The sequence below is a fragment of the Centruroides sculpturatus genome, unplaced genomic scaffold (genome assembly GCF_000671375.1).
Source record: "Centruroides sculpturatus isolate CEXI.00-Female unplaced genomic scaffold, Cexi_2.0 scaffold491, whole genome shotgun sequence".
In the NCBI taxonomy this organism is placed as follows: Eukaryota; Metazoa; Arthropoda; class Arachnida; order Scorpiones; family Buthidae; genus Centruroides; species Centruroides sculpturatus.
The window spans coordinates 68,147-128,907 of record NW_019384702.1 but is presented as its reverse complement, the minus strand read 5'-3'; the positions used below and the strand labels follow the sequence as shown (position 1 = coordinate 128,907).

Genomic DNA, 60,761 nt, shown 5'->3' with positions numbered 1-60,761 from the left:
ATATATATACATATTATTAAAAATTTACAATAGAAATTAAATTAAAAAACAAATAAAAAAATACTACAAAAATATTTTAATAATAATAATAATAGAAATAAATATAAATAAAATTCATCAAATATGTATCAAGTAATGGCAAAATTTTTTATTTTTATTATAAAATACGATATTAATAACATTAAATTACAGTAAAACCTGTATAAGCCGGAATCGCACGGTACACGTCTGGCAGGTTTCCGTTTTGGACAGGTTTTACTGTATTTATTTTCGTTATATAAATTGTCTTTATCAAGTATTTTCTGTTAAATATAAGATAATAAGATAGTTTTTCTTTTTAAAATTCAGAGTATACAGTAGAACCTGTGTAAACCGGAATCGCACCGAATATTTTTTAATTAGTTTAGCGGGTTTCCGTTTTAAACGGGTTTTTTCAAACGGTAGAAATTCTTCGAAACGGAGCGAATTTTTTGTATAAAAAGAAAACCGTAAACCTGCCAAACCGATTAAAAAAAAGTTCGGTACCTTGAAATTCCGGTTTACACAGGTTTTACTTTAATTATTTAATATTTTTTCAGATAGACAAAGGTGTAATTTGTGGAATTTTTTACACGATTTAAGGTGGTAAATGTCCCATTTCCCTCCCCTCTCATGTCTTTAAATATCTTTTATTACAATATAATACTGTATATATACAGTAAAACCTGTGTAAACCGGACTCGCGTAGTTTTTTCCTGTTTGGCGGATTATTTTTAACGCCGAAAATCGTTGCATTCCGAAGAATTTTTCCCATTTATGCAGGTTTCCGTTTTGGACAGGTTTCAATTTTATTGAATAAAGTTATAGAATTAATATTCTTTAAATAATAATTCTCTTTTGTACTTTTTAAAAAGGGGGGAAAAAATAAGAAATAAAAATGTGTGTTATAAGCAGTNATAAATATATATATATATATATATATTATTAATTAAATTTTTATTTATTTTTTAAATTCATAAATGTTTTTGTATGATTGATTTATATATTTATGTATACGTAAGTGTACAGTAAAACCTGTTTAAGACGGAATCTTAATAAAACGGAAACATACTTCTAAAAGTGAAAAACTCTTCGGAATGCAGCGATTTTTGCTGTTTAAAAACCTGTTTAAAACGGAAATCTTTAACCGTACCGAAAAATATATATATATATATATTCGATATCGTGAGAGTCCGGTTTACACAGGTTTTACTGTAGTTATATACTCGATAAAGTATCGCAGAAAGCAAATTTACTTAGAAGTTTTAAAGTGTGGGGAAAGGCCTCAACCTGAGGCCCTAAAACTGAGTTCTGCCTTGTTTTACTAATTATTCAATATTAAATCCTAGATTATTGATACAGAATACAGGAAAATTAAAATTTAAAAAATGTGTAGGAAAAAAAAAAACAAATAAATAAATTAAACCGTTGTGATGAAATATATATCCTGTATTACTGGAAAACCATTGTGGGAAAGGATGTATAGGGTTTACCACAGATTTTACATCATACTGTAAACATGTATATTTATAGAGATGACCAAAAATCGGTTAACTGCTTAAATACAGTTAACATAACACAAACGTTGAAAACAATGGCGATAAAACAAAAGAAAAGATAAACACTTTATTCAGAAAAAAGATAGTTAACTAACTTTTGGACCACCCTATACTTGTATACATACAGTAAAACCTGCGTAAACCGGACGCTACCTTATAAATTTTATAAAATAATTTAAAACGCTGTATAGAATGGAAAGAAAAGAAAGAAAAAAAAACAAAATGGCGAAGTTGTAAATTTCACTGTTGTCTGTATTGAATTATTATTTATAATTCAAAAACAGCGTGTTTGAAAGGAGAAAAAATTGGCACGGTAATTTTTCATAGTTAAAAAAACAAGGAAATAAAATAAAAATTAGAATATAAAAAACCGAATAAACTAGCAAAATGTTCACATTAAATTACTTTCCCCTCCATTTTTTTTCTTCTTCTTACCTTGGATTAAATGATAAAAATATTTACAATGAAACTTTAAATTATTTATTTTAGAAATTATTTATAAGTTTTGGTTTTAAAAACTAAAACTTATACGAATTTTCCTATAAAAACTAACCTATAAAAATAAAAAGATATGTCTTGTTTTTTCTGTTTACAAGTTGAATGAAGATGTTATGTATACTTCATCCAATTAATCTTCGAGTGAAAGACCTTTATTGACGATTAATTGGATGTTTTGTACAGTACATTACGTAGTACAAAAACATAATGAAAATAACTCTGTACAATGACAAAATACTCATTTAAATTCAAGGGATTTTATAGAAGAAAATCGAGACCAGATATGGATTATTTGTTCTCCATTTTCTTCTATATAATCCCTTGAAATTGATAAAGGATTTGAAAAATTGCAGGCCAATAAGTAAATAAATAATTTCTAATTAAATGTGAATTTTGTATATGAAGTACAGTATTAAAAAAAAAAAAAAACAAATTTTACGATATGTAACAATGTGGGAAGAAATTTTTCTTACCGGTTCTTGGTAAATTATGTTGATATGAGGAGGCGTTCATATCTAGATTACAAATAGATATCCTTGAGATCGCCTACGTTTAATTACTGCATGCCATTTGCAATTATTTTCTAAAAAATAAGGAATACAAGTATATATATAATGCATTTGCATTACAATACAATAAAACACAGCTGTATTGTATTGTATTGTAATGTGTCGTTTAATAATCCAACATTGTTAAAGAAGATATTTTAATCTTATATGCCAGCATTGCACGCGATTTTGAAGGGGTGGGCATATTAGCCTAATGGGGTTGAGAGAGGATGGTTAAAAACAATTGGCCTTACTCGTTAGTAACTAAAATTTATAGTTACTTACGATAATGAAACTGCAAAATACAAGAAATTGCTCGTGGTTAAGTTAAGAAGGATGTGATTAGGGGATTTACACAGTATTTTTCTAGGGTGTCGAAGAATATTCGTGCCCAATTCGGTGCTAGAATTCTTTAACAAACGTGGGCATTAGGGATGGGTGGGGGTAGGAATCACCACTTCAACACTAGAAAGATACTGTGATGGTTCCTGTACCCATCCACAGTGTCTTTCTATGGTTTTGAAGAATTTTCATGCCAAATTGAGTGTCGTTTCGATACTATAGAACCATTTGCATAAGAAGCATACATACACATTTTGGCTTTTATATATTATAGATATTAAGTCTTTGTTGTATCTACCTGTAGCACATACACAATAATAAATATATAATCATTTTTAATATATTCTAATACTGAAACATTCTTTAATGTTTTAAATATTTGATACTTTTATGCCTGATTTAATAAATTTTTTAAAAAAATTTACGTAAATTTAAAATGGTAATTTATTATTTATTAAACCAGTATACTACAACATTGCCATCTGGTGGGAAGAATTGTAAGATTATTAAACACATACATAATTGTAAATCCCCCCTTTTAACGTGCTAAATGTAAATAATTTAATACTAAAATATTAAATTATTTTTAGTATATTTTTATAGGATAAAAGTTAAATTGAATTATAATTTATAAATAAATATGAATGAAATTTAATTTCTTCAGAGTTAATTCTTTTTGGAATACTTCAGATCAATCCGTCTGTCTGTTCGTCCGTCCTTCCTTAATCTCGAGAATGGTATTATAGATACGAAAATCGAGACCAGATATGGGGAGGGAATTAAAGGCACCGATTAAACGTATACGTAACTTCCGGTCTGGACCAGGTTTTCTATGTATATATTTGTTTCCTTATTAAATATCTTCTTTATATAGGCCTATTAAGGCTATGTTTGAGCTCGTTCACTCTATTGTTTTATGAATAAGATTTGATTTTGTATACGAATTAAGTAATTGGAAATGTTAATAAACGTGTTATCAAAATCATAAATCACACGTATGTTTGAAGAAATAAATCAAAATTTAAGCTTAAGTAAGAAAAAAATAATGTGTTACTGAAGAACTTGGGTTCAGATCTTTTAATTTGATTAAGTTCGTGAAATTATACGGTGTTTTTCTATTTATTTTCATTTGTTTCTATACGGAAACGTCATGCGAGGGTTATCTGTCGAGGGAGATGCTTCCAGGGAAGACTTTCTATAGAAAAATTGCCCCTATTTAGGTGTTACTAACGTAAAGGGGTTACTCCCGTGAGGATTTTCTATGGAAAACACCCCTAGTTAAGTGGAAAAAACCCCGAAAAACTCCACGTAGCCATTGCAGAATAATTGCTACAGAATGATTTATCGCTTGCACTTTTTCGTTACGTTTTTTTAAAAGTAAAAATGCTGAAAATAAATAATTTATTAATTTTATTATTATTTTCAAACTTATTACGCGTACAAATTTAGTTGTAATAACATTAAATCTACGATACTAAGCTCTTTGCTTTAAAAATATCAGAGGAATACGAAAATAGTATCCTTTCTAACCTTCCTTACACATGAAAATATTTCGTTTACGAAAGATTTTTTTTTTCTTTCAGAAACAGAGCGTGACGGACAGACACTTCATAGAATATGCATTACAGATAGACTAGAGTATCAATATCCAATGGAAAGAAAAGAAAAAGATAAATTTGGGAACAAATTTATTTTCAAATTAAATATAGAATAATGTTTAAAAAACGTAAGGAATTTTAAAATATTTCTTTGATTTTTATTTCGAAAACAATTTAAAATATTTATATTAATCACTAAAAATTATTCAGTGTTTTCTNAAAAAACAAAATTTTACGATATGTAACAATGTGGGAAGAAATTTTTCTTACCGGTTCTTGGTAAATTATGTTGATATGAGGAGGCGTTCATATCTAGATTACAAATAGATATCCTTGAGATCGCCTACGTTTAATTACTGCATGCCATTTGCAATTATTTTCTAAAAAATAAGGAATACAAGTATATATATAATGCATTTGCATTACAATACAATAAAACACAGCTGTATTGTATTGTATTGTAATGTGTCGTTTAATAATCCAACATTGTTAAAGAAGATATTTTAATCTTATATGCCAGCATTGCACGGGATTTTGAAGGGGTGGGCATATTAGCCTAATGGGGTTGAGAGAGGATGGTTAAAAACAATTGGCCTTACTCGTTAGTAACTAAAATTTATAGTTACTTACGATAATGAAACTGCAAAATACAAGAAATTGCTCGTGGTTAAGTTAAGAAGGATGTGATTAGGGGATTTACACAGTATTTTTCTAGGGTGTCGAAGAATATTCGTGCCCAATTCGGTGCTAGAATTCTTTAACAAACGTGGGCATTAGGGGTGGGTGGGGGTAGGAATCACCACTTCAACACTAGAAAGATACTGTGATGGTTCCTGTACCCATCCACAGTGTCTTTCTATGGTTTTGAAGAATTTTCATGCCAAATTGAGTGTCGTTTCGATACTATAGAACCATTTGCATAAGAAGCATACATACACATTTTGGCTTTTATATATTATAGATATTAAGTCTTTGTTGTATCTTCCTGTAACACATACACAATAATAAATATATAATCATTTTTAATATATTCTAATACTGAAACATTCTTTAATGTTTTAAATATTTGATACTTTTATGCCTGATTTAATAAATTTTTTAAAAAAATTTACGTAAATTTAAAATGGTAATTTATTATTTATTAAACCAGTATACTACAACATTGCCATCTGGTGGGAAGAATTGTAAGATTATTAAACACATACATAATTGTAAATCCCCCCTTTTAACGTGCTAAATGTAAATAATTTAATACTAAAATATTAAATTATTTTTAGTATATTTTTATAGGATAAAAGTTAAATTGAATTATAATTTATAAATAAATATGAATGAAATTTAATTTCTTCAGAGTTAATTCTTTTTGGAATACTTCAGATCAATCCGTCTGTCTGTTCGTCCGTCCTTCCTTAATCTCGAGAATGGTATTATAGATACGAAAATCGAGACCAGATATGGGGAGGGAATTAAAGGCACCGATTAAACGTATACGTAACTTCCGGTCTGGACCAGGTTTTCTATGTATATATTTGTTTCCTTATTAAATATCTTCTTTATATAGGCCTATTAAGGCTATGTTTGAGCTCGTTCACTCTATTGTTTTATGAATAAGATTTGATTTTGTATACGAATTAAGTAATTGGAAATGTTAATAAACGTGTTATCAAAATCATAAATCACACGTATGTTTGAAGAAATAAATCAAAATTTAAGCTTAAGTAAGAAAAAAATAATGTGTTACTGAAGAACTTGGGTTCAGATCTTTTAATTTGATTAAGTTCGTGAAATTATACGGTGTTTTTCTATTTATTTTCATTTGTTTCTATACGGAAACGTCATGCGAGGGTTATCTGTCGAGGGAGATGCTTCCAGGGAAGACTTTCTATAGAAAAATTGCCCCTATTTAGGTGTTACTAACGTAAAGGGGTTACTCCCGTGAGGATTTTCTATGGAAAACACCCCTAGTTAAGTGGAAAAAACCCCGAAAAACTCCACGTAGCCATTGCAGAATAATTGCTACAGAATGATTTATCGCTTGCACTTTTTCGTTACGTTTTTTTAAAAGTAAAAATGCTGAAAATAAATAATTTATTAATTTTATTATTATTTTCAAACTTATTACGCGTACAAATTTAGTTGTAATAACATTAAATCTACGATACTAAGCTCTTTGCTTTAAAAATATCAGAGGAATACGAAAATAGTATCCTTTCTAACCTTCCTTACACATGAAAATATTTCGTTTACGAAAGATTTTTTTTTTCTTTCAGAAACAGAGCGTGACGGACAGACACTTCATAGAATATGCATTACAGATAGACTAGAGTATCAATATCCAATGGAAAGAAAAGAAAAAGATAAATTTGGGAACAAATTTATTTTCAAATTAAATATAGAATAATGTTTAAAAAACGTAAGGAATTTTAAAATATTTCTTTGATTTTTATTTCGAAAACAATTTAAAATATTTATATTAATCACTAAAAATTATTCAGTGTTTTCTTAATTTTTTTTTTTTTTTTACTTTCTTGGCTGTTATACAGTATAGCAGAGGAAAAGTATGGAGATTAATCAAAAATGACCCCAAAAATAATTTTTTTTAACATATTTTGGACTCGGAGAGCCTTGAAACGTCAAAAAACGCATTAAAAAACTCGGGGTTTTTCTTCTATACGTATGTATGTGTATAGAGGAACAATTTCGTTAACCTAATTTTAAGCTTAATAACTCCCGTCCCTTTCGTCGAGAATTTCTGAAATTTTGCATGGAGATTTGTGCATTAGGGAAAATTTTTTCTATAAATTTTCAAGAAAATCGGATCATTGGTTCGAGAGATATGGTAGACTACCCCCCTTAATATCTCTCGAACAAATTTGATGACTTATAAGAGTAATGGTAATAATTATTAGGGATAAAAACAAATAAGTAATGGCAGGAATATCCAGAAACAATGTTTCCAGTTTTTATTTGGTAGTATTTATCATTGACAACATTATTATACAGTATAGGGCCTGAGACAGATGAAATAAAACTCAGGTCAGTCACAAATATGAGATTTACCCCTCTAGTAAGCCATAAAAATACTTTATATGAATAAAACAAGTAAAAACTGATTTATTTTTGCCATTTATAAAAGAAAAAATTAATTTATATTCATGTTTTACAATAAAGATTTTTATTTTGGTACGAGTCAAATCATTCTGTTGACTATTCTGTTGACTCTGTCGTCATAATACGCTAATTAACATAATTAAAATGATTTATATTTCAATAATTTGAAATACAAAATAATAAATACAACATTAATTAATCCCATGCATAGATTGAAGATATCAAGATCAACGTGGCTGAAATTAAATTTATTATATATACTAGATCAAGGGGGCACCCACACCATTTTATCTCAGGGACAAATATATACAGTTTAGATCAATTAACCAACTAATTTGATTCACTAAAATCATATTCCATGGGATTTTTTAACATATATTATCACTGGCGCGTTATAGCTTCGTAGGACCCCCTTGTATATACGAAATATTGGTTTGGGGCCCCTTATTGATGGGGGCCTTTTTTGCCTATAGTATAACGCGCCATTGTATATTATCTTCGTCTATTCTCATGAGAGTGGATAGTAAACATGTGTAAGAAACAAGCAAAGGGCTATATATGTTTTTAGGTTCCAACCTTATAAAAGTACAGTGTTCTTTTCTAATATTGTATCAATATTTATCGAATATTTATAATCAGTCACAGCCAACATCGTAGCACAGAAAAGAATATAATCTTCAGAAATTAGAAAACAAAATCATCTTCCTTTAACACATAGATACAACTATTGTATTTGCTCTTAACATAGACTAACATGCTTCTTTCTTGGCATTTATCTCGGAAAATCTATCTATTATTACATTAAAATCTAATTTATCTACTAATTCTGTTTTAATTTTCGGGATTGGCAAAGATGACAATTTATTCTGACCTTAAATATTTTTCCCCCCTCTCTCTTCTTTTTAAATCTATTTTAAGATGGAGAAAGATCTTCACCACTAGCATTACTGACAGGTGATGTTACGTATTTAAACTCAGTTATTCGTATATATTGTATATTTATTTATGATTCTTAGTTAATTTTGATTAGATAATTCCAAAAATTAAGCAATAACAAATTTTGAGAAATTAAAGAAAAGAAAAAGAATATATAAACGTTAACATTAATGCACCGGTATCAGCCGCCATATTGATAATCTAAGCGCATCGATAATTTTTAACGTTTAAATGGCTAAAATTTGAAACTTTTTTGTTTTAAATTAGTAAATTAACTTATTTTATAATTAAATAAATATATGTTAGATGAATAAATTGTTTCTTCTGATATTTTCTATACATTTATTAATTATCGTAAGATTTCGCCCTTCATAGCGTGGAGTTTTCTGGGCTTTCTTTACGTTATTAATTAACACCTAAATATGAACCAGTTTCCTTTATTTACAGGCGGAATTTCACGGTTGTAACTCTACAATCAGACTTATACGAACAGCCAAATTGTATTTTAAACCCACGTATGATACGTTATAAGGATGTGTATAGTGTGATATCTCACATTTAATTTATAATAATAATAACACTAGGAAAATTTGCCATACTTAATACAGTTGTTATTCCATTGACTGTAATTTAACAATTTATAAAGTTACACGAACGTATTAAGTAGGTTTTAAATTGTACTTAATGCATTAACCAATTAAATAGTCTATCCTAGTCCATTAAGTAGTCTTTAAATTGTACAGAATACTTTCTACAATAACAAAGCACAATATCGTAGCAGCAATTAAACATTTATAATATATTTCAGTATATTAACTGAACTACTACATTGAGAATTTCTATCGTAAATAATAAACTATATGTCGAAATTATTTATTTTCTAACGAGTTCGAGATGTGACGCACGACCTCATGTATATCCTCACCCCCTCGACCTTTAACCACCAAAATTTAATAGCATCAATGTCCCTAATACACGAACTTCACTGCCAAATTTCAGAAATTTTCGACAAATGGCACAGGAGTTATAGAGAAAATGCCCGGAAAATACGTTAAAGATTCTGTAATTGGATAAAATTTATTTATGGATTGATAATGTCAAGATTTCCTGTGTTATAACTTGATATGTCTGCATTCACTGTAATGTACAGTGAATGCAGGCATATCAAGTTATAACACAGGAAATCTTGTTGGATGTTTACAACACTACATGTCATTGGTCTTCCGTAGAAGTTTCAAGGCTGTACTTGTGCCAATCAAAACCAAATTGTTGGCCAAACTAATGGATTATTTTTCAGGATATTATCTGGCTTATTGACCCAACACTCGAATTTCCTCTTGGGTCAATAATCTAGATAATATCCCGAATTCTAGAAGTGGTTTTTGGTTTAAAAAAATTCCTAACGATGCCTCACCTCGGAGTATCTCAGCATTGTTGTGAAGTTAACTGCTATGAAAGCCTGTAAGATCAATGTAATTTATTGATACGAGAATCAGTTATGTTGTTCGATGAGCAAATTTTATCATAACCCCTTAAGTATTTACATTTTTGGACTCAGAGGATCTTAAAACGTCGAGAAAAGCAAGCAATTCGGAGGGAGTTCTTCCTATATGTATGAATATTTGTGTGTGGGGGCACGATTTTGTTCACCAAATTTAAACTTTAATAAATTCTCTGCCTTTTGTCGAAATTTTCTGAAATTTTGCAAGGAGGTTTGTTGTATATACTAGGTGGCTTGATGCTCTTAAATTTGAGTTTCGTTTTTGTAATTCCTAAAATTGTCTGTTTGCATTACAATACAGTAGTCTTCAGTAACTGTTTAGAAGAATTTACTAAGTAAATATAGTCTATTTAGGATCGTTACATTGTTAGCATCAAAATAATCTTCTCCTCACTGCCTCCTGCTAAAACATGGGCGCAGACATCGTGTTACATACGGATATAAAATATAGTGATTCTGATTGGTCAATTTTGAATTGCCTGCGATTTTCATTGGAGCAATTGAAAATACGGTACAATTATTTTTAGAAAATCGATTATCGACTATGCATGTTAGGTAAAGGTTCAATGTATCCGCATCAAATATGGCATGAATATTCTTCGACACCATAAAAATAAAATGCGATGGGATCTTCATCCTACAAGCATACTCTCCTAACCTAATTTCACCGATCTCACACCCCTAAAGAGCCCGAATAATGCCGGGCACAAGCAGCTATCTAAGAGATTTATAGAGAAATTTATACTCAAAAGCCGAGTTCTCTCGTCTTTTTTGAGGCCATCAGTAAATTAAGAAAAGAAAAACGGCGTTAAATAACGGTGTTCTATTTTCTAAATAATAAAATTTAACAAGAAATAATGTTTTCCCCCTCTTTTCATATAGAAGAAGTGCAGTGGAATGAATAATCTGTAATAAATGTTTTTGAGGCCTTCGTAAATGTGAAGCTTAGCCAAATGTTCTGTTGGATCCTTTGTGAGAAGGACCTCCATATTGTTTGAAGATCTATTGAGATCTATTGAAAAATTTATTGAGAAACAAGAAAGGTTTCTCTTTAAACAGTAATATACAGTACAGTATTATTTTTTACTGATATATTAACGCATTATTAATAATAGAAACCTTTAAATCTATCTCTTTTCTAGTTTTTAACAACGAGGAATGATTCTAGCGATCTGTGATGCTTTAGAGACTAATGGCGCATTCAGGATTTAATCTTGGAGAGAGCAGAAATAAACGAATAAAAAATTTTTAATGCCAATTCAATAAAATTTCACCTTATGTTAGCGGCTACATAAGTAATATAGAAATAGAAGACACGACACAATATAAATAAAAATAATAATAATAAATTTTAATTAGAAAAAGATTATTGAAAAATTTTCCGGTGTTTCCTTTTGGAGGGGCCAGGACCCCTTGGCATTTCTCTATTAGAGACACTGGATGAACATAATACATGGAGATAGCGTTGTATTCTTCAGTTAATATTGCTTGATCTCTGTTGATCTGGCAAAAGAGAAAAGTCAATAAGGTTGATTCAACAACTCTGAAACCAAGGGTACCTGAAAGCCGATGATTTATCTAGGGATTGTTTGTTTATTTGTTTGTATGGCACCGCGACACGTGGCCCTGGGGAAATGCCTGTCGGGAGGAAACTGTTCCTGTTTAGATGTTAGAAAAGTAAAAAGAAATCCGGAAAACTCCACTTGACTAGAACGTCGGAGAGGCGCGAACTCACCATCAAATACCAGTTTTATTTTGGTAACTCTTTCCATCCTGTGGAACTTACATAAAAATCAAATGTCACCAGTTATAGATCCTTCAACCGAGCGGTCAAGATGGCAGCATACCGCTCTGGGGGATCCGGGATCGAATGTAGACGGGTTCTCAGGAATTTTTCGGGGATAGTCCGACCAAATATGTCGACCCCCATCTCTCAACACCCTGGCGCCCCATTGTGGGCCTGGCCAAACCCATAATGTGCTTGCTAAAAGAGGACCTCTTAGTGCCCACAGGGCGGAAAAACTTTTAAAAAATCACCTTTAAAAATCTGGCGTCTAATTACAGAACGATTCCGTAGCCGTAGTTCTAGTTTTTACCACTAGATGTCGCTAGTGTCGTGACGTTCAGATAGCGTATACCTCGTACTGTACGGTGTGCTTGGAATTTTTTGTCGATATTTCAGCTTTAAAACCATACTTTATCATCGATAATTGGTTTTGAAATATTCCCGCTACGTTGCTAAAAAATCGTTATGGAAAATATTGCGTTGGATATATTAGAAAATACTTGTTGTTATTGCGATAAGCACTTCTCCTCAAAAGGAAATCTTACTAACAAGCGTGTATGTTTAGAACATAAATAAATCCTGGTGGAGGAAAAATCTATATTCTGTCGGAAGACTTTATGTTCTGAAGGATTTTCTACTTTCCTTCGATTATGTGAGCATTTGGAGAAAGTACTGTACCTGTACAGTACATGGGTTTGCCTGTGAAATTGAGAAGCTGGAATTCAAAACTATTAAGGGTAAGTAAATTCTCTTCTGAAATTTAAAAAATGCTGTATTTAATTAATATATCTTAAAACAATTGTTTTCATGAATATTAACAGCTCATTCAGTAGTAATTAAAGATATTATGTACTGTATTTGACAGATTTCTACGAATGGAAAGCCACAGATAAGTTGAGAACCAAGTAAAGTTAACTGTGTCGTACTGTCTAAAAATTCATAGAATTTATAAATTCTACTCGCGCGGCTCTGGCACATGGGATCGTGACTAGGCTCAGTTCAAAAATGTACAAGTCGACCTCCCTATAACACTGTTGATTATTCCGTTTTATGTTGTACGAGTCAATTAGATTTTACAAATACGTGTGCCGAGCTGTGAACGGCCCACGTATTTGTAAAATCTAAGTGACTCGTACAACATGGAATTCATATAAAACGGAATAATCAACAGTGTTATAGGGGGGTCGACTTTTTAGTGTATTTACACTACAGCCAGAATTATGCTTGTCAAGCTTCTTGACGTCACGAAGTAGCGGCATCTCGTGGTAAAAAAGAGAACTACGACTACGGAATCGTTCTGTGATTAGACGCCAGTTTAAAAAATGGCGACCCGCCATATCTATTTTTTTTTTATTTTAACTCCTAACGTTTAATATTGCTTAAATTATATATTGTACAGTATATAAAATGTTTATTTTTTTAAATTTTTTCATACAATAACAATAAAACTTAAAAACTGATTTATATTTTATCTATAAATTTCTTTCAATCCTTGCAGCGCCCCTAAACGACGAGTTACGTAACTAATAAGTAAGATGGCGGTCTTTTCAACAGTTGATTTGAAACAGATTAAATTAGATTTGTGTAAATTATTGAAAGAATGTTCCGAAAGGAAATTGATACATTCGACGAAATGGTAAGTTATTACAAATATATAACTTGTTTATTATAACTGAAATTGTTTAATTGTTATGAAATTAACAAATGTTTATTATTTTTGTACATTTATGAGAATTATTTTGATTTGTTTGACTTAATTAGGGCTGCAGAATTATCTTTGGCACTTAGTAACATCAGATTAAGTCCTGAACAATTACAGCCTTCGTTACAGGATGCAGATGTGAGTATAATAATACATTTGACTTATAATTGTTGTTATTCAGAATATTTAACATACAACAAATACAAATTGGTAAGATGTCAACCCTTTTTAAGAATTTCCCACTCACAGAATTATAGACCCTCCTATATGAGCAAAAAGTCAAAGGAACAATACTTGTATGTGTGACTCGTGGCAATATATTTGCCTCCAAAGGTCAGTTTTTACTACATACTGGTACTACTGCCTATTCTCCATTCTCTGCATCGGTCGTGGCTGGCTACTGCTTGCCTTTTACTGATGCACCGCATTCGGTACGAGCAGCAGAGAGCACTGAAGTGGGCACTTGTTCAGTTTATGGGGTACGACTGTTTGAAAGGTTTTCTTCCATAAAATTAATCGATTCTAGACTAATTTGACTCGAATATTTCCAAAACATGTATAATTTTTTGGGAGTAATCCATATAAAATATGCTATAAACAAAAAATTGTAGGAATACTTACCGAGTGTGCACCGTTCGAAGCTCATTTTTGTCGTGGAGTGACAGCAGATGCATACGAAGTATATCGTGTGACATTTGTCGGTGCTATTTGGTCATGTGACTACTCATCTCTGATATGTTTCCTGATAACTTATTCTTCTTGTGAAGAATTCATTGAACTTTGTAGACATCATTAATGGAAATATTAAGACATCATTTCATTTTAAATATGGATTAAAATCAACATATAATAACATATGATAATGCGATAAATAACTAATAATTCTGCTCTGCTTTTAAATAGCCTAATCTCTTTCATGTCTTAAACCAAATTGAATTACAGTATATTTATTTAGATCAAAATATTAGACATCTTATGTTGCATCTGATTAATATTTATCATCATAATATATATCATGATAGAATTATTGTTGTTAGCAAGCGGTTTTACCTTTGTTGTTTCATATAGTCAATAATAATAATAATAATAATAATAAGTTGTTTCTAATTACAATAAAAATACTATAGTATATTATGATCTATCACATGATGTCTCCAAAGTTCAGTGAATTCTTTGCAAAAAGAATAAGTTATCAGGAAACTTGTTAGAGATGAGTAGTCACGTGACCGAATAGCACTGACAAATGTCACATGACACGCTTCATAAGCGTCTGCCATCTGATGTGCTGCTCTGAGATGAAAACAAGCTTAAGCAATGGCATGTTCAAACAGTGCACACTCGGTAAGTATTCCTACAATTTTTTGTTTATAGCATATTTTATATGGATTATTCCCAAAAATTATACATGTTTTGGAAATGTTTGAGTCAAATTAGTCTAGAATCGATTAATTTTATGGAAGAAAACCTTTCAAATAGTCATACTTCATAAACTGCACGTGTCCATAAGTGCAGTTTATGGAGTATGACTCCATAAGTGCTCTGAAGTGTTTATGTGAGGTGAGCACCCACATTCCCATAACTATATAATGTCAACATTCTTTGAATTAAAAAGCTGTTAAAAAGAACCACAATCTTACAATGAAATGTATAGTGAAATACTATCATATCTATGCAGTATAAGTTACTTTGAGGGGAAAATTGTATAATACTTGTTAATGTCAACACTTACTGATATCCCACAGAGTTATATGTTAACAAGAATCCACTGTAAATGTTTATTTTTCATACATAAAAGATGCATTTGTATTTTGGATAATTGTAATAATGTATTATGTACGATTATCTATTAAAATGTATGTACATTGCTATTGAAGCACACAGTTTTATTAGATTTTCTTGATGATCAGTTGATATTGTGTAAGCATGTAAAATATGAAGAGAAATATTTATAAAGGTTATAATTATAATAGTAAAACAACTCAAATAAATTTAAATATGTAAGAGTTAAATTGCTTTTTAATATATGTTTTCATAACTCATATGGAGCTTTATTATCAGATAATTTATGCCTTAGCATTTAAAAATCAATGCGTAAAATGCTAAAGAAAAATTCTTCTATTGTTTAGGCTACCTTGATGTTTCTTATTTCAATTTTTGATATGACAAGATATGAATACACCTGATGAAGTTCATACGTGCTTTGGAAACATTTATGTAATACAAAATTAATTTTATGAGAAAGTTTGATTCAACAAGGATGATATTCATTATTAAACACCTAAAATGTTTCAAATAAAAACATATTGAATATTTTTAAAATGAAATTGTTCACATATATGATTTATAGTTTTTACATTTAATAATTAAAATTTTATTTTTAGGATCAAACCTGGCAAGAATGGGATAAATATATATTAGCAAAGAGCTATTTTGATTCTCAAGAATATGACAGAGCTGCCTATTTTACTGAAAACTGTACTTCTCCAAAAGCACATTTCTTACATTTATATGCAAGATATCAAGTTAGTTTTTTTATTAAAAATTAAACTTTAATGATTGAATTTATTAAATACAATATTGTATAAAGCATGTAACAATAAATTTCACGATGATGAGGTATTTTTAAAAATGTTAAGTATTTTTTGCCTTTTTCTGTATTATGCACTCCTATAAGCAATCATAAACATAAAATTGAAATATTAGACACAGAATGAAATATACTAATTCAAATATTTTGAAAGCTATCAAAAATATTGAAACTTAAAGATTTTCAATTTTTAATATGTGGGGCTGTCCATAAATGATGTCTACACTGGAAGGGAGGAGGGAGAGGTTATTACAAGTCAGACAAGGGAGAGGGGAGGGGTTGATCTTCAGTGGATGTTTGTTTGTTTCATTAAAATTTCTACAGTTTATGCATTTTATTAAATTTATTTCAAAATTTCTTGTATGTTTCGTTTTTATTTATGGTATATATTATTCATAAAGTGATATTTAGATTGTCATTTATTTCGTAATTCTCACTTAAGTATTTGTTTAATTGTAGTCTGGAGAAAAAAAGAAATTAGATGATATGGTTGATACAGTTGGTAAGTATAATAAATTTTTTAATGGTGTTTGACTATATGAAATATAGTATTTCTTTTATGAACTTCACACTTAGCATTTGCAGATAATATTTTAATATTTTGAATAAAAATATGAAGCTTGTTTTCTCACTGCAACTTCAACAATGTGATAATTACATCAAAATCAAACAAACAGCTGGATTCCTTTACCCACTGTTAAGGTTAAGTAATTACTAAGTACTTGGGTTGGATGTAGGCAGTTACAATGCCATCTCTTAAATTTAATAATTATAAATAAACAAATAAACTTTAATTTAATTTAAGAATATTTTGAAAGAAAAGATTGGCCTGGAATGGGACCCATAACTCCTACTTCCCATGAAGACATTTTGCCAGTTACACATCCAGAACTCTGTCTGATCTTCACTTTCAGACTAATTACTTAATTAACTAATTCAGATATAACTATATTGATCACTCACTGATTTAACAAGAGATGGCAGTGTAACTGTCCACTGCCAAATTACTAATTATTTAGCCTTAATAGCCTGATAAAGGAATCCAGCTGTTTGTTTTATATTTGATATACTATATACATGTTAATAAACAGCACAGCTAGTTTCCTCTAATAACAAGCATGCTGTTTATTGGAGGAAGATAGGGTCTTATTAACTGAAAAATTGCACATTCTATTCAGCGTTGTCACTCTTACTGGATTTTAAAATAAAGTGTATTAAGTGCTCTGTTGTTGTTTAAATAATAATAAAGTGAAAAAATTTGTTAAATTTATTCCATTAGCAGTCTCTTCAGAATAATAGTTGCACTCAAAGAACAGAAATAATAGTTCTCTAACAATAAGTGCACTGTAATAAACAGTGCAGCTTCAAGCTGAGAAAGTTATAAACAGCATGCCGTTTATTAGAGTATGTTAATTTATAAATCGAATTTTGAAATAAATTTATGCCAATAGTCTTCTCCATATTAAAATATCTAAATAGTGAAATGTTTTAATATCAAATACAAGTAAAATGGCAAAACCATATTTGGGACAAGACTATGTCTCGGAGACAGAATCACTTTGATGCTCAAGGCAGGTCTCGTTCTCATTCTCCTATCTTCTTTGATATTGCTGCTTTTGGGCGCGATCATTCAAACTTTGCCGGCCACGACCATGAGATTGTCCACAATGCATCTTTGATGAAATTAACCTATCTAATTTCAAAATTTCTCTCCATTATGTGTCAGCCCGGGAATTTTTGTCAACGCGTAACGAAAAGTTCCCGTTTTTGAAAAAAATAATTGTGGCTATTGCATTGCCCGAAATTATTTTTTTTTATTTTGCACAAACAATATACAATTTAACTCGATTATAATGTCATCGAATGTAATGACAACCCTAATATAACGTCAAATTTTTATCAGTCCTACGATTTTACTATACTAGATAATGTTAAAAAACCCACTTGTAACGACATAAAACCGTTTTAAACGTCATATTTGAAGCACTCCCAAATTTACAAAATTAGATTACAAATTTTATTTAACATAGAAGAAACTACATGTTCAGTCCTAAGGTCAGAGTTCACTTCTTAGAATGACTGCAGGTTGTACTCACCCCTACCTGACTTCGGTGGGGTGAGGTGGCTGTTTTGCCTGTTTGTAGAAGAGGGTTGCCATTTTGGATTTTATTTTGACTCGACTCTTGGTCCCCTGACTACCTACGAGTCTGGATTTTTTTATGCGCAAATGATTTGGGCACTTAATACTCTGTGCCATTTATCTACTCTCGACATGTACTTCTTCATACTTCTATGCTGGTAAGAAAATCGGGCAGTACGATTTTATAAACAAGACATAGTCTTGTCAATAACAAACTTATTTTCATTCTTGAAAGAGTTAAAAACCACTTAGTAGACTGGAATGTTATAATAAACACTTCAGTCAAAAGCCTTAAATTGTATTCCAGTAAGGTTTACTGTTACTTTTATTTTTATTTCTATTTTATATATTTTGAGAATTTATTTTACTTAATTTTTCAAAAAAAAAAAAAAAAAACCATTGTTTGATTCAATCATGCCATCAGATATACAGACCTGAAGAAGATCTCCAATTGCAGATCAAAAACGTTAGTCGAAAACCTTTTTTTGAGTTAAAACCATACTGCAGTACATTTTAAGGATTTTGATTGAAGTTTATATTATTTTCAATCTCTTTCAGTTTAAAAGTGTCTTAATATAAAAATATTTCAGTTTAACAAAATAAAAATTTAAATTTTTATGAAAGAAAGCAATCGTTATGACAAAATCTGCAAATTTGTAAACATTAATTTTCTTTAGTTCTTAATGGACACTGTCTCTATGTTTATCTAACAATACAAATTATAGTTGTAATTGTTGATTTAGTTTGTGGGTGACATCGTTGATGTACAATTATCTAAAATGGTAATCTTACCTTCATCTAATATTGTGGAAAATGAAGTCAAGATTATTTTTTCAATGCAGTTAACATGATGTTAACATCCTGCACATAACAACATGAGAAAGTATGTCAGATAGCATATTGGAATGTTGTAAAACAGTTTAGTAATTTATGGAGATTTTTGAATATACACACAATGCAATAAAAAATGTCAGACTTTTTTCAACAATAACCAATGGTTATTCTGGAGAGAATAATATGGTTGATTATCAGAGTTGTTGCTATTTTGTACATCAGTTGTTTGTTTAAGACAAAGCTGATAATAAATAGTTACATAGATGACTAGATCATTGAGACAGTAAAGGCATTAATCTGCCCTACTTGGAGGAATCAGTAGGATAGGCTAGTGCAGCATGCAGTAGAGTAAGATGAATTGACACTGCGCTTTAATAGTCATTCACCCATTGTAAGTTATGCTAAACTCATGATTGAAAGATCTTCTTTGTTCAGAGGGCTGTTAAATTGTAGCGTTCTTTTTTATGTTAATATTGCAGGTTTTAGTTAATAACCAGTTTAATATTGCATTTGAAAGATCTTTTTATTGAATTTTTTTCTTTTAATATATGAATCACACTATTTAATGTGATGATTTGCATTTGTGTCGTATATAAAAATAATGAACATAAGAAGCTGGATGCATAAAATTTAAATTACTTTAATTTAAAAATATATATACAGTAAAATCCCGTAACACAAAGTCAAGAGGACTTAAAATTGGCACATTATTAAGTTTTTAATATGTTGATTTTCATTGAAATTGAAACAGTTATTTAAAACATTTTCTTGCTTCAGAAGATATTTTCTCATAGGTTTACAGGATTTGCCATTTATTTATGTGTTCCAATTGTTAAATCAAATTTTATTTGCTTAAGAGTTATTCTTATATTGTTATGTCATTTCATAATTCAACAAGGAAAGAAAGAATTACAGTAGCATTGGGCATTGGTTAATATTATTTAAAAACATTTAGTTTCTTTTTTACAATCTCAATTAATATCCCTTTAAGTATCTAGTTTATAATCAACTATTGAAAACTGGATATACTTAATAAACAAAGTGAATGAAACCAATTTCCAACACAAAATTACAAGAAAGCAAATGTTTTCAACCATGTTAAATGTGCATCTTCAGGCTAACTGACTTTTGCAGCTGTTAGAACAAGGGAATTGCTGTCCACATGTTAAGAAGGGTGATGTAATAATGAGAGAGGAGGGAGAGGGTTGTAAGATTAAACATTGTAGATCAATTTTTATCCAGTTTATTTTGTTTAAATAATCTAAATATGTAAATTAGGATATTTATTTGCTATGTACTCCTAGGCCATTCGACCAATTGCTACGAAACTCTCGGCAGTTATGTTCAAATACTCCTAATGCAGATTATGTTGTACATCTCATCCCAAATTATTGACTGGATTTCTCTATATTGATTAATTTCTGTCTACAGTTGATTGCTGCCCCTGTACATGTGCCATCTATTGGAAAAAATTTAACAAAATAATTAACTAAATATAATTTCTTACAAAAAAGGATATATATATATATATATATATAATATAATTTACTGAATTACTGCGACAATGATATAGTGTGAAATAGATGTGCCATTATGCTATTACTGAGACAGGTAGCACATAGCCCTTGCCTGCTTGGAATGTAGTAGTGTTTTTCACTGTACATCATACGTTTTGTGTTATCAATAGAGTCATGACGGTTATGTATCTAACTCCATTCAGGGGAAAATTTTTGAATTGAAATAATGTGACTTGCATTACAAATCAAAAGTTCATATACAATTAATCTGGTCCTTTTTCTCTTAAGATTTCTATGTCTTGTCTCAACTTTCATCTTTCTAACTGTTTTTGAGATTAAGGAAGGACAGAGATGCACAGTGGGAATTTATAGGTCTACAATTTTTTCAAATTGCAGCCCAATAATTTTTCTATAAATGCAATATTTATAAGAACATACTTTTCATGTAGTTGATACAATCTGTTACCAAAATATAAACACTCATTATCACATAAAAGCAATTATCTAGCATTTTTACAAGATTTTTTTTTATTATTTAAACAAGTTTCATATGAAATCTTTTGAACGTTAAGGTTAGCAACTTCAATCACATGCTAGGCCATCACAACCTATCCAACACAGATCTCTTTTCAAATATTAATAGTATACCAGTATTAATTAGTAGTCATTGAGCATCCTCTCTTCAGGGAGGAGGTATAATTAACTTCAACCCCCTTCCACAACAGTCCCTTCTTCCTATCGGACCAACAGTATGGTGGCATTCGAATATGAAAATTACATAATACTAGGTTAATAAAGTATGTTTTAAGTGATTTTTGAGAGTGCTGAGTTTAAATATTTGGTCTGTTTTTTCCAAAATTTGAATTGTTGGAAGATTACCATTTTATATTTGGCTGTGAATGGTACAGTTTCTTAGAGTTAACATTAGAAAACATTATATCTGAAAAATATAAGATAAATTTTTAATTCCTGTCTACCTGACTATTGAATTCATACCATCTGACCATTGAATTTGTGCCATTTTGTACCATCTGAGTATTATGATAAACATGACGATGGTAGGTTGAAATAACCAAACTCTTTATATGGTTTTCATTTTAATATTCGTTATATTATAGTACAGTAGAACCTCCATTATCCGGACCTCTATTATCCGGATTTTCGATTATCCGGATTGTTCAAAATAAACAAAAATTTTACGAATTTGCTGATTTGCACTTGGCGAATTACGACACTGTTTATGTACGTGATGGAATGCATAACTTTTTTTGTTTCAACAACGTCTCACCCAGCACAGTGGTCGTAAACTCTTAAATATATTTTACGTAGTAATAAAAATATAACTTGACATACGTATTTATAAATAATTTATATTCAAATTACATCATTTCTATGACCAAGGGCGGCGTAAGGCATGGACGACGTGGGCCACCGCCTATGCCTCGCGGTCCGAAGGGCCTCGCGCCTCGAAGGTTTATGCATTACTTAAAAGCCGCGAACGCGACGAAAAAATTTTACTCGTCATAAAACGATAAATAGTTTGTCAAATTTTTATTCATAAAAATGCAGTTTCAACTGCTTTTTATTTTATAAAATCCGTCTTCTTGCGCCACCAGAGGGCCTTTTAAACAATAGGTAGTCTGTTAGCGTTGGTCAGTAGTAGTCCAAATTCAATACGAACGTTTGTTTCTTGAAAATTTGACCACGATTTAAATACAGTATTTACTTTTAATATCACCGATATGTCATCGAAAAGAAAACGTGTTGTATTATCATTAAAAGACAAATTGAAGTATTTGTTTCGATTATCCGGATTTTTCCTTATCCGGACTACCTTCATCCCCAATTAGTCCGGATAATCGAGGTTCTACTGTATTTGATTTACATAACTACAATGGTTATCTTATGTAAGGGTTTATCACACCAAGTAACCAGTCTAACATATTTTTAAAATTGTTTATTTCTCTACAGTACACAATTTAAAGAATTTTTTAAATGTATTAGATTGGACACTTGGTGTGATAAACTATTATGTAAAATAACCTTTGTAAATATAAATCAAATACTATACTATATAATACAAAAGATAGAGGTATGAAATAATCTTAATTTTTATCTTTGCTGTTGTTATTTTTTGCCCGAGCAACACTGGGCTCATCTGCCAGTATATAATAAATTTATTATCAAAAGCATTTTCCTTTAGATGTTTAATATTCTTTCCATTAGCATAGTATGTGGTTTAATGTTTTTATATTCTATTAATTTGCATTTTATAATTGTCTGTCAGCTTCTAGAAATTATATATAATTGCATTTATTTATAACAATATATTAAATTGTGATTTGATATTTTAAAAGTAATTTATTTTCATTTCTAGTTCCTGGTGAAAAGGTAAAGAATGGAGCTTTAAAAGTCTTAAGAGCAGAAATGCAAAAAGAATATCTGAATAAGAAATTAGATGGTTACTGTTTATATTTGTAAGTATTATTTTAATAAGTAACTTGTTAATTCTCAATTAAATTGTTTTGTTGTTATAAGAATATAGTTATTTATTTTATTATAATAATTTGAATCAATAAGTCATTATATACAAGGTCAATGTAATTTCCAGATTAATAAATAATAATTTTATTTAAGCTTTATGTTGTTTCTTTTATTAAACATCTTCAATCATGTACTTGAGCTTTGTACTTTCTTAGTGTTGTAATTGGGCTACTTTGCCACTACTATTAATAATTAAATTAATATTTATTAAATAATTTAGAATATTTGTTCAGTTTAATTAATTTATGTCTATCTCAAATATTTTCTTTATTCTTCAGTTTGTCTTATTTGTCTAATGTTACACCCTTCAATTTCAGCAAATGTTTAAAACTTATATATTCATAATTTTCAAATCTATAAATTTATTTTTAAGTTTGTATTCATTCCTGAAGTTTTGACTAATAATAGTTTATCATTTTACTGAAACACAGTAATTATATTTTTGAAAAAATACAGACAAATATGTCATTTAAAAGTTTGAAATGATCGTATTTAAATGAAACTTAAATGTATTCTTCATGGAATTGAGGATAAATTACAAAGGATCAAAAGCACTTATCAAAGAAATAAGTAAACAATCTTAAATGTGTGTTTATAAACAAGAATATTATTATTTATGCTTCTAAACGTTTTTAAGATTATTTCTCTTTAGAATTCATTTATGGATAATTTTATTAAAATTTAATATTGTTTTTATCTTTAGGCTCATTTTAGAATTAAATCTATGTAGTTCAAAATGTTAAAATACATTACCGTAAATAAATGATTTATGAATGTACTATTATGAATGTAAAATTACTATTATAAAATTAACTCTAAATTATATTAAAATTTCAGATATGGGATTGTTCTGAAGAGATTGCAATTACACAAACAAGCTGTTGATATTCTTACAGAAGCAATTCACAAAGAACCACTCCATTGGGGAGCTTGGTTAGAACTGGCTGCTCTAATAACAGATAAAGACATGGTATGTATCTTGTTAAGTAAAGAAATAAACACATACAACATACCAGCATACTTGAAATTAACATATTTTTATTAACTTTTTCATCTGTTTATAACACATCTTCAGGTATATATTGCAAAACAAAATGGACATATTAAAATTGAATAAGCTTTTACGAACAACTTAAATTGAACTTGTTAAGTTGTTCATAAAAGTTTAAGTATGCTGGTATAGGTATGTTGTGTGTGTTTATTATATTCCAGTATTGAAAAGTTATTGAGTAAAGAAATTATCATTACATAGAAAATAAAATAAATATTGATCTTAAATGATCCTAAATAATTTAAATTTATTAATTTCTTTCAATTAGTTTTCCTCTAAACTTTGTGTAATTTTCTTTGATGTTGTTAAAAGTCTTGTCTGCACTCTTGACATTTCTACTAGTTTTAAAATAAAATTTAAACTAGTTTTTACTATGAAGCTGTTTGAAAATTATGCATTAATAATTTGTGTATGTTTTTCTTCAGCTCTCAGTTCTCACACTACCAGACCACTGGATTAAAGAATTTTTTCTGGCTCATGCTTATTTAGAATTACAGTTAAATGAAGAAGCATTATCAATTTATACACATCTCCAGGAAATAGGTTTTGCTGCCAGTACTTATATAATGGCACAGATTGCAATTGCATATCATAATATGAGAGGTAATACTAACACAAGAATAAAATTTGATTTTTAAAATAAATTCAGACTAAATGTATACATTTATATATTTCAGACGTTGATCAAGCGATTGAATGTTTTCAGTCGCTACAAAAAATAGATCCGTTCAGACTGGATAACATGGATATTTATTCTAATCTTCTTTATGTCAAGGTGATTATGACTTAAGTTTTTCATTTTTATTATTTCTATATATGTTTAGGAAGAAGGGCAAAGTGAAACAGAGGTGCAAAAACATTACGCTTTTGTAGGAAATAGAAATAAAGATTACAATTGACTGAGGAGCTCATGAATTATATGAATAATGTAAAAGAAGCAAATCAAATGTATAGTATCATGCCATTATCTTATGCCAGGCTGCAATTTTTAATCACCTTTTAATTTGAAAAAAAACACTTGACTTCCAGTCCACTGAAAGTTTGTATATAGTTAATTTGGATCTCTAATCTCTAAGCTTTCCATATATTGTCTTGATTTTTATCTATCTAACTCCATTCTCGAGATTAACAAAGGATAGACGAACAACAATAGGAATGTATAAGTGCAATCTGAAAATTGCAGCTTGACAACTAATAATAGCTTTTCAAAATTCATCTAACATACAAACCATTATCAAACTTGGAATTTTGATACAGAAATGATATATTTTCATTCATTTTAGCATAAATTATATATTTATAGAATTTTTTATAAGAAGAAACTGGCTGTGAGAAAGTGATATTATATTTTATTTTATACAGATGCCAATTTTAATTTTTATATCCTCTATAATGAATATTTAATCCAACTGCTGAAGAATGATGAGTCAAAATGCATTTGTAAAGGAATAAAAATTCCAAGCTTGATGATGGTTTTGATGTTGATCAGTTTTGGAAAAGTTATCATCACAGTTGCTCTCATCATGCTATAAAAATAAAAATATTTTAAAAATTACCAAAGTAGGGAGATGGTTTTCTTTTCATTCAAGTAATAAAAGTACTTTTTTCTATATATTTTCGTTTCAAATTTAATAAGACTTTTGAAAAGATATATTTGTTGCTTTTTGACTATTTATCATCATCACCAATACAGTTAAGAATAAATTTTAAATATTTGTTTAATAATTTTCAGGAAATGAGAATGGAATTATCTTATCTTGCACACCATACTTCAGAAATTGAAAAGTATAGAGTTGAAACTTGTTGTGTGATTGGTACATTTCTTAAAAATTTATATAAAATATGAAATTTTATATTTTTTAATGTTTATGTAGTTAATTTCTCATTCCAGGAAACTTTTACAGTTTAAGATCTCAACACGAGAAAGCAGTTTTATATTTTCAGAGAGCATTGAGGTTAAATCCCAATTATCTTTCTGCATGGACATTAATGGGGCATGAATATATGGAAATGAAAAATACATCCGCAGCCATTCAGTCATATAGACAAGCAATTGGTTAGTTACTTTTAATAATAAGTTAATTTTAGTAAAAACGATTAATTAACATTGATTATTTTTGCAGAAGTTAACAGAAGAGATTACAGAGCATGGTATGGTCTTGGACAAACCTATGAAATTCTAAAAATGTCTTTTTATTGCTTGTACTATTATAGACAAGCACAACAACTTAGGTAAAAGATAAAAAATAAAATAAACTTTTTGGAATGAATATAATTTATAAAATCCTTTTTTATTAACATTACTAGACCTAACGATTCTCGAATGATGGTTGCTCTTGGTGAGGCATACGAAAAATTAGAGAAGCTCCAAGAAGCCAAAAAATGTTTCTGGAAAGCTCATGCTGTCGGAGATGTTGAAGGAATTGCATTAATTAAACTAGCAAAGTGAGTTTTTAATAAGTTTTAATACTTTTATAACTTATATCGTATCAAACGAAAATGAAAAATCTGTGGCTTGAAATAACCATATTCCAAAAAATTAGATTATTTTTATGATTGGTTTACATTGATACGTATTTGATTTTCTCATGTAGTTTTCAGCTTTGCTGAATATGACTTTTATGTTTTAATGAAGAAAACTTATATTAGAATTATCCAGTATATCATAGTTCATATTGCCAACAAAATAGAATTTTATATAATTATCTCTGGATTATTACTTTGGTTTTTCCTACAACTGTTTAGTATCATCAGAACTTTATTGAGTAGACATATGTTTATTTTGTAATACCAGTAGAGCATTGTTTATCCGAATCAATTGGGGACTGAGGTTGTTCAGATAACTTATTTTTCGGATAACCAATTATGTACGAAAAAATATATTAACCTATCCCGTGTTGAAATTTTTCTCCATTGCATGTCGTTTCGCATTGAATTTTCGTTTATGTTAAGCTACCATATACTTTTTAAAATAATAATCATGGCTATTGTATCATTAAAAATTATTTCTTTATTTCTTACAAACAAAATAAATATATTGAAAAATATAAAAATCAAAAAATATATATTTTAGAAGATGATCTAGTATCAAAAACATTCGATTCAGCACGACACAGTCCTCAGAAAAACACCATACAAAAATGCCAATGCTACCAGCTAAAACACACACACCAACAAAAAAATATTGGAGTAGCCCAAGATATAGCCAAAGATTGCAGCGCTACAGAACTAGCGAGAATTTAAATTTGCAAACTGGAATGCTTTCGGATAAACAACACTCTACTGTATAAGATATAATTCACAATGATTAGAAATTTAACCAAAGATTTTCTTGTATTTGGCAAGAACTATGCTTGCTTTCTGATAATTGTGACTGGTTTCAGTAACTTTGTAAATATTTGTGCAAACTGAAATTTTCCTCCTCAGCCTATGAGTTATAGTAAATTTCCTCAAGTAACATCTACTATCTTTAGTTTTTGAAGAGAAAATTCTCTCATAAGATGCATAATGGATCTCTTTCTCTCTCTTGTACAGTCACCAAGGCTATTTGAAAATTTATATCTAAACAGTAGTAGGAAATAATTGTACATTTTCAAATCAGATAAAAACAGTTCAGAAGTTTTTAATTTTAAAAAATTAAATTTTACTTTCAGACTATATGAGAAACTTGGAGAAGAAAATGAAGCGGCAGCAGCTTATACAGATTACATTAGAGATGCCGAAGAGAGAGGCGTCAGTATTAAAAATTTCTGGAATGTTAGTTTGTATTGGATTTGAATTTTAAACATTGAAAAGGTTTCTATTCTGTTCTTTCAGATAATGGATAGAGACGAACAATGTCACGCTTACAGGTATCTTGCTAATTATTACTTAACACATCATCGCCTAGAAGAAGCTTACGAGAATGCTCAGAAATGTTCAGAATATAATGAGGTTATTATATTAACTATTTTTATAATAATTAACATGACAATGTTAAACTTATTATTATTTTGTTTAGACACGAGAGGAAGCAAAGATGCTCTTACATCAGATTGCACAGTTGAGGACAATACATGATAATGAAATCATGCAAGTGAGTATATTTTTGAATTATTTTTGCCTTCTGTTTTAATAGTTTTAAATTTCTTCCTATTGATAGTTGATAATTGATAATTAGTAAAAAACTAACAGGAGTGAAATATCGTATTCTATTGAATCTTTCAGGAAAGATGAGGCATAGTATAGCTTCCTTAATATTATGTTGATTCAGTACACTGTTACATTTTAAAAAGAAATCAAGTGTTCAAGTCAATATTAGAAAACAGATTATTGAAAAACAATTTTTCTTATTCAGAAATGTGTACTAGAAAGAGGTTAATCCCAATAAATAATGGATATTTATGACAATTCATCTCCCATTACATACTGAGATGCCATAAAAATAAACGCAAGATGTTCATGTTGCTGTAACTGCACAGCAATATGAACAGTTACAAACCATAGTAGCACAAGATTAGCAGGAGAACAAAAGATATTTAATGGAATTCAGTATAATTATATGAATACCTATAACATGTATTTTTGCAGATTGTCTGGCATGCTGGTTTATCCAGGGGAATGCCAGCATGCCAGTTTATGAGGTTATACACAGTAGTCCACAACATAGATGTCAATATTCTCTATTATTGTTTCTTACCATATATCCTTTATATACCCATTGAAAACAAGTCGTTGATGCTAAGAGAAAGCTCATTTTAAAATTCTGTCCTTTGAAATACACACTCAAAAATATTATGTTTGCTAACAATTTTCACCTGATGAATGCACGTGATATGTTGTGACCTTGAACATTCCAGGATGATGAACATACTGTACACATTCTTGTTTTCCAAGTTTTTTCTACTGTATTTCTTATGGCATATTCTTTTGGTTAAGTACAGTCGACCCCCCTATAATTACGATTCCTAAAACTACGAAAAAATTGTGACCGGTATCCGTAAAAAACAGTAAAAATTCCCTATAATTACCTCAAACGTCATCGGGCAGCTGAACTACTTTCCCGCCGTCCGTAGCGCCAACTACGGAGAGATTTCTATCGTCTGGACAGTATTATATAAATTAGGTACTGTACATATAATTATATATTAATTTATTGTAACTTTGTTATAATTAAATATATAATTTCCGCCGTCTAGCGTGGCGTCACGCTACGGAGATTTTTACGCTAACTATCGTCTGTAGAGTATGTAAATTAGGTACCGTAAGTCTAATACAGTACTGTAATTTTATACATTTCTTGTGAAAGAAACATTTCTTATTCAACGGCGATTAAAATTATTTATATTAATGATGTCTCCGAAGTTCAAGGAACTATTCGCAGAAAAATAAGTTATTAGAAATCGGCGGCGGTTTGCTGAGCTGTTCCGCGACAAAAACAATGTTGAGCAATGGCGATGTCGAATGGTGACACTCGGTAAGTAATCCTACAATTTTTTGTTTATAGCGTAGTTTATACGGATTATTCCCAAAAAAAAATATACGTATTTTGGAAATGTTGAGTCGGATTAGTCTAGAATCGATTAATTTTATGGAGGAAAACCTTTCAATCAGCTGTAGTCTGTAAACTTGACACGTGTCGGGTTGTGATTGGAAGGATTCGTAAGAAATCGGATTCCTAAAAAATGGAACGTATCTCTATCTTATAGGGGGGTCGACTGTAATATAATTCCCGACTCTGGATGAAAAAAATTCAATTTTAAATTTTTTCGGCATATAGAGTTATTAATGTTGTTGTTAAATAATTTAAAGTTTAGTTCTTTTAATTTATTGTGGTACCGTTTATGGTGCTAAATATAATGAAAGATGGTGCACAGAATTTTAAAATGAGTTTTAAATGCAACATTTTGAGTACATTATCCAATGAAAATTTTGTATCTATCTCTAGTTAGCAGTATCCTTCAGCTTTCAAATAAAGCTGAAGACAATGGTATACTGTAGCTTTTCATAACTTGTAAAATTACAGGTTATGAAAAGTTAATCCATATTTGTGACATTTTTGGGTAGCTAAAATAAGACTTAGCTTAGTCTTTTGCATTTTGTGGAGCGTTTTGACTGACAATTGTAACTACGCTGTTAACCAAATTATTTCTTTTGATGAATCAGTCAATCTAATCATTTGATATGTTGAAATCTCCTTGTAAACCCCATATCCTTGAAAATATTTAATGCCTGAAGTTTAATCCATGCATGAGATATGAGAACTCTGTTATCCTTGATAAATTTTAAAAGTTGTTCCTCCTGTTCCAGAAATCAAGCCTTTCTGTTTTTGATTCCTCATTGTTGGAAGTGTTGTTCTCATTTTTTCTATTCCAATCTTGCACACATTGGTGAGGAATTTTAAATTCTTTTGCAGTCACAGAAATGTTACCTTGAAAATACCTGTTTTAAATGCAATAGTATAGCTTCTCTTTACAAGGTTTCCATATTCTTACTGTAGTCTCAAACTGTTAAAGAATCTGCAATCTGATCTCATTGATAAACATCAGTTTTTACTAAAAACCAAAACTGACGTTTCCAAGACGAAAAAGTGTTTTCTACATAGGTATGGTAAGAGACATCTTTGTAGGTCAAAAAAAGAAAGTGTAAATTACTGTACTGTCACATTCTGGCAAGTCATAAACAATATCCATTCTGTTCAAAATGTAAATGTGACTGTATTTACATTTTTAAGAAATTTAACAAATGCATGTCACTTTCTCCCTCTGAAATTTAGCCTACTATACATTTTATTTTTTGGTTGCAGTTTAATCAACATGCTGGTAAAAAAACCTGCCAAAATATGGTAGTTAATATAAAATTTTTATTTTACAGGTCGAAGATATAAACAAACTTCCTATTGCCCCATCTCAGTTTTGCTCTCAGGCAACAAACACTCCAGTAACTCGCCTCTCCTTCACTCCTGATAACGAAACCCTGAGATGATTATTGGACACATTCACAGACAACAAAAATTAAAATACAAAATCTTTATGTTCAATACTGTACAGAATCATGTATCCATTACATCTTTTCCAATGGTAAGATATTAAATAATTTGAAAGTATTATAAATAATCCGTTGCACTCCTTTCAGTAACCAGAGACGGGCAAACATGATCTGCATTAGATGAGGTCTCGGTTCCTGTAAAAAAAGAATTAATTATGTTCCACCATCGAAGTATATGCATTAATCATCACATACAAAAAATAGCTAGTGATCAATTGGCTGTAAATATTCTGGGTTAATGCTTCCTGATGTAGCCCAAGTTTGGTTGATTGCACAGACTTTGTAAACTTATGAAACAGAATCAGAAATTAGGTTTAAAAATATATGCTTTATTAGTATTGGTAATGCAATACTTTGGGCTACATTACACTGAATGCAACAAATTATTGCCGCAGCCATTTAGTAATTTTAATTTTTTTTCTAAGATTCTCATTTAATTCCTCATCATACATGCACAAAACAAATTAAAATTTATACTTACTGTTAATATATGAATTCTACTATAATACATACTTAAATCTCTAACGAGATTTATTAAAAAATGGCAAACCTAAAAATTCATTTGTAAAATTAAACTTTGACAAGCAAATGTTAATTTATATTGAAAAATAATCCATACTTTATGTACAGGTATTTCCAATTTCAATGTGCTACTTTCCAATTCTTCAAAAATCACAGATGTAACTTGTGGAAAAACAAATATGTAATTGAAGAGAAGATTCCATTCTTCCTAAAAAAAATTTGAAATATTAAAATATTTTAATATTTCAAGAGAAGTGAAAATCTGTATTATACTTACTTCCAATGTTAGCAATGAAAAATTAACATTTTCAATTGGAGGAAGAGCTGGATATTGACCTAAAAATACAGTTTTAAAACTTAATATCATATTTACATGAACAGAAAATTCCAAGGATTAATTCACTTATTAAAATAGTTTTGATCATACAAATCAGTTCAAATCCTTTTTAATATTCCAGCAAGAGACAGATGGTTAACAACTTTAAAAATCAATGATATATTAAAAAACACATATGCAATGTACACTTGATGTCAGGTCAACACCAAATGTACTTATATACAAAGTACAAAGTTGCACCCCACAGAAAACCCATTGCGACCCATAGGTTGGGAACCCATGGTATACTGAATAAAATCTCTAACACTGGAAAAATTCAAGGCATGGACATTTAGGATATTATCACCAGCATCCCTCCCACACAGCTTCCTTCAGAAAGCATTAGAAATTATAGCAATTTCTAAATTCCTAGTTACAGTACTTTCCACCCACCATGATGTATATAGAACTTTGCCCACGGAGGTTTTGCAAGCAAACCCATTTATGTTTAATATTTCAACAACCATAGTAATTGTTATATAACACCTACCGCTGAGAATCAAATGAACTATTTTCAATTTGATCAATTTTCTGGAACGTTTACAATTGTTCTATAATCGAACCAATATGCAATAACAAATTCAAATTTAAAACCGTTCGAAGATTTGGTTAAAAACTCGAAATATATAAAAATATTTATAACAATGTCATACACCTAAGTACTCAATGAAGATTAAACATTGTTGAAAACAAAAAGTCACATCTAAAATAGTACAGTAAAAGCTGTTCTTCTGGTTAAGACTTAATGCTCTCCCCGTGGGGAATTTCGAAAAATCCCTTCTTAGTGTGCGTTTCCATGACGTACCCTAACTGTGTACCAAATTTCATCTCTAGGTTCAGCGGTTTGCTCTGGGCGATGATGAATCAGTGACTCAGTCAGTCAGGACAAGTAATTTTATATATTTAGATTAATTGATTTCTCCAATATATGCACAAGACTTTATAACAGATGTTATATTCTGTTATTCTATTAACTTTTTAGTCAATCCAAACTGTTTTAAACAAGGGGCTACAGGGATTTATTTTTAAAGTTCCATACACAAACAAATTGTCATTTTTCAAAATACTTATAATGACAAATATATCTTATCATACCATCCACATGTTAATAAAATATTTTTGAGTTCTTCTGGATCCATTGCTAGTTTTAAGTAAAGAAAAAGATCCAGGTCAAAGTACAATAGTCTTTGTTAACTGAATATTACTTTCCAATATTCTCTTTTATCAAGAGCAACAGATATAATGTTTACAAAATATTAGTGGATACATTATGACAAGGAAGCGAGAGAACAATACAAGTAAATGCTAGTTAATCTACTTCTTAGCTAATTAATCTTATAGTATAATCAAGAACGGTTGATAAGATGATAATAAGCACAGAGCCCAAACGGTTAGGAGTTGAAAGTTGAAATTTGGTACACAGTTAGGGTAAGTCACGCGAATGTACACTAAGAAGGGATTAAGGCTTACCGTGAAGAACTCGGCTTCTATTATACTATTTTAGATGAGGTTTTTTGCATTTTTCATTGCGTTTTAATAGGGTATGCCATGAGAATGCACATTAAGAAGGGATTTTTCGAAATTCCCACCACGAGGAAGAGGGTTAAAAATTACCCCGAAGAACTCGGCTTCTACTTGTACTATTTTAGATGCCCTTCTTGCATTTATGCGGGAAATTGAACATATTTTTAGACCCTTCTAAAAATTCTCAATAATACTTAGTGTTCCATTGTATATAAAGTTGCATGCGCATAAGTTCACTTTATTCATCTTAATGTTCAATTTTATGTTCAAATTTATATTTATGAATGATTCTGGAAGATCCAGCCTATTTTTCAAATTTATTAAACCTGAAGAAGAACCCAGAAAGAGTTATGCAAACGTTTATTACTTATCACTTATTTATCACCGCACTGGTTAAGGGTTGCAGTGAGTCTTATTTATCGTTATACCATTTGTGGTAAGCAGATATCTAAAATTTTCTAATTAGTCTTGGAAGAGGGGGGACCTAATTCTTGCGCTCGGATCAACTATAATCTAATAATCTTAATCTTTGCTATTGTTTCTTTTTGCCTGAGCAACACCAGGCTCATCTGCTAGTTTACAGATAAGTTGATGGCATAACTGCTTAACTTTAGTCTATCTTGTATTGAAATTAATTAATTTGACTTACACAATTTTCTAAAATAATAATTAGTTGATATATTGCATAACATCTTAGAGATCGTGATATTGTTTACTTGTAAATGTGTACATATTCCAAACTTAATCTGATATTTGCTGTAAACAAAAGCAAATATAACAGTTTGTACTACATTTTCCTGATATTGCTGAACTAAAGTAATATTTTAATCTACAACTTTCATTCAGCTTACAAAATATAAACCCTACTCATGCATTTTTCTAAATCCTTCTAAGATTAATTAATTAAATTATGGATGCAAACAGAATTAATGAAACTCTAATGAAGCATAATATCATTTTGTTTAACAAACCGTAAATAGAATTTAATTTTTCAAAGTTACTCGACGAAAACACACATTTTATTTGATGTCCTATCAGCTTTTAGCCGATCTTTATGTTGCTGTACAGAATCGATCAAAGTGGTCTTTAATTCACAAAATTAATCTTGTGTTTAAGTGAATTAAAGCTACCTTATGATCAGTTCTGTCAGAAGTAAAGACAAAAAGCATACACTTACCGGCATTCACTTTGTTTTCAAACTGCCAAAATAACATAGAGAGACGAGCGTAATTATATTGGAGGAACGTGCCCGTTTTCTCTACTACAGATATTCCTTTGTCTTCAGAGAACCTTATTTTCACCTAAATTGTATAAAATGAAAAAAATTTAAATCTTTGGACGAACTTCTTCAAATTTTTAATTCTCTAACTTACAGGGATCGAAGGATTTAACGCGAGCATCTCAAATTTCAAAACCGTATCCGATAAAGTATTTAAATATTCTTTTTTCCACTGTTGACCTGAAAATATTTTTGTAGAGAGAGATTAATGTCATAAGAGTTTACAGCAATTTTACATCAACAATAAAAAAACATCAGATAGTATCGTGTGTAAAATACTACGTCATTAAATTTTAGTTTCATCCTGAGAAATTTAGAATTAATACAACTGTAACATTGTTTCTGAACAATATTCATATAACATTCTAAAAGAAAATTTAATTGCCTTAATTATACATTTTGACTTTTTTTACACTCTGAGGTTTTGAATAAGTAATCATATTATCATTACAGTCAAACCTTGGAGTTTACAGTACTTAGAATGCTAATTTACATGTATATTTGGAAATACAGATGGGATCTGGCCCCAATTAATCCAAAGTTCTGACACTTCACTGTATATATGAAAAACAAATTAAATTTTTTATAAATTCTACATTTATATTGTCATTAAGGGATAACCAAAAGGTCGCACATGATGGTGGTTTAACCCACATGATGTCGAAATTGAGATAACACTGCTGCAATTTCACGTATTAAATATACTGTCTCTGAATAGAATGAAAGATTCTCAGGGTTCTGGTTAAGTATTGACAGAAATAAAACATGTATAACAATATGAAAACTAGCACGTAGAGCCAAACCAACTCCCGTATAACATCAGTAGTTGGTTTGGCTCTATAGTAACAAATCGAGTTTCTGAAGATGTTCATATTCATAAACTAGCACATAATTGCAATTAAAAAATAGGATTAGAACAGTGTTCTAATCCTGCTCCACATTTCAAATGTTCCATCTGATGCACAAGAATTCTATTATCTCAAAGGGCCACACAAAAAATAAAGGTGGCTCAGAGGTACGTTCAGTATTCATCAAATGTCGAGCAGTGTGAACAATTCAGTATTTGGTAAGCTAATTAACCATTTCCAATTCCTTGTCGGTATATTCTGCCAAAACAAAGGGGACGAATCTCGGACAAACAATTGTAATTACCACAACAAGCAAACGCTCGGCAAATAATTGTGTGCATACATACATACATGCTTGCCCCATGATAAACACATTGGAATTGGTGAATATGGATTGTATGGAGCCACCTTAACAAAAGTATTTGTGAGTAAAAATTGTTAAGTTCTGTTGAATTTTGACATTAAAAGATAGATTTTATGAATATCATTTTGTGTTAAGAAGCACTAATTGATTTAAATGAAACATAATTATTCTCAATTTTTTGTAAATGGTGCCATACATTGTTACATTTACATTATTAATTATGCATTAGTTAATCCAAAAACATCTGATTTAGACTCACTGACTATTTCTTCTCCATATTTATGAACCAGTGACTTTTCAAATTCGTCCTTCAGGCGACTGAAAGATTTTGTATGCAATCACATTCAGTTAATGTTTCTTTGCTATAAATATTGTTTTAAAATACTCACTTTGTATAATTTTCCATTTGTATTGGCGCGTGTGGAAAAAGTATAGGTCCATGGGTAACGATCGTCTAGAATACGTTCGGTTATGGAATATTTCATTTAAATTTTCTTTACTTTCAACATAATGTTTATATCTTACTTGACGTTTGGGCCCTTTGCTGCATAACATATCCACCATAATGGATAATTGCTGTTGAAAATAGGATCTGTTACTCGGTACGACGTGAATCAAAATGTCCGGCTCCTACAAACAAAAAATAAAAAAAATTAGCTTTTGTGCAGAAAATAATAAATTTATGGCTTAATTTATACATAAAAAACTTACATTGACGTGTTTGTCAAATATGTGTTGTAATTTTATGCACCACTTAAACATTTGCTTCCAAGATTCGGAATGACCTGAAATTTGTATTAATGAATATTTACATTTGCAAAAAGCAAAGAAAATGAGTTAATCGTCAATTAATTTAATGCAATATCCTGTTTTTTGAATGCAACGATTTGCTTTCACAGTCTTACATTCCTAAATTTTTGTGATTCATTTTATGTTTAAGCATTTCTTTTATATCAATAACACAAAACCAAATATTAATTTATTAATTAGTTTTCTTATATGTTACCATTTGAATGCCATAGCTTGCTGCCAAATCAGAACCGATACCTCTTATCGGTGCTTTTTTTTTCTAAAAATTTGCTGCCAGCACACGTAAAGTGTTGTTTTTAATGTAAACTGTCGGTACATATCAGCTACTGATACTTTCTGACCAAATAATGGCTCCATTTCTGGTGATAAATTCTGTTACCATTCTTTTTATGGTACTTAGAGATTTAAGTACCATATTTTTTACATTATAAGATGAACCCATTGTATCAGACGCACCACATTTTTTGAGGGAAAAAATGTTATTTGCAGTATAAGATGAATATTAAGTTCCAGATAAATTAACACAAAAATAGTTGTTTGTAATAAATATCAAATACTGTATCTCTCTTAATAAGTTATTGCTTATTCAAATTATTATAATTTTGTTTACAAAATGACTGTACTTACTGGAAATAAAACGGATGTTTTTGTCGTATCCTTTAGATCCAATAGGAATCTTACGATCTTCTAGAAATTTTGAGGCATTCAGAATGAAGTCTATTTCGGCTCCGTCTTTCGACGGCTCCAAATAATGCGACGCACGTAAACGCTTCGTGATCACATCTTCGGCTTCGTTTGTTTTACATATCTCCGTACATTTTATGTAATTTACTTTGTTATCCATCTGAATATCTTCGGCACCAACAATTGCAAAATACACTTTACATCTGAAATTCAAATTAATCATCGTCTATATGTAAATTGTACTATTTCTGCGCAATTTTATAAACGATGCATAAAATTCCAAAATAAGTAAGTCTCGTAAACATAAACAATTAACTAATTATGACATAGAAGAAATACATTACAGCCGAAATAAAGAGGAAAATCAAGAAAATTTTAAAAATGTAAATGTAATTTGATTTAGAATTATTAGTTTCATTTAAAAAATATCTAGAAAAATACATAATTTAATTTACCTGTTGTTGTTAATTACAGTAGATATATACTGTCCTATCAGATTAGTTCTCAGATGCCTCCATTCTCGAAGTCCCAACTCGTCGTCTTCGAGCACGACGTTAACCAAAACTGTTTTGAATTTAGTTTTGCAATATCTTCCGTAATCTTTTGTTTTTGTCACGTGGCTGAGAATGTTTCTGAAAGCGGCACCGCGATCGAGAAACAACTGAAGTCGACAGGACGGCAAGAGTTTACAGTTGTTAATTGGAATTTGCCAATTCCCACTCTTGCGTGGCAACGCTTCGCCAATCTGCAAAAGTTTTTTCAAACTGTGTGAAAATATAAATTATAATTATGTGTCTAAACAAAAATTTCAGTTGTAATGATTTTTTTTTTCCATGTTTATTCATCTAAATTCTATTTTCAAAAGATTTTTTAACAGAGATGAAATTTAAAATTTATAAAATGATAAATTTAATCCCTTATAATTTGAGACAGGTTGTTTGTTTCAAATTATCAAGACTATACTGCATTACTAAATCTTTTACCAAGCTCCTATATATGTACTGTACAGTACATATATAAGAGCTTGGTATATGTCACAGTTCAAGATGAAAGACACAAATAAATAAAACTGTAACCAAAATAACATAAAGAATAATTTTTAACTATAACAAATTAATGAAAAAAATCAAACGTTTTGTATTGGTACAATCAAAAAGCAGTCTTCTCTAGTCCCAATGTAAATCTTGAATGTCCGAATGCTCCGAATGTTCTATGAATTCAAATGTTAACTCTGTTGGAGCCCAGAATTTTAAAAATTGTTCATTCGAAAGGAAATTTCCATTATGCTTCCTCTTTAAGATGTCAACGTTAGAACAATATACATTTTCATCCAATAATGTGGATGATTTCGTTAGAAGTACAGAGTCCTGTGTTAAAATGATTTTGACCTCAAAGGTAACTGGTAAAACACTTGCATATTATTTGGTAGGATACAAAGTAACAGCATAAATTTTTGGAATGTCCTGGTTACTAGATTGGAATATAAACCGATACAAGATTTTCAGGTTGATATTGTGTGTGCTGGTGAGCATTGTAACACCATATGTTGTGATCCTGGCCACCAGTGTTTGAATCTGGGCCAAAAGTGTAGATAGATATGGTGTAGTCACCAAATGTCCCTGGGGTTAGTGGCAGGAGGAATTCCATGGAGGCTGCAGCATATCAGCTAGGGAGAAAGAATGAATGGTGAATATCCAGTCATCTCTAGACAAAGGGCAATACCTGGTCTCATCAACAATAGATAATGTCATAGGTACAATACATGGTCATCATGTCAGCCAATGTCTGATTGAATCTTTCCAAGAGGTCTGGGGGTAATAGGCAGTCATCTTTTGATGTGTACCAAAAATAAAGAGCACTTTCTGGACTATCTGAGAAAAAAACAGTTACCCTCAATCACACTAATCAGTTTCTTTGAAACAGGATAACCCCAATGTCAACAGATGTACAATTGGCTGTAGCTTGGGTAATGTCATAGCAACAGCACTTATTACCTTATGACAACATAGGAAAATGTCCCAAGAAATCAATGCCAATATCAAAAGGTTCTCAGTAGAGGAATTAGTGATTGCCCAGCCAATACTTGTGGGAGAAGTTTTTGACATTGACATTCTCAGCACACTTTGATATATTGTATGGTAGCAACTCATTCCTCTTAGGTAGTGGTTGAGTGCAATAAATTCTGGCTTAACTGAGGTGTCCAGCTGTCAAGTCATTGTGATAGAATTCAAAATGGAATGGCAGAAATATTGTGGAAAAACAAGAGGCCAAAGAGATCATTTAGATCAGTGTTTCTGAACAGGGGCAATATCACCCCATGTGGGCGTTTTTCCATGTTGAGGGGGGCGATTAGTAACAATTTATATTTTGTGGGCGAAAAACAATTTTCTGGGCAATATAGTAAAACAATATATTAAGAATAATTAGATATTTTATTCGTTATATCATACAATAATTAAACAAATAACATTATACTAGTCACTAGTCTATTCAATGCAGAACGAATTTGGGGTTAGTCTTGGCCTTCGGCATTGGAATTTTGTAATGAAGGGGCTATACTACATAACGGTTTTAACGAAGGGGGCGATACTATAACAGTTTTACTGAAGGGGCAACGATTTGTTAGAGTTTGAGAAACACTGATTTAGATCATGGTTTATTGATAAAGAATTCTACCAAACACTTGATAATATTAAAGTAGATAGTATCTTTGGTTAATTTATGGATAGCTTTATCAACCTGTTGCTGCTCCCTGCAGTTAACTGAACTTGTGATGGTATTCATGTCCTTGGTTGAGGGGGTTATGAGAAAGAACATTGTATCTAAATGTTTTTTTCATATAATATACAGTACTTATGTCATACTTCTGGAGATTGAATCAATTTGTCTACTGTGCTCTAAGTCGAAGAGACTTGGCTAATGAATGTAGCAAGTAGCAATAGGTTACCACTCAGAAAGGAATGATCCAGATGATAGAGAAATATTCTTATCTGTCATTGAATAGTTCAATTCTGCTAGCATAAGAGATAACAGGACGGTTTGGCTTGGGTTTGGACAAGGACAACACCAAGTCTGTAGCCACTGGCATTTGTGTTGTAGCTTAGTCAATGCATTGTGATGGAAGTGGTTTAAGTCAGGTTCAGAAGTGCAGTCTCTTATTGCTCGTGATTCCACCAAAAGCTGCTGGTCTTCTTCAGGATTGATGTGAGTGGTTTGGTAATTCTGGCAAATTGCTTAATACAGAAATTTAGGAAGCTACAAACTTGTTCATGTAGGATAAGACTTCCCATAGCTTATCAGGATAAATTTCCTTTCCATCAATGACAATCTTGATATTTTAGTTCAAAATCAACACTTCTTTGGGTTCCAAATGTAGATTTGCCTGCAAGAAACATTTTACGACCATTGAAATTAAGAGGCAAATACAACCACATCATCAAGGTAATAAAGATATGTTCCACTCAAACCTGGTAGTAATTCATTCACCAAAGATTGCAACCCCATTTCATTTACTCTTCTCTGATAATATAATTCAGCCAGTCAGACCTAGTAAGGCTTCTGTTTGATTGCATAGCAATCTCCAACATGGATTCAGTGTATCATGCTAACTAGATAGTTATAGTTTATAAAGAAAAGGCCTTAACTCGATGGTATAGCCAGAAGGAAAGGGAGAGGGAGGGATGGAGATAGGGTGGGGTGAAGGGTGGGGAGTGGGTGGGAATGGGAAGGAAAAGAGCGAAGGGGATAAGAAGAGAATAAGGGCACTTGCCGCGAACCGTCCGTACAGAGGGGACAAATTACGAATAGTGTGTAGGGTTAAAAGACCGCATGAAGGATACAGAGAGTAAAGATGGTGCCTTTGATAAGCATGACCAATAGCTAGAGAATAACACAAGGTGCCAGATGGAGTATGAACAGGGAGGCACCTTAATAGTTGGGTGCAATGGAGTAGGTGGACGGATACAGTCAGGTAAGAGTCAGCGAGTCATAGGAGCTCGAGGGTGAGGGAGCTGGACGCTAACTAGATAATGCTGACATTGGCTTATCTAGTTAGGACAACCACTGCAAACAAATTTTTGTATTTAGAGAGTAATGTCAACATTTTGATGGCTGTCTGACCAATCATCAACTGGAGTGATAACGTATATACCTGGGCCTTTATAGCTTTCTTATTGCTGAATGCAATTGCACTCAGAAATTTCTGACATTAAGTAGGTTACACCTACTCATGTTTTTGAGTGTTTTTATGGATGGCAATAATGCAGTCTCAGATACTCTATAGTATTTATTCTAGAATAAATTCGATAACCTATAAATCCCAGAGACATTTCTGGATTGAGTGCACCATAAAAAAAATCCATAATGAATTGCTTAACTTTCCTAGTGACATTTTTATGGCACCGTCATATTTTATTACTAAACATCTAATATTAAAAAGAAAAAAGCTTTAATTATTCAATAATGTAAATTCTGATTTATAAGATACAAACAAACATATTAATTTAATTTAACTGTAACTACCTCTCGAAGATACGATTTTAGACAATGAGTACTCGGATTTCCACAGAACAGCGAGAAATCTCCTCTCTCGCAATTTCCCGCTTCCTTTCTCAGTAACCAAGAAATTTTGACTAAGGACAATTTATGATCTTTGCAAAAATCGTCTATAAAATCTTGCAAATTTGACTGTAGCCCGCCGACTGAGCCATCATTTGTAGAATCTGCTCAATTAAACAAATCTCGCATAAAATTTTGCATTTCTCACAAAAACCAGCCAATTTATGATGTAATAAAAAGTTGGAATTTATTCATATTTTATACATTTTATAGTTTTAATACAAAATAATTTTTTTAAAAAAAACCTGACATTAAGATTTACTTTCTTTCTGTTTCTTTACTGGTTGATAATTTTTTCTGATCGAATTGTTGAATCCTTCCCTGTTTCTGGCCACTTCAATTGCATAAAACTGAATTCTGGGCACTGAAAAACAAAGAAAAATATTTTCAAAATTAAGTAGGGCTATTTTCAATGTTTAAGAATTAAATATAGAAAATATAATGAAATAACGATTGTTTTAATGTACTGTACAGTCACACCTCTAAACAACATCCACTGGCAGGAACATAAAAACTGGCTGTTGTTGGGAGATGAGCTGAAAATTACATGGGATGTAAAAAGTAATAAATAAAGTTTTCCTTCAATTTAATTTATATCTGTTTTTAGGTGTTCTCTGTACATTTGAAAATGTCTTTTCTACACAAATTTTTTCAGATTGTCTAAAATGTTAAATTTCTCTTAAAAGACATCACGGAATTATGTTTATTTTTTACATTTACAGCCATGTGAAAAACCAATAGCTAAACTATCCATCTTATCAATAATGAATATTTTTCTACAGTGCATTATTATTTTCTGTACATCATTTTGAGGGTGGTGGCCACTGTTGCGATATTAAAAACAAGTAAAACAGCAAAACTGTATTAGGGTCAAGACTATGTCTCGGAGACGGAATCACTTTGATGCTCAAGGCAGGTCTCATTCTCATATCTTCTTTGATATCGCTGCTTTTGGGCGTGATAGTTCAAACTTCGCCAGCCACGACCATGAGATTGTCCACAATGCATCTTTGATGAAATTAACCTATCTAATTTCAAAATTTCTCTTCGTTGCATGTCGGCCCAAGTTGAATTTTTGTTGATGCGTAACGAAAAGTTCCCATTTTTGAAAAAAATAATCGTGGCTATTGTATTGCCTGAAATTATTTTTTTATTTTGTACCAACAATATATAGTTTAACTCGATTATAACGTCATTGAATGTAACGACAACCCTAATATAATGTCAAATTTTTATCGGTCCTACGATTTTACTATACTAGATAATGTTAAAAAAAACCCACTTGTAACGACATAAAACCGTTTTAACGTCATATTTGAAGCACTCCCAAATTTACAAAATTAGATTACAAATTTTACTTAACATAGAAGAAACTATGTGTTCAGTCCTAAGGTCAGAGTTCACTTCTTAGAATGACTGTGGGTTGTACTCTTCCCTACCCGACTTCGGTGGGGTGAGGTGGCTGTTTTGCCTGTTTGTAGAAGACAGTTGCCATTTTGGATTTTATTTTGACTCGATTCTCGGTCCCCTGACTACCTACGAGTCTGGATTTTTTAATGCGCAAATGATTTGGGCACTTAATACTCTGTGCCAAATATCAACTCTCAACATGTACTCCTTCATATCTCTATGCTGGTAAGAAAATTGGGCAGTACGATTTTATAAACAAGATATAGTCTTGTCAATAAGGTTTCTAGAGGCCAGGTCCATTGTCCAGATGCTATTTCATTTGCATTTTTGGTCTAAAGAAAGTTTGGAGTGTTATGCAAAATTCTCTAAAGTAACGTGTAATGTTGTTTGTTAAATGTTATTCTCATTCAAATTTTAAGTATTTTATAATATATTGAAAGTTAAATTAATAGAAATAATTACCTAAGACAGTATTTTCTTTTGAATAATCTTTGGAAGAATCTATCCTAACTAAAGTTCCAAAATTAAAATCTTCTACAACATTTTCAAACGAATTACAGTACGGTCTCCATTTCTATATAAAAATATCAAATTAATTAATGATATAAAACATAATTCATGTTATTTTAAAAATCGCCAAGTTATTTTGACATTAAACTTATTACACTTACTGCTTTTGCTTCTTCGCTTTTCAGTTCTTTCTCATCTAGTACATCCACAGACATATCTGGAAATTCCTTGCGGAAGGATTCGTATATTCTGTCATCGTGGGGAGTCAGTTTCAGAAGCTGTGGATCGATCGAACACAACAGCTAACGTAAAACATAGAAGTTAAATTTTAGTAAAGCTCTACATTACCACAAATATAAAATACAAATTTAATTTTTCGATAAGCAAACTTTCTGCAACATACTTAAAAAATTTAATCCAGGAAACAATTTTAAATTAAAAATAAGCATTTAAATATATTGAGTAAACAATATTTTACTGTAAAAAAAATTATGGAGATTATACTGTGTATATACATATACACACAGTATAATCTCCAAATAGCTGACACCTGTTGGGATGGAGAAGTTCGTCTGCTATTTAGAGGCGTCCGCTTTTCACGGGTACATGCCAGCAGCTACATTGTATTTTAACGTGGTTATTACAAAATGAAGAATATGATGGATTATGAAAATATCAAATTTGCAATGCTTATATACCAAAAAGTATAAGTAGCATATACAATATATTATTTATTTTTTCAGCTGTAAAAATCTTGTTTGAACGTTGAGTTACAAAGGCAACTTGCCACCTACTTCAAGGGGTGGGAAATATATTCAGAATTTTTACATTTATAATGTCATTTACGATCTAAGCGACCAATAAAAATCGATAAGGGGATTGTCTGCTTTGTAGTTATTATGTGGATGTAACTTTTCAAACAATTTTGTTTTTTCAGTAACTGATTTATTAAAAATTACACTTTAGCCACCACAAAGCTGTTAAAATGCTAAACAACAACAACATTTGTTTGATGAATGTTCAAAGGTCATGTTACAAAGGTATTTTGCCAGCCATTTTAGTGTGAGAAGATATTCGGTTTTCTCGCATTTATGACATCATTTATGATCTTAAGTTTTTTCATTACTACTATACTATAGTTCTTGTCAAACAAATAACTTAAAAAAAGTTCTTAGTGTTTTGGTATCATAAGTTTAATTCCAACAATAAGATAGAAGTTTAATAATAATAATATGTATAATGATAAATGGTGATTGAGAACTGAACCAGGTTAAACTTCTCTAACAGATAAAGAATATTGTTGGACTTCTTATAATCTGCTCTCCTTCCCTATTCCTATTTTAAGCCATTCTTTATTTGATGCCTATGATCAAAGAGCCTAAATGATCATGTCATCCTAACAATGGAACCACATGTATTTATCTACATAAAAAAAGTCAATTTTATATCTATCAAGTTATATTTAATGATCCTGGATGTGTTACAAATTTTTAATTAATTAATAAACCAATTAGATTCTTCATGATTGAATTGATGAAGAAGTTCAACAAAAATTTGTAAGTGATTATTACTCACATTGAAATAAATTTCCATATGTTCAGTCGCTTTAATAACCCACATCAATTCCACATCGGGCTAGAAAATAAATAAATAAAACACATTAGTTCTCTACATCACATTTACTTGAGCTTTCAAATAGTTTTCAAAGAAATGCAAGAAATTCCAATAATTTTATGTAAATTGAAATTAAACAAAAATTATATGTTGGCTTGTAATGAACATAACAGCTCTTTCTGAAGATACCGAGAGGTCTGAAAAGAGCTGCCATTAAATGTTGCTACATTCGACAACATCTTGCATTTAGGAGAAAGAAATAATCTTCCTTCGTAGATCTGTTCCCTGTACTTCCAGGAACGAGCAAGATGTTTTCAAATAAGTCAAAACAACTCTAAAGGCAACTAACAATGCTACAATTAGCATTTGTCATTCGACTACTACCAACAGCTTGCCTTGAGTCTCACTACTGTCACATGTCTTTTCTTCATACCATGGTCTAAACAGTTTGCTATCTCAAATTTCAATCATCATCCTTAATATGAAATGAAGCAACTACATAAAAATAAGATGCTTCTAATGCTGAACCAATATGAAAAAAAAAAAAAAAACTATTTTAAGCAAGCTTTGATTTGAAGATTTAAACACACAAGGACCATCACCTTAATTTGTCTATCATTTCATTTATTTAAACAGAAACAATTTTCACATTTGCTGCTTAACTTTAGAGCCTTAAAATATATAGTCTGAATACATAAATAATTTCCAACACTTCAGGAAAGCATAAACATCATTTATTTCCTTTAAAATATTCAAAAATGTTAAATGTATAGCAGAGTAAACAACTAAAAGTGTTGTATGTAAGTAGAACAATATTAAAAAATAATAATTCATATATTTTCTAAAAAATAATAACAATAACTTTATTAAAACTAACTTGATTTGATCACTCTTTCCTATAATCTTCCTTTAATAGACAGGAATTATCAATTTCTCTAATTAAGGGAATTTTTGAAGAGATTAGAATTTTAAATAGATTTAGTCCAAAATGACAAATTAGAAAAATGCACGGAATTAAAATTCCGTGCATTTTTCTAATTTACTCTACTAATTTACTCTTTGTAATTTACTTTACTAAATTACAAAGAGAACAACTTGCAACAACTTCATTAGACCGGTAATACTAAGAATTGAACACCACTTATTTTATAACTTTTCAAAATGCCATTTTGGGTATAACTGTGAGCTTCACTTGTTTATACTATGGCGCACGTGCAGACTTCATTTATTCGAAAATTCAATTTCAGCATCATTCTTCAGTTCAAAATATTTTTCTGTTCTGTTTATGTAACCCAATGATGTCAGTTCAAAATGAATGAAGATGTTTGTTAAAGGTTTTGGTGATTTTTTATAAGAACAATTTGCAATTTATTTGTTAGCATTTTATTCTGTCTTTGCTCAGATTTGATTTAGTCCTTGTAATTTTAGGTATTACTGTAAGGTTTCTGATGGAGATGCGGATGGATAAGAGGGTCGAGGAGTTGTGAAAAATTGTATGTGGGTGCGATGGTCACTGAAACAGACTCTACAGTTACAAGAAAGTACCTGACACAAAAGAAGCTTATAAGATTTCCACAATCTCGGAAGTTCTAAATCGGTGGAGGCCTCTGGATCTTCCTCTACTTTCCAAGATAGTCCGAAAAGGAGGAGTGTTCCTGGTTTGCATGTGAGAGTTCCCTCAATGTCTCAACAGCTCCGGGACAATGTAATTGACTTCTGGTGATGGGAAGATGTTGATCCGAGGAAGGGAGACAGAGACAAAGATAGGGACGACACACACACACACACCAATTGGTCTGACACTTTGAACTTTCGGGAGAAGACAACATCATGTCCTTGAATTTCCAGGTTTTTATTCATTTCTATCCTCAATCGCCCATTCTGATTAGGTGCTTTTCCTTGTTCTTGCTTTCCAAGTGGTTGACCACTCATTACTAAGTGCAACAAAATCTCAGCTTAGATCATGAGAGAAATCAAAATCGACATTTAATTCAATCTCCCAACCAGAGATGGTCAATCTTAGGACTTACATTCTTCTATTGTTTAAACATTCGCATTTAATTTTCATACAAAAAAATTATTTCTAGCTTTTTTTAAAAAAAAAAAAATTATTTTAACGCATATTTTAGCAAGGGTTCAAACCTGTCCAGAGCCTCACATTACCTTGTGTGATGATTCATGCTAAAAGCCAACAAATGCAAATATTTAAATTTACAACTCCACAATACCCGGATTAAGATTATCCATCAAACTCCGAAGATACAGAAAAATTGATCAAACAATAAATTTCTACTGGAGAGTTTATAAAATTCTAATTGAATCAAAATAATTCTGCTTTATTTTAAAATATTTTCATTTTTAAAAACTGAATTTTTTTCAATTAATCTTGCATTAGACAACGGAATCAAAATAAATCTAAAAAAATTTCATGTCGAAACTTACATTGTTTTCGTATTCTTCTGCCGAACAAGAAAGAGCCTTATTAATCTCGCGAGGTTCATCCTGAAAACAAAAACAAAATAGTGATAATTAAAAGTTATTTAATTAAAATTTAACATAATTATAAGTTGTCTACAGAAACTACTGAAATGAGTAACAAATAAAAGATCTGTTCACTATGATAAATATCCTATACAACTTTAATACTAGATTAAATATGACAAATGTCAAAATCTCTTATTCTCAGTTTCACTCCTTGTCATGTCGTGTCTTACCACGACATGTTAAGGGCGCGTCGAGCGAGACACCCGATATATAAACTATGTAACGGAGGGCAGTGCAGCTTTTCTTGGGTCGTTGCTAAGCCCTGTTCCGTAGATACATGATATATGTAAAATAAATGTGTAATGTTCTAAGTGTCGTGTTCATTCACTTCTCAGGCACTCCTAATGTAAGATTCACGGGGATTTTATACTCCTGCAACTGTGTATAGAACTACAACATTCTCTAGTCTTATGATCTGTTGCAATGCATTCCTCTTTGTTCCAATCAATACTGAAAAATCTCAATCTTTTATAAATGTATTGTACAGAGTTCTCCTCGGTCTATCTATCTTTTGTCATCCATTAACTACCAGTAAGGTTTTGTACCATAACTGACCAGTAGTATCCAATAGTCACACCAAGATTTTACTGTTATTATAGTTTACACGTCATAATTATTATTAATTAGAAGGATAAACTTTCACCAATCTTCCTTTTACTGATATCAAATGTCATAAAACGCTTTAAATCAACGATAATTGTTTACGAAAGACTTAATACGATTACTTACGTTACCGCGTGCTTCCACCTCCATGTTGTTGTCAATATCTTATTTCGAATAAGTGTTGCCAGAACACCGTCCACATAAATAAATAAATTTAAAATAAAACGTTTGTTATATTTAAATTTATTATTATTATTTCGTACGTAATTATAAAATTATTTTTTTATTTTTATATTAATGAAACCGTGGTTTATATTTCTTTTCTTACACAGACACAATGCAGCGACAATTTTCAAACACTAAGCAAATTTTCCATCTTTTTATTCGGTTGGGACTCTTTCTACGGCACTCGTTTCGGGCTCCTGCCCCTCCTCAGCCAACTTAAAATTTTTCCATATGCAACAAATACATATATACAGACGGCACAGCATTTTTAAGTTAACACATTCGGATTGTTTTCTTTTGATAACAGTAACCAGTATATTATTACGCAATGGACTCCACTTCGTTCCATAGGTTGTACAAAGGACGAACAGACTAACAGGACAAATTTCTGTGATTCGTATCTTAACACATCACTTGAATTTACATAGTGACTATTGCTGCTGCTGCCGCTACGAATAGATCTCACACGTAACCACTTCAACTACATAATCTAGTTTATTGATTTGCATATATATCAATGGGGCAAAAAAAATGTTTTTAGTGTTCAATAAAAATTTTAATACAAACCATAACAACTGCACATAAAACTTATTAGCATACAATAATATTAGTTAATGGTTTTTAAATTCTAATAGCTATTATGCAAATATACTCAATATTTTGAACCCGAAAGATTAATATTATAACATTATTTAATATTCTCTAGCACTTTTATAGCATTTTTTAATCCAATTTTCACTGATTCTGACACTTAAATTTTTATTTATGCAATTTTTATTTTTACCATTAACCGATCGGAGAGCCGCGATGGTTAAGGCGTCATTCTACGTCACTGTATATCCGAACAAGCAACCCTAAGAAATTTCCGGGTTCGCGTGTGAGGAACCGTCCCTCACCACTTGGCCACCTCATTGTGGTCCTGGACAAACCTGTGTTAAATTAAACACGATTCAGAAACCCTCTTAGCGCCCAAAGAGCAGAAAGAAGGAAAAAATGTTTTTCAAAAAAGTTGGAGAAACACATACAGATTGTAGTGTACCATATTCGATGTAATAAAAAAATCACAGAGGGACACGCTACCCCTTGGAAGTCAAACAGATCGTTTGCTCCCACTAAATCAGGCTTTGTAGCCGAGGGCGAGGCAGAAGTTTTGGAATTAGAATTTAATAATTAATTTTTTAAGAAATGTCGAAAAATTCTATTCTGCCTCACCCAGTATATGGCAAAACACCTGATATAAGTCTGATTTTAGGAATCATTATGATAGTGAGATTATATCCCTTTGCTCTCCACTGGAAAAGCTGCATAAGACGTCCATGCAGAGAAAATAATGCAATATTCGTATGAAACTCGTTTTATTCCTATTTAAATTTTCATTTATTTAATTTATTATGAATGAATTTTAACTTAACTGGAGTGAACTCTCGTTAGCATCAACCCTGTTTAACGAGAACTATCGGTTCTCATCATCAGTTTTAAACGTTCTGTGACAGGCCGGACTTGACGAAAAATCTAAAAATTTTTCCGTCAGAAAAAAATAATTATAAAAAATCTAATTATATCAGTTCCCACGGATTTGCTTCCTTGTCCAGAGGTGTCACCAAACATATTTCTAATCTTTATTGAGTTATCACCCCATTGGGGTGTGGGCCGTTCTCGGGAACAGTGCAAACCCGAGCCAACCCGCGACAAAGGAGGAGCAAGCTCCAACCTTTCGCCAGTTTCCAAAAATCAATTTAATATCGAAGCTTCTGGTAGAAGCGAATCAGATATTAAGCTGATTAGAACAGAAACTGATTCTCATAAAGTTTATACGGTGAGAGTAAATCCCATGCAGAGTGGCTAGAGGCAGCCACCTGCGCCCGCAATAACTAACTAATCATTGAATGCAGTACCTCCTCACTTCACAGAGCCCCCACCTTAGTGAATAAGGCCGTTCTCTGTGCCGTGAGGATAGAAGAAACTAACTGAAGTAAAACAGTGGTTGTTGGCCTCGTCACACATGCCGATACGGCAAGGGAGTCAACAGCCTTAAGATTGAAGTAAGCAGTATCCTATCCCGCTGAACAGATGACAGGGGAATCATTGGATAGTAGGGCAGGAGTTGCCACAACAAAAGCTAAAGCCTGTACAGGCTAGGGCATAGGAAACAGAAAGATCAAGAGGGAAGTGGAGGTCCAGCACACAGAAGGCTGGAGTCCATCCCCTAGAGAGACAAACAAAGTACTTAAAAAAACTAGCCTATGCTAACTTATATGCTAACGTGCACTTAAGAGAGTAGATCGTTAAGAGTTGGGCTACCGTCCTTCCAGGTCCAGAGGGTCTGGTTGGGGGTATCCCAAAGAGCATTAAAGTTTGCCCGTTTAAGAGACTGAAAATCCGAGAGTAGCTTGCGAGCTAAAGCCTCTCGGATTTTGATACGGAAAAGGCGGTGGGCGGTGTATTTGTGTTCAAATACCCTCCTACACCTGGCTAGCCACATCTCGTGTTTAGCCATGTGAATAAGGAGACTAATCACATAGGGAGATGCGGTGCCTTTGCTAAAAAGGACGTGGAGAACTACGTTCTCTCTTGACAGAAAGGGTAGTCCTAGGAGGGGGGTAATCCAGCCCCAAATTTTCCTAGCTACCCTACAGAAATAAAAGAGATGTGCTGCCGTTTCGGGCGAAGAGTTGCACATGGGACAGTTTTCACTCATAACGTAAACTCCGATAGACCGGAGTTTGACTCTGGTGGAGAGTGCATTATGCAACAACCTCCACTGGAGTTCGACGCAGTGTTCGGGAATAAGCCCATCAAAACATCTGCGCCAAACAGTGGCCCAGTCAATAGAGGCCTGAGTGATCAATGGACAGATCGAGACAGAGGTGTCGGGCCTAAGGTGGCGATAAATTTCGCAAGCCTTAGTTTTTGCAGAAGGGATGTTCCCAGATTGGGAGAGACTGAGAAGGTGCGTGCACCATACTTTCGCAAAGGGTGGTGGAACCAACACTTTGGGCATAAGATTTACCTTGTAATTAGGTAACAGAAGCTTAAGGCGATACCCAAGAAAGAAGCTGTACAGCTTACTTACCGGGTGATCGCGGGCAGTAAGGGCTAGGACAAGCTGCCTAATTTGGGCAGCAGCAGAGAAGAGGGAGGGCTCAAACATAGCCCAGCCACCGTTTGTTCTAGTATTATACATAATATTACGACTAACCCATTCTGGCTTGTTGCCCCAAACAAAACGGAAAAGGAGTCTATTAATATGCCTAAAGCCTGCGTCCAGGCCGAAAACAGAGGCATAGTACACACAAATACTAAACATAATGTTTTTGTAGACAGCTATCCTACTTGGAAAGTAGAGATAGCTTCCCGTCCAAATGGAAATTTTGTCCCCAATTTTAACTTTAATCTCCTTTAGGTTATGTTTGGCCGAGTCGGCGCCAAAGTATATACCTAGTATTTTAACCCTATCGCTCACAGGGATGTCAGCGAAGGGTACAGGGAGAGAGATGGAACCAACAAGGGGCAGAAAAGAAGATTTCCCCTTGTTTATGACAGCTCCAGAGGCCTGACAGTACCTGTCGAAGTGGCCAAAAATTCTGGAGATAGCCCAGTTGTCCTTCACAAAAAAAGTGACATCATCCGCATGGGCCACGAACTTGTAGTAGTCCGCCATATAGTACCCAGGCATAGGGTAGCCTGAGATACTGAAGTCCCTTTGTATCTCGCCCAAAAGGGTATTGATACTAAGGGAGAAGAGGAACATAGAGAGAGGACATCCCTGTCTGACACCCTTCCCAAGCGGAAAGGGGTCCGAGAGATGGCCATTGATACTAATGCGGCAATGAGCCTTGTAATACATAATTTTGATAGCCAAAAGTACCTCGTCAGGTACACCATATTTTTTGAGGACGTGCCAAAGAAAGCCGTGATCAACACGGTCAAATGCTTTCGATTGATCAATCGAAAGCAGAGCCAATGGCCATTTCCTGTTAGAGCAGTACTCACTAAGGAGCCTAATGAAACTAAGATTATCTAAAATACACCTATTTGGAATACCTCCTGTTTGGGTACTAACAATGCACGGGGTAAGGGCGGAACCAATTTTGTTATATATAATACGCGCGTAGACTTTGTAGTCTACGTTGGTAAGCGTTAGGGGCCGAAAATCGTGAACAGTTGTGCAGTTTTCAACCTTGGGTAGAACAGAGAGCTGACCCAGGTTAAATTTTGAAATACTAGGGTCTTGGGGGGATAGAGAGTTATAAACCTTTGGGAGGAGGGAGGACAATTTATCAGAAAAGACTTTATAAAACTCGGCTGGCAAGTTGTCAGGACCAGGAGATCTGCCTGCACCCATTGCTGAAATTGCAGATTTCACTGATTCCTGTGAAAACAGTTTTGGGAAAGGATGAAGGGTAGCGGTAGGGATTGCTCTAGTCATGTCTTCCCATTGAGATGAGTCGACACGAGTAGGAGCGAAGAACTGGGAAAAATGCCGAAAGAAAACCTGGGTAATCTCTTGGTCATCGGAAGTTAAAGTGCCATCGTGCATTAAGATGGAGGAGACATTAGATTTGGATTTATCATTTCGATAACGGCCGAAAAATTTCGAGTCGAAGCGCCTCGGGGTGTTCAGTTGGGAAACTTTATACCCTTCATAGGCGTGTTCGAATCTACTGGTTAGAAGGGCAGAGATGCTGGCAGAAGCCTGCTCGATGAGACCTTTAGTGTANCGGAATGTTCGATATGGGTCCCAAAAAGAACTTATAAGAATTGCGCAAAGTCAAGGGTGACGCTCTCGGTTCTCTGTTCTTGGTTCGTAGTCCTCTCATCTTGGACGTGTGTGCTTCCGTAGAAATAGGAAAGAAATTTTCGAATATCGTGAAAACAAACCTCCTTTGGTGCGTCGCTCTGCGCCACCCAAGTCTATAGGACCAGAATCGTCTGAAGTTATGCCGAGCGCCTCGGGACCTACGATTGCTTCGCTGTCTCCGCGGAAAGGAAGGAAAAGAAAACTTGAACATTCGAACTTTATTCGGACTTAATCCTCTCTTTCTGTGCGATGATACTCCGTTGTTCAAGGAAATTTTGTAAGAAATTCTTATTTTTATTAAATGGTGTAACAACGAGGAACCCGTTTCAGAGATTTTTAAATGGTGAACTTAAATTGGAGCACATCGACAGAAAGAATCAATTAGCCGATCTGTTGACGAAGCCGCTTCAACGTGTCCGATTTGATTTGCTAAGAGAAAAGATTGGTTNGAAAAATGCCGAAAGAAAACCTGGGTAATCTCTTGGTCATCGGAAGTTAAAGTGCCATCGTGCATTAAGATGGAGGAGACATTAGATTTGGATTTATCATTTCGATAACGGCCGAAAAATTTCGAGTCGAAGCGCCTCGGGGTGTTCAGTTGGGAAACTTTATACCCTTCATAGGCGTGTTCGAATCTACTGGTTAGAAGGGCAGAGATGCTGGCAGAAGCCTGCTCGATGAGACCTTTAGTGTACCCAGATTTGTCATTACAGCAGCGACAGTCAGTTAGGAAGCGTTGAAGAATCCGCAGTCGACAGTGTCTCTTGCGGCGAAGGCGCCTATCGGTTGAGCGGGCAAGATGTAATATCTCCTTCTTGCACCGACACCAATCCTCAAGGCTGACAGCGGATAGTGAAAGCATGCTGGTTAGTAGCTTGTCTACTTGAGACAGAAAATCCTCGTCCCTAAGGATCTCAGGGGTGAGGCGGAAGCGGTTACGTTTCGAAGAGCAGGATAGGGTGAAGGTTGCCATTACCAGGGAGTGGTCCGAAAACCGATTACCCTGGAAATGGAGAGGTATAACGGAAAAGTCAGAAGCAGAAGATGGGATGTTAGAGTACATCCTATCCAACCTTGATTTTATAGAGCCGTTAGCATTGGACCAAGTAAAGAGAGAGTTGCCGGGTAAAACAGCAAGCTGCACATCTTTAAGGGAAAAATTACTCAAGAGGTCTTCTAGCTTATTTCTAGTAGAGTCAGGGGACCAGCTACCTCCTTCCTTATCTTCAGGACGGAGGATCACGTTCCAATCCCCAATGACAAAAATGTCCCTATTGGTAGCTAAGTAGCTACCAAGAATTTGNAAGGGGACACGAAAATTTGGGTATCGAATGTTATCGCTTCTCGGCCCCAGGCTAAGATCGAATTTATAGTTTCTGTTCTAATCAGCTTAATATCTGATTCGCTTCTACCAGAAGCTTCGATATTAAATTGATTTTTGGAAACTGGCGAAAGGTTGGAGCTCGCTCCTCCTTTGTCGCGGGTTGGCTCGGGTTTGCACTGTTCCCGAGAACGGCCCACACCCCAATGGGGTGATAACTCAATAAAGATTAGAAATATGTTTGATATGGCCGATGTTAATCGTCTCCATTTTTCCATATTCTTTGGCTGATGGACCAGTGAAATAACGGCGATTTCACACTAGAACGGATTGGACCGATATCGAATTGTGTTGTCATGAAACGGTACAGTAATACCCCGAATTTACGCGATAGGTGGGACCGAGCGATAACCGCGTAAGTCGGGGTATAATTTCGCAATTTGTGTAAAATCCAAGTCGGATGTATGTAAACAAATAAATGTTCTCGTTAATCTTATCTCGTCTTTTGATTCGTTCATGGTTACAAGAAATCACCATATAGAATGTCTCGAGTCTTTGTAGATATAACAAACACAAAAATAGCTACAATTTATTTTGTTATTTGTGTGTCGATTCCGCGCGACACGTCCTAATATGTAAGCTGAACAATAGTGTGGGGGAAGTGAGTAATCATCAGTTGCGTGGCGCTCAAACTAAAGACGAATCGACGAGATTTGAAAATCACGTAAGTCGAGGTATTACTGTACTATTACTGTTGTCACATCAATACCAGTCAGACAGATTTAAATAAAAGTTAAATATTTGCGATAGGGTCAGTGAGTTATGTTGCCATTTGAAATACAACAAATTATTCTTTTTACAATAAATCTGTCTGGAATTATAAAAAAAGACCTTCTTAGAGCCCAAAAGTCGGAAAAAGTAAAAATAATGTGGTTAATTATACCCGAAAATATGAGGTTTCTGTTGGAACTGTGACTATGCGCGAAGTGCTCCCTATACTTCCGCACCATGTGCCCGAAAGGTCAGCACCATTTTGTTAATGCCCACGTCAGGACTGACACCACTGTCTTAATTAAGGACAGACACAGAAACCTTTTTGTTCGTGAGATGTCGCGTTTGTAGGCGGTCGGATTCGGGATAGAGGCGGTCTAGGAGACAGCGTATACGGAGAATTAAGTGCACACTGCAACATTATTACAAAATTAATACCCGTTTTATTGTATAGACTAATTTTGCATGTATGTACTGTACAGTACATATAGAGTTCTTATATAGCAAGAAGCCTGCATTTATATTATTCTTCATTTTTGAGACGTACTGGATTTTATTATTATTGACAGTTACTTATTTATTGTGACGTTTTATTGGCTTTGTCTTCGACAAGGTCAAATTTTTTGTTATCTTCTATGCTTTTTGATTACGATTGTTGTCAATGATCTCAAATGTTCTGCATCAAGTACAAAACTATTGATTCCCGAGGATTTGTGGATGCGAATGAAACCAGGTTGAAGGTGATGCTAGTTGTTGCCATGTGTTTCCAAGCACTAACTGAAAACACGTGGCAACAATCAGCTTCCAGGCTGTTACGACTTCAGCCTACCTCTCTGGGAATCTAGATTCAAATCTGGGTGATCAACTCCCCAGGAATTTTTCATGACCAGTCTGTCCTGGAGTGTGGACTGGCAACAATTTCAGCCAGTATATATACCAAATATAGATTCTAATTATATAAATTAATGGCCAGATGGCCAAGACATTTAAGACATCAGTTTACCACTCAGGAGGACCTGAAATCAAATCCAAACAGTGCAAAGCATTAGTCCAATTTCGACATTATTATGGCTGTATATGGTCCAGGTTAGGATCAGTTATATACAAATTAAAAGTTACAAATGCATAGTGGTGAACCCAATGTCGGTTTGCTTGTTCTGTCAAGTTATGGCAATGCAATGCAACACTTGGGTGATCTACCTAGGGGGAAGCCTTTTTAAGGGTAACTGGTCCCTATTCAGCTGTTACAGACATGGAGAATACCCGGAAAACTCCACATGGCCAGCCCATCTGGGTGAAGTGCGAACTTACAACTGAACTCCCAGTGTTCAGGGAACTAAACTGCTTGGCCACTGATGGGTCATGTCATTATTACATGACAGCCCACATCCAAATGGGAGGCCAATTATAAAAATTTTAAGTAACAGACTGCATTTGTCACAAGCTGAATGTCTGATTCTGTGGACTTTCCATGATGGCTTATGGTTTGGATTAGACTTTTAAATTTAATATAATAGATAGATAAACAGTGCTTTTTAAATATTTTGTCAAATGGCAAAAAAAATAGCTCCATCAAGTCACTTCTATAACAAATTTAAAAAAAAAATATTTCTTCAGTGACCATGTGATGCTCTATAATCCAATCAGAAGTAACAATCTAATGAGTGTGTTATTTAAAATGTATTACGGCACTTCAATGATGTTTTGACATACAGTATAAGCTATTGAATTTGTAGAAACATTAGCTACTCTTCTTGAATTTCTCGAAATCTGTACTCTTCTTAATTCTTCAATCTCTACTTTTTCATAGAAATCTTCATAATTGGTGGGGGAATTTCTAGTACAGTTGTCCCTCGATAGTCCGACGTTTTTTAATCCGACATGCTCAGTAGTCCGACGCACCTCCCGTCAAGGTACCCATCCCCGTTACATGTCTGCTTGCACAGAAGCATGTCGCGATGTGAATCTCCCCATCCAATTCTTACTCGATGACACACATTTCGTGTGTTTTATGTGAGCAGNCAACCCTAGCAGTTTTTTTGTTTTTAACTATATCCAAAGAAACTATCCGTCCGTCACTATCCGTGACGAACTGTTGGACCGTGATACTGGAGGAGACGAGGAGTGCAACTCCTCCGCTCCTACCCCTGGAGAAGCTATAATAACTATTATAGCCCCTAATCTTAGGCCTAAAATTCCTAACTCTTCGCATGTTTTCAAAATACGTTTCTTGCAAAGCTAGAATATCTAGCTGAAGGGAGGACAATAGGGAAGCAACAAAAAGTTGGCGGGGGATGGACCGAAGTCCATTACAATTAAGGGTAGCTAAACGTATTTTGAGAGACATGTTTAGATTAGGGGGTTAGAACTCCTCCGTACTTGGGTCGGAGGACTTGCCAGCCCTGGCCTTCTTATGCTTACGCCTACGACGGCAGGCCCTTTTACTGGGCCTGCCTTCCCTCCCAGATCCGGATCCTGCAGCAGCGGACTCGTCACTACTGCTTTCACCTTCACTACCCTTACGACTAGACTTACTTCTAGTCTTTATGCTACTTAACGACCGCTCCCTACTATCTATCTTAGAGCGATCCTCTTCTGACTTATTTTCTACATTATTGCTATCGCCAGTATCCACAGGCTGAGCTGGGACTGGGTCTGTTACCTCAGCGACCGGAGTTGCAGCATGGGCCTCCGGCAGTTCGATGGGAGTGGAGACGGGGACGGAGGCATCAACAGATACCTCCATCTCAAGGTTGTCTGAAGCAGCTGCTTCTTCAACCGAACCCTTAGAGGAGCAAGACAGGATAGAGTGGTCCCCTGTGCAAACACGGCACGGTTTGGGACAAGACTTAGCAGCGTGATACCTACTGTGACAGTTGTCACATAGGCTGGCCTTGCAGTCCCGCTGCTCGTGACCGGGTTCGAGGCAACGTCGACAAATTCGTTCGACCCCTCTATACCCTAGGGTCAAGGGCACGCCCTCGTAATAGACTATGTTTGGTACAGGTTTCTTGACTTCAAGACAGATTTTAACCGTGCCCGTGTCAATGTGTGGGCGGCCCGGGACTTTGAGCATCGACACAGACCGCACGGTCCCGAATTGGCCCATTAACAGGCGTACAGCCTTTAGGTCCATTTCAGGTGGAAGAAAACGGATGAAGACAGTTGTAATGTCTTCATCAAGAGGAACAGGAAAGACCCTAACATCCTTCACCACAAAACCTGTGGAAACGAGAAGGCGGCGACTTTCGGTCGACCGAAAACCAATGAAGTAACGGTCCTTGCCCATTGGGGCGAACCGTGAAACCTCCCCTGGCGCTAGGGTGCGCTCGATGCCGTCCAGAATATCATCAATTGACGAGCCCTCCGGTACGGTAACATGGGCGCTAAGCACCCTGCGCATCCTGCCGTTGAGGACGGCAGGCTTGGCACATTTGTGCTGTGCCGAGACACCGGCATTTAATTGCTCGGTGTTGAAGAATTTGTTGGAGTGAGCAGTCACTGAGGCTGCCGGAGCCCATCGTGCTGCTACTCTAGCGAAACTAACTTTCTGGGGAACAGAAGGCCCAGAATTGGATGAGGTAACAGAGGTGGTGGGAGCGGTCCCACTAACTATGGTACTAAAACTGGCCTTAGGGGCCTTAGTAGCTGACTTATTAGCAGCAACCACCTGGCGCGTTGGCCCAGACTGAGCGGCAGAAGCCTTAGAAGACTTCATGCCGACCAGCCTGACCCCCTTAAAAGTGGGCTGCTCGACGGTACGAATGTGACCGGAGACAGGCCCAGGGGCAGGTTGGTTAACCTTATCACTAGCCTTACCTATTTTAACTATATTAACCTTACTACTGGAAGAGGAAGCTATCTTTGCCTCGACTACCATACCAGAAGTACTTGGACCCTCGGTTGGAGTTGTGTCCTCCATTGGGACACAATCCGCCCAAGCGGCAGAAGAAATACCCTCCATGGGTATAGGGTAGAAAGTAGTGAAAAGTCCCTACTATAAAGATGGGGCCAACCGTGGGGATATTGGCCCGGATTTCCCCGCGAATACGCTAGAATGCGCAGGCAGGTTCCTCCAGTGCAAAAAGGATAAGCTTTTCTAACTTTAGTTAAAGTCTAGTCGCTAGAGGGACCTAGACTTCCTCTTTTAGCAAGGAAACCTCACTAAAAGGCACCTTTTTGGTTAAAACGAACCAAAAAGGCTAAAAAGCTGGAACGACGATGTGGGTGCGCTAATGCACCCTAAAACTGACTTTTAAGGCCTAAGAACAAATATTATGATCTTAGCCAAAAAGGCCGAGAAGCGATAAAAAACACATCAAAGGTGCCGACGGGCCAAGTCTGGAAACGTACAATACACGTGTGGTGTGTCCAGGTGACGTCGATCGGCAAATATCCGTTAATACACACGAAAGAACGTCAGGAAACGATAGCAGGCGATGCTAAAGGCTGCAGGAAATGTCAGGTATTGCATGGGTGTTGCCTGACAACGGCATAAAACTCCTGTTGGGCACCAATCATCACAGGAGGAAATTATGCCGCAGCCCGTACCAGCGTTGCGTCGGTCGAATACTGATAGCATTTCGATGCTAAATATTTTTTCGCTAGCAAAATACATTAGAAATTTCTGTATGTAACGT

General features: G+C 33.0%; 2 protein-coding genes, 1 non-coding gene and 1 pseudogene across 5 annotated transcripts; 2 read left to right on the top strand and 2 right to left on the bottom strand.

Annotated features, from left to right (window-relative positions):
- Nucleotides 1-13,399: 13,399 nt before the first annotated feature.
- LOC111627586 (cell division cycle protein 23 homolog) lies at nucleotides 13,400-31,263 on the top strand. The gene is made up of 16 exons (XM_023371179.1): nucleotides 13,400-13,533; nucleotides 13,659-13,737; nucleotides 15,981-16,121; nucleotides 16,646-16,688; nucleotides 23,055-23,154; nucleotides 24,059-24,191; nucleotides 24,698-24,875; nucleotides 24,950-25,047; nucleotides 26,005-26,086; nucleotides 26,164-26,328; nucleotides 26,396-26,504; nucleotides 26,580-26,717; nucleotides 27,926-28,004; nucleotides 28,089-28,205; nucleotides 28,273-28,347; nucleotides 31,125-31,263. Exons 1-16 carry the CDS (start codon nucleotides 13,433-13,435, stop codon nucleotides 31,233-31,235), a joined length of 1,749 nt encoding a protein of 582 aa, XP_023226947.1. The 5' UTR covers nucleotides 13,400-13,432; the 3' UTR covers nucleotides 31,236-31,263.
- Nucleotide 31,264: 1 nt separating this feature from the next.
- LOC111627585 (DALR anticodon-binding domain-containing protein 3-like) lies at nucleotides 31,265-49,669 on the bottom strand. 3 transcript variants are annotated; one of them, XM_023371177.1, is made up of 20 exons: nucleotides 49,332-49,669; nucleotides 49,130-49,167; nucleotides 48,299-48,358; nucleotides 45,818-45,877; nucleotides 44,404-44,544; nucleotides 44,195-44,306; nucleotides 42,585-42,686; nucleotides 42,227-42,426; nucleotides 38,161-38,450; nucleotides 37,649-37,908; nucleotides 36,923-36,996; nucleotides 36,737-36,841; nucleotides 36,601-36,665; nucleotides 36,471-36,529; nucleotides 35,094-35,179; nucleotides 34,898-35,021; nucleotides 32,098-32,156; nucleotides 31,918-32,028; nucleotides 31,780-31,848; nucleotides 31,265-31,433 (listed from the first exon to the last, which is right to left on the bottom strand). In XM_023371177.1, exons 2-20 carry the CDS (start codon nucleotides 49,151-49,153, stop codon nucleotides 31,314-31,316), a joined length of 2,121 nt encoding a protein of 706 aa, XP_023226945.1. In that variant the 5' UTR covers nucleotides 49,154-49,167; nucleotides 49,332-49,669; the 3' UTR covers nucleotides 31,265-31,313. The 3 variants fall into 3 exon arrangements, with proteins under 3 accessions (XP_023226945.1, XP_023226944.1, XP_023226946.1); XM_023371176.1 differs by having other exon boundaries at nucleotides 49,130-49,669; XM_023371178.1 differs by lacking the exon at nucleotides 31,780-31,848 and having other exon boundaries at nucleotides 49,130-49,669.
- A 1,199-nt stretch (nucleotides 49,670-50,868) lies between these two features.
- Nucleotides 50,869-51,041, bottom strand: LOC111627599 (annotated as a pseudogene).
- A 4,324-nt stretch (nucleotides 51,042-55,365) lies between these two features.
- On the top strand, nucleotides 55,366-55,555 carry LOC111627598. Its single transcript, XR_002757041.1, has one exon. It is a non-coding gene; the product is annotated as a U2 spliceosomal RNA (small nuclear RNA).
- Nucleotides 55,556-60,761: the final 5,206 nt, after the last annotated feature.

Coding starts and splice junctions, on each gene's coding strand:
- LOC111627586 (XM_023371179.1), top strand. CDS start 13,433: ATGGCGGTCTTTTCAACAGTTGATTTGAAACAGATTAAATTAGATTTG. Junction 13,534..13,658: donor TTGATACATTCGACGAAATG/GTAAGTTATTAC, acceptor TGACTTAATTAG/GGCTGCAGAATTATCTTTGG. Junction 24,192..24,697: donor TAATAACAGATAAAGACATG/GTATGTATCTTG, acceptor GTTTTTCTTCAG/CTCTCAGTTCTCACACTACC.
- LOC111627585 (XM_023371176.1), bottom strand. CDS start 49,153: ATGGAGGTGGAAGCACGCGGTAAC. Junction 42,427..42,584: donor AGTAAAGAAACAGAAAGAAA/GTAAATCTTAAT, acceptor TTAATTGAGCAG/ATTCTACAAATGATGGCTCA. Junction 36,997..37,648: donor AAACATCCGTTTTATTTCCA/GTAAGTACAGTC, acceptor TACAAATTTCAG/GTCATTCCGAATCTTGGAAG.